The 72,089-nt window shown below is 32.1% G+C and overlaps 2 protein-coding genes and 2 long non-coding RNA genes across 4 annotated transcripts; 2 read left to right on the top strand and 2 right to left on the bottom strand.

Annotated features, from left to right (window-relative positions):
- The first annotated feature begins 13,282 nt into the window (after positions 1-13,282).
- Positions 13,283-37,055, top strand: LOC143051382 (cytochrome P450 3A24-like). The gene is made up of 13 exons (XM_076224305.1): positions 13,283-13,346; positions 18,666-18,762; positions 19,692-19,744; positions 20,204-20,300; positions 22,768-22,893; positions 27,862-27,950; positions 28,832-28,983; positions 29,936-30,063; positions 31,686-31,811; positions 32,770-32,916; positions 34,171-34,268; positions 35,267-35,410; positions 36,220-37,055. Exons 1-13 carry the CDS (start codon positions 13,291-13,293, stop codon positions 36,455-36,457), a joined length of 1,551 nt encoding a protein of 516 aa, XP_076080420.1. The 5' UTR covers positions 13,283-13,290; the 3' UTR covers positions 36,458-37,055.
- Positions 37,056-47,609: 10,554 nt separating this feature from the next.
- LOC143052779 (uncharacterized) lies at positions 47,610-49,780 on the bottom strand. Its single transcript, XR_012971242.1, has 3 exons — positions 49,553-49,780; positions 48,611-48,728; positions 47,610-48,093 (listed from the first exon to the last, which is right to left on the bottom strand). It is a non-coding gene; the product is annotated as an uncharacterized LOC143052779 (long non-coding RNA).
- Positions 49,781-52,960: 3,180 nt separating this feature from the next.
- Positions 52,961-54,716, top strand: LOC143052778 (uncharacterized). The gene is made up of 2 exons (XR_012971241.1): positions 52,961-53,086; positions 53,930-54,716. It is a non-coding gene; the product is annotated as an uncharacterized LOC143052778 (long non-coding RNA).
- Positions 54,717-55,986: 1,270 nt separating this feature from the next.
- Positions 55,987-68,855, bottom strand: LOC143052777 (uncharacterized). The gene is made up of 2 exons (XM_076225880.1): positions 68,747-68,855; positions 55,987-56,697 (listed from the first exon to the last, which is right to left on the bottom strand). Exons 1-2 carry the CDS (start codon positions 68,820-68,822, stop codon positions 56,144-56,146), a joined length of 630 nt encoding a protein of 209 aa, XP_076081995.1. The 5' UTR covers positions 68,823-68,855; the 3' UTR covers positions 55,987-56,143.
- Positions 68,856-72,089: the final 3,234 nt, after the last annotated feature.

Genomic DNA, 72,089 nt, shown 5'->3' with positions numbered 1-72,089 from the left:
TAGAGACATTGTGTAATTAAAATTTGTTAATGTATAAATTAAATAACAAAATATTCAGATAATGCATTGCGATTAGAAACATGTTTCTTTGTAATCCTGTCATTCCCTAGCAACGGACTTGTTTCCATTTGACAACTATATATATATATGACAGTGGTATCATAGTCTTAGATATCATTTATGGCAGCTCCATGTATGCTTGTATGATAATATATTAGCGTTTATTTATTGAGAAAATAACAAAATGAAACCTATGAAAATTACTAGTACCTACATTGAAGGCATTATCTACAAACGATCCATTGCTTTATTGGTTATAGAAACATTTCAAAGCAGTATCATGCGAAGTTCTATCGTTGAGTTTGACTGGTATCTGTCGCCCCTCTCTTTTAAGCCTTTTTCAACTGATTTTGATAGTTCGTTCTTACAGGTATGTTGTACTGTTACACCACTGTCCCATGTTAGGGGGAGGTTGGTATACCGCTCACATGTTTAACCCCGCAACATTCTGTATGTATGTAGTTGCCTGTAAAAATTACTGCACTTCAAAACGGAAAGTCATTAATCAAATGGCAAAATCAAAAGCTCAAATACATCAAACGAGTTCACTGGTTGTCGTTTGTTGTTGTGTTACATATTTGTTTCTCGTTCATTTTTTGTACAGAAATTAGGCCGTTTCTTTTCCCGTTTTAATTGTTATATATTTGTCATTTCGGGGCCTTTTATGACTGACTATACGTTTCAGGCTTTGCTTGTTGTTGAAGGCCGTACGATGAACTTTAGTTGTTAATTTATGTGTCATTTTGATATCTTGTGGAGAGTTGTCTAACTGTCAATCATACTACATCTTCTTTTTTTATAAACCCTGATATAATACATGTATTACCCTATTTCAATCCGGATTTTATTTCGAACCATTGCAATGTTTCTCCATAATCAATGACGGTATAACTAAATCCGGTACATATTTCGTTGATCTTTATGATCTTTCAAAGTCTGTATAAAGCTGTCTTCCATTCATTTGTTTGCTCATGTATGTTTCGACGGATACATATCCGTTTGGTTGTTCCTCTAATTGGCATAAAAATGGCCTGCTCATTCCTTAATCATTTGTCTATTCTTTCTTTTATTATTTCTATAAGCATTCTGCATACTTCACTGATCACATGATAAGGAGTCACTTCCCTTCCCTCCGACTTTTACAATCTGTCATATCGCCCATCTAAAAGACTTTGCAAACCATTCCCTTTCTCCTATCTAATGGTCATGTTTCTTCTACCCATATGTTTCTTTTAAATATTTTTGGCATTTTCTCCTCTGTTAGATTGAAATCTGCCTTTATTATCTCTGATGTAACTCTCTATATCTGCTGACTTCCCATTTTGTGTCTTCTTCAATGCTATTTTTACCCCAGAATCTGTCTATTCCCCTAATTCGATCTCAGCTATATTTAAAAAAGTATTAGGTTCACTGAATTAAACTATGCGCTTTTTTTTATTTACACCTAAGGCCAAGTTCGGATGGAACTCGAGTTCTGACAAGAGTTCCATATGAATGGTCAATAATTTTGAAGGGTAAGGTCTCTAGATTACCGGAAGTACAAGGCCCGTACTCTGAATATGTTTACATTCAAATTTGATTGGATTTACGTCATAACATCCGGGATATCGAGTCGATCTCTAGGAACCCTGCCACAACCCAGGGCTCCTCGAGTGTTAATGGAGGGAAAGCTATATCCAATCATAACAGGTGTTATATATGACCATGTCAATCCCATCTACTCTAGATATCCATCCGAACTTGGCCATACAGTTTTCAGGTACGTCCCATGCATACCTACAATGTAAAGATAGAAATGCAAAATGAAAAAAAAACTTGTGCCTTTCTGTAGCATCGTTTTTCATTTATATTTTTTCTACCCTATGCTTTTCCAGTATGTGTCAATTTAAAATACTTGTCAAACATTTTATTTTCTAGTGCTAACCGGGCATTAGTACCGGAACTCCTTTCATCGAAACCTTAAACTATTTTTTGAAACGCAATATTAACAGGCATATATTATATTTACGTTAACAAAGGTGGACTCCAAACTGCACGACATATCTTCTAATGATTTTTGTCACTATAATCAGATGACTATACAATTCGATTATATTGTAAACCTGATTATTATTTCGATGTTAACGTTCCCAATAATTATTATTTGTTCTTCTTCAACCTTGAGTTACGTGCTATATTATGCTAATTGTGGTTCTGAGTTGTTCCTATTAAAAGACAAAGATCCATGAACTGGTCAAGAACAAGGATAAGGTATTTATAAAACTATGTGGTATGAATGACTATGAGAAAAAAAGTAAAACCACAAATAATGAACTCCGAGGAAAATTCAAACGGAAAGTCCCTAATCAAATGGCAAAATCAAAAGCACAAACACATCAAATAAATGGATAACAACTGTCATGTTCCCGACTTCGTACAGGCATTTTCTTATGTGGAACATGGTGGATACAACTCTCCATGTAAGTCACAATTTGTAAAAGTAAATCATAATAGGTCAAAGTACGGCTTTCAATACGGAGCCTTGGCACACACTGAACAGCAAGCTATAATGGGCTATATTTAGTTGAGCAATTAGAAATGACTAATAAAACAGAAATTTGTAAAGGAACTTTATTTTTTGAAGGCTTAGGAGGTTATTAATCATACTAATTTATTTGATCACTTCCAGCTGCCTTGATAGTGATATACAGTCTGTGTATTGAGGTACCTAAAGGTAGAATAACAAAATTAAATACCGAACTCCGTGGAAGATTCTAAATGTGAAGTCCATAAGCAAATGTCTAACCCATAACACATATAACGAATGGATTACAACTGTCATATTTATTACTTGCTACATGCATGTTCTTATGTAAAAATTAGTGAATTAAAACTGGAATTAATGCTAGCTAAAACTCTCACTTGTATGACAGTCGAATTACATGTGAACAAAACTAAAAATATAAAACAATATTGTCAAAATTGTGTTAAAGTCCCAATCACTATAAAAACAAACAAATATGTTAACAATGAAAAACAAAAAGATCACATCACCAAAAACGAAAGACAAGCATGAAAAAAAAAATTACTACAAGTCCTGTTTTATCGTACAATATATGATTACTTGTTTGGAATAACAAATGACAAAGTACTTGCAATTATTTCATTATAATGTTTTAGTAAACCGCGATTGTAAATATTAAAAATTTATGTTTGAGTGTCATTTGCAATCACATTATAAGTTTGCTTTGATATAGATTTGTAAAATCATGTTCTATTAAAATTCAATTACCCCAAATACATAATACCTCCTAATGATCGTGTTTCTATAATTGCATTCTTTAACTAATAGTCAAGGACATAGAAAATTATTTAACATGTTGTAGACACACAACAATTATTCTCAAATTAAAATCACATTACCGGTATCAATGACACGAATACAGTCATAGTTTCTGGTCTAACTTCTGCCATCTTCATGAGATGGATCCAATTTCTAATATTCTCGGTTTTAAAGAAATCGTATAATGTACTAGAGCTTAAATATTTCCATGAAATTGAAAGCAAATTCATAATAATAAAAAAAAGGATCGAGGGTATAAATTACTAGTTTTTGAATTTTTAGATTATCTTAGCCGTGTATTTGGTACAACGTTTTGGAATTTTGGGCCCTCAATGCTTTTCAATTTTGTACTTTATTGGCTTTATAAATATTTTGATCAGAGCGTCACTGATTAGTCTTTTGTAGACGAAACACGTGTCTGGCGTATAAAACTATAATCCTGATACCTTTGGTAACTATGAAATGCATTTCTCAATAAATTACCATATATATATAAACTATTTAAACTTTTGCTAATTTCTGTTTTTGGTTACCAATGGACAGTTTTTTCAGACTATTCGGAAAGAATTAAAAAATGAAAAACAATCTACAAATTTGTGCTTGCACATGCTAAGCATACTAAGGTATATAAGTTTGCAATGATATTAAAAGGAGTAAGTCCGGTAAGGTTTCAGGTTCATCTGATGAAAGATTTTGAACACTTTTTATACACTTAAATGTCTACTTCAGTCGATTCAATGAATTGATGTGAAAGATTTGAACTAATGTAGTCATTCAAGAAGCTCTATGTCAAGCTTAAATATAAAAAAAATCTATCAATTATGCCAAAATATGTCACTTTCCAGATGATTTTGTCAAAAATTAAAGTGGCCACACCGGTTTTCACTCTAAACCGTTATATATGTTATGTATTATCATCAAATACAACTTAGATTCAAATATCAAGAATCAAAACAAGTGCGGTCACTTCCATTTAAGACAGAAACCGTTTCAATTTTAACTGAAATGCTAAAATTGAGTAGATTTCAGTAATTTAGCATGACTAAATGATGCTAGTACTCGAGATATGTGCGTTGTATAGTAAACACAACCCATATTTATGCAACAGAAGTATTTTACTGTGCAGTAAATAGCTATGAGTTTACTTGTTAACAATTTTTTAAACTGCTATATTTTGGGGACAAAAAGTGGTCTTGCTGGACCTACTCCTTTGATATACAATTGATTATAATTGTATCAAAAAACCAATTTTTTGAGACGTTTCGGCCACTGGCCTTCTTCAGTTCTTTATTTTTCCTCTCAACTACATGGCTGACATTACATTTGTATTTCCTTTTCAATCAATGAAAAGATGTTATAGATAAATGTCCCTGGAAACGTCAAGACGTCACAGTACTTTAACGTCACAATAACATGACGTCATAATACTTTTGTATCAATGAAAGTTAAATTATATAAGCTTTGATCAATTAAAGTCATTCCTTTTTAACGTTAATTCCAAATGATCTAAATGTATTTAGTTTTTGCATCCATTTTGCCTCAATATATCTCCTGTAATTTGCGGATTTATCGTAAATTTGTTGCAGAACCTGAACTGTGATGTCCTCTTTACAATGATCCTCTTGGTTAAAATGTTCCGCCACAGCTGTATCTCTATCATGTCTGATATCTGCAAGATGCTCTTTTATTCCTTCATTGAGTGATCTTTCTGTTTCTCCAACATAGACATAGTGGTTACATTTTCACAGTGAAGTCTATAAATAAGGTTCACTAGTTGACATCCATGACTGTTCTTTTTGAGGTTGAATGTTTTATCTCCGAGTATATTTTTTTCTTAATTTCTTTCAATATCGCAAACTTCACATTCTTCTTTACATGTTTTGTTGCTGCTGTAGTTGGTACTTATTTTAGTAATCTTATTTGATTCTAAATCGATATCGACAAAGTGAAAATGTTTTGAATATATGCTTAACTCACAAAACACGTGTTAAAGGCGGTGCCTATACCATCTGTGGTAATTTCGCCAAGATATCGTCTTTTTGATTTCAACGGTTTTATGAGATTTGAACAGCGGTATACTACTGGTGCCTTTTTTTAGTACCGTCACAATAAAATTAAAAGCAGGAGGCTTCCATTGCATACATTCTATTTACTTATCATTATTGGTGGGTGTTATTCATGAAAAAAAGCGTTCAAGTTTATTAATTACATTGTATTCGTTTAAAGTAAACCGTGAATCGTGAATTATTAAACCAAGAGTTCTAAGTGGTGAAATTTAAATAGTCCCTTGGACTAGATTTTCGGATGCGGTTACGAGTAGCAATTTGATTTACCGATTTGGAATATTCGTTTTACAGATGAGAATGGATATGGTCCTACAATTCTTTTTCCGACTGTGACCTACCGAATTGGACTTATTACCGAGTTTGTCTAAACATGAGCAAAACGACGGGTACGAGTCACATTTGGAGAAGAATCTGCTCAACCTTGACAAGCACCTCACTTCAGCACAGGTTTGTGTTGGGTTTATGTTTCTCAGTCTTTACTTTTCCTTTTTGTTTTTTTGTGCACTTTTTTTGTCTGTTTGTCTTTTTTTCTTTAAAGACATGACGTTGTCAGTTTATCTATTACTTATGAATTCGAATGTCCCTTTGATATCGGTTGCCTCTCTTTTATTACGACATATTCAGATTTATGCACTGCGGTAGATTCAGATAATAATTTGCGTTCAAATAAGATTCGTTCAGTCTTTGTTCAGTAGTTTTCATTACAGCTGTACACATCAACCTCGGACTAAACTGTGAAAAGCTATTTTAATTATAATTGAGGATGAGTCCGAAAAAAAGGCTGAACATGAACGAATATTTATCTGTTCACACTGTTTATATGATGTGCAGATCGAAATGACCATTTACAATCCATTGCCCTTAAATCGACTTTAAGTGAACCAATCTAGTTTAAATCGACATAGTGTGAACGCAGTCGAAAGTTCATTTACTCGCGATTTATATATTTACCAATGCTAGTACATCAGTTCTTCTATAATGCACTCAAGTTTAATTACCCTTATCAAATTAAAATTACGTTTTTATCAGTTTCCTTTCTCTTTATATTCAAGTAAAGCGTTGTCTATTTCAATTAAATTAATTTTAGTAAATAATGGCGTAGTACTAATTGATACACAGTAGTTCTTACAATGGACTAATTATCTTAAAAGATGACAGACATAGATGCCTGAGTATCTTATTGCCATTTTATTTGTAAAGCAGAGATAGATAAACGACATGTTTATATACTAAATCACGATATTGTTCAACTTGAAGCAATTCTAGGATACTTGTATTACGGTCACGATCATGCTTAGACTTGGTATTTTTTATGACAATAAAAACATAAATCAATTCAATCATGTTTATGTGAAGCGAGTACCTAGTCGTTTCCTTTATATATAGAATAAATCATCATGGTAAATGCTCAATTTGTTCACACATTACATCTTAAATAATACAAAGATTGTATTTCGGTTCAAATATCGCGAAAGAAAAGCTATTAGTAGCAGATCTTGTTTGGCTAAAAACCAGACGAGAGCAACTATGCTATAAATTTGTAGTATGTTTCATGTTTGCAATGTATTTTATTTTTACATAATACTGAGCATATGTCAGACTGAGTGTATATATCTTACATGGATAAGTAATGTTTGCGAGTCAAGACGTAATGTGACTAGATATTAATTTGACCATTACAAATATATATCTAGTCATTAATTTAGATGAACAATGTTTATCTTTAAATTTTTAAAAGACAATTTGTCCTCCACAGTATTTTATTATGGTATCTAATTTGACATTGAATTCCTAAACTTTCATCTATATAATTGCATGAAGGTGTGTATCAGTGGCTAAAACTGTCTTTTAGTTGACATATTTCTAAAAAGCTATAACTACATCATCTTTTAGTTTATAAGTTCGCGAATTGGGATTTATCAAGGACAACCATACCGGATCTTCTGTACCGAACAAATTAATATATACCCTTGAAATGACAAAATCCTTGTTTTGAACGTCTGCACGTAAATAAAACATACTCTATTAAACCTTGAAAAATATAAAGAGAATGAATCATTTATATCTAGGTCTTAGAACTCTCATTTCACTTCAAAACGAATTTTTCTCTTGTTGTCTAATTAACAGTAATTTATATTCAAACAGATTTGAAGAACACATTTCTACAATTTGTAATATGTATGTCACTCAATACAAACAGCTTAAAAAAATCTAGATTTCTTCATAAAATCAGTCTGTGAACTGTACTTTTCATAACTGGGTACGCACAGGTTATACAATGTAAGATTATATTCAAGAAAAAGACTTTGAGTATTTAGAATTTCCTAATTTTTTGCGATTACAGATTGTATCGTTAATCATCATGAAAAAGCAATAAATCAAAGCAGGCATAGATTCAAAGAAGAACATCTAAAGGAAATTAGTCATTATATTTTTTGAAAGTCACGTGACAACCTCTGTATTGGTCTTTATCTTTTATTAGTTACACAGACCATAGGTTAAATTGGTCCACAAAAACTAGATTTAATGCACTGATAGAAAAAGTGTCTGTCTTGGTTAAATAATTGAAATATAAGTATACATAAGGATGCTGTTTGATTAAATATACTAATAACCACATTTAAAAATTAGCTTTGAAATAAACAACAATTGTTTTCGATTAATAGTATTTGTTTATTTTTTCATCTTATTGGTGAGGTCTTAATGCTATTTAAAAAACCGTACTACTGTAAGTTCAGAAGTTATTGCGTGCATTTATTATTGCGATTTTGTCATTTTGGACTTTTCATTTTTTCGATATTGAGAAAAATGCAGTTACATTCATATAAAAAATTTCAAAATGTAAGTTTAATTAAATTCAACTATAACCCTGTATCATTTTTCGCAATAACAAAAACAGTGAACTTTCTGAATTTACAGTATTTTTTTGTAAATTATATATACATAAAGGCAACAGTAGTATACCGGTGTTGAAAACTCATAAATCGATAGAGAAAACAAAACAAATCCGGGTAACAAACTAAAACTGTGGGAAACGTTTAAAAGGAACACAAGGATATGTTTGTAATCTTCATAGTATGTGTCTTGTGTATTACCTTAAATCTTATTTCGTGCAATTCGAAACTAAAGTGATAATAAATTAAAAAAAACATCCTATGACATTAATAAGACGAGGGCGTTTTTAAAGTTTCTTCTATTTGATCAGAACAAAATGTAATTTTACTGGGTAAAAAAAGCAGTCTAGTTTTCATACAAAACGGGATACAGCCATGAGCACAATGGCTAGACCAATGGAAACAGATCTTGATTAAAGAAGTGGACACAGGCTAATTTCTGTTAAAAGTAACGACTTGACCACTGTCTTCGATTGCAATCGAATATGGTATCAATTTCATAGACGTAAGCTTGTCTGATTAATGTGACATGTACAACAGCTCTATTGAATTTTGTCTCTTCCCACTTGCTTTCAGTGAACAGAACACGTGTGCCCATTTAGCTATATCTAAAATAATGTATTATTGATGAATTAACTAACAAATATACACGGAGATAAGTAACTAGTCTGAATTGTAATCAATCCAATATCAAATATAATACTATATGAACAGTTATAACAATTTTACGCTTTTATCATAGATTAATTTTATTGTCATTGACGTAAAAATGTCAACTAAGGGCGGATTATTCCTCATAATTACGTTTTAGTTCTTTCTCTAGCACTTTCCACCTACAACTTCTACACATACAGACAAATCTATAGCATAGACTAACGCATTTTGTATGAACAAAGTACGGTAATTTGATGCGTTACCAGAACCTTGAATGCAATTCTATTGATATAATCAGATGATAACAGTTTGACCTTTAGTGACTTTATTTTGTTATTATTTTCAGCATTTACAAAACTTTTTCCCACAATCTAATGCAATTTTTTATTGCTTATACTAATTCACGAGAGAGTGTTCGATAATTCAACAAAAAACAAATAAACTATATATTATTTTGATATTTCTTTTCTCACCTTATTAACCCACACGCAATATAACTTCTAGAGCAGAGGTCCTTAGATTCTGTTGGTATTTCGAGTTGATATGTATGCGAGATTGAAAATGCGATATGATATTCTCTGTTAATTTATTTCGTTCGATTAATTTATATATTTCATTTGTGAATCTTATCTATATTCAATTTATCCCCTTTCGTATTTCATATATTTCTTTTGTATTTTTTAATATTAATTAATAATTCATTTATTAATTTACTCTATATTTATGTATTTATTTATTTATTTATATATTTTGTTTGAATTTCATCTACATTACTTATAAAAACAATCTATTGTGGTTTGTGTACTTTTGATGAACTAATGTTACGTATGTTACATTTGTTTATTTTATATAATTAACTCCCGACATAAATGTATTTATCCTTGTTGGACATTTTTCATTTGTATGATCTTATCCAATAATTCATTCGAACATTCATAGATTATAAGCTCTCAACAACAACACAAGAGCTTCGAACATTGTACTAGATAGCATGTACGTTCTCCTGAAGTTATAATCGGTGACTTCGGAAACGATACGGTACTGTCGGAAAGATGAACCTCGAATGTCAAATATGAACTTGTTTAAAATTTTACTCGCGAATTCTAGACAATCTCAGCATTGTCTGAAAGTTTCTTGACAAATTCACGACATTTAAATTCTGTCTTTAAATTTCTCGACAGGTTGCTGACATTCTTTTTTTCCTCTCAGGGCTTGACATATTCTGAACATTTTTAAATGTGTCTTAAATTTACTTCTGAGTTTTAAAAATCAGTAATAGATATACACCAAGGAAAATGTGTGCTTGGATAAAAAAACCCCGTCGGCCGGAGGCCGGAGGGGTTTCTTATCCAGACACGCCGTATCCCGATGTGTATAACTAACTTACACCTCATTCTAAACTCTAAATTATTAACTTTGATTATAAAATGAAAAAAAAAACAACTAATAGCATATATTCTATTGACAATATCAAACCATGATTTATAAGATATTTTTTATTATATGAAACCCCACTAGTAACCTTTTTTGGTTATCTTCGTTCAAACTTTGACAAGTGAGTATATTTTACCAATGTCAAGGTTGTTTTGCATATTCCAATTAAAGCCTTGGGTTAATATGGATCAGCAGGTCAAGGTTGACCGTATCATGTATTCATATTACAAACAAATCATTCTTTATGCTCCTTGTATGCAGTTGTCAATATGGAAGGGTATGAGACGGACGACATCTTTTGGCAAGCGTTGGATTTGGTAGAAGAGAATAAGTTAAAGGCAATATTTAAACCCAAAGTACTTACCTTTATCAGTTTAATAAAGGTAATAATAACTACATTTTTTATCTTACGGTTTTAAAGAAAAAAAAGACCCCCTCTTCTCGAGAATAAATAAGCATTCATATTCGGACCTACAAAGGGATAAGCGTGTCTGCAATAGAAATCCGACTACCAGGAAGGCTCAGCATACATAGATACAGATTTAATATTTCGTGACTCTCTCTTTCGGGGAGTGGGGCTTATCCAGCTGGGGTTCCCAACTCAACAGAAAGGGGTGGGGTTCCAATCAGTCAAATACATTCATCTTTTAAAACGGGTCCAACCCGCGGAACCCCTGCCCCGGATCAGCCACTGGATAACGAGGGGATTCCGAGAGTTAGAATCCCCCCTTTTTAAAATAGAAACATATGACTGAGATAAAAGATATAACTTTCAGCAAAGAAGTAATTAAAGGATTTTTTTTGTATTAAAAATAGATGCTTAATTGGTTTTTTTTTCGCTATTGGAATTTCCTAAAATATTTTTTTTTTAATATCTTGAAATAATTTGTAGTGAACACTATTAATACTTTCTTATGTTCATGCTATTTAAAGAATAATCAATTTCTATTGTTACGAATAACAATGGACTTTGTTTGCGGGATGTAGAAGCAGGGGTTTCTAGAAACCACGCTTATCACAGTCTGTGGTCAAAATCCATTGCTATTCGTAACAATAGATCTATTCAGTTTACACGTGTTTCAAAAATAGAAACTATGAAGTATAACAATAGAACTGGGGTGTAATGATCAATATATATCATATATCTTTAGATTTCTTTCTATATATTGAACATTATGTTATTTCAAGTTACACTTATTACAACCAAAACGAAATTTGTGCATATAAATAATTATATAATTAAAATTTTGGATATATTTTAATATTTTTGTTAATACAAATATAGGTATGACATATAGAATATTAACAAATACAAATGTGAAAATATTTAAATGCGGATTTGTAAACAATTACAAATATTGATTTAAAAATCTTATTAATTATTGTTAAATGATTGAAACCAATCATACTGTAGACATATTTTATTTTTCATGCATAGAACCCAATGTTAATATGGTAAATAAAAATTTTGCTACCGTACCAACGTGTGTTTTTTTTTTTTTTTATATAATTAGCAATTTATAATTGTATTCTTATTCTTCTAAGTTTAATTTAGCAAAAACAGAAATGAGTGAAAAAAACGCAGAAAAGGGTGTTTAAAAGGTCAGGAAAGTGTCTGTACATTATTCAGCCGAAATTTTTATACTATTTAGATAGTGTCGAGACATCTATTAGACCGTCAAGAATATGTCAGTACATATTCATACATTAATAAGAATGTCAAGAATATGTCAAGACTGATCGTAACTAATTTAAGAAGACACTTATCAGATAACACAGAAAGTGTCAAGAAATATTAAGACAATGTTAATAATATCCAGATATTTAATGTTGCGAGAACTTCCGCACCCGGAGGCGTCCATTAGCTGACTCCTAAACAAATATATACTAGTTCAGTGATAACGAACGCCATACTAATATCCCAATTGTACACAACAAACAAAAATTAAAATAATACAAGACTAACAAAGGCCAAAGGCTGCTGACTTGGGACGGGCGAAAACATAAGGCGGGGTTTAACATGCTGATGAGATCTCAACCCTCCCCCTATGTCTCTAGCCAATGTAGAAAAGTAAACGCATAACAATACGCACTTTAAAATTCAGTCCGAGTCTGATGCCAGAAGATATAACCAAAGAAAATAATCAAATAACAATAATACATAAATAACAACATACTACTAGCAATTAACTGACATACCAGATCCAGACTTCAATTACACTGATTGAAAGATTATGATTTCATCATATGAATATCAGCCACAATCCTTCCCGTTAGGGGTTTAGTATCTTACCATCATAACATATATGAGAAGAATATAACCTGTGTCATGCCAACAACTGGTTTTTGAATAAGTGTGTTTAGTTCCGATACAAAGCTTATTTTAGTTTCCAATTTCAATGCAAGTGCAATGTACCATGTTTAAAAAATGATCGTCCTTTGTTTTCTTTCCAATAAAATAGCAAGATGTAGATCATTTTGAAACTTCTAAACTTCTAATCAAAATAATTCTATTAAACCTTATTAAACTTTATTTTAAAGTTTTGTTGTAGGTGAAACAATCCAAAAACAGTTATATTTGTGTTTTGTTATGAATTTGTCTTGTTAAAGCATTTTCTATTCAATGAAAACCAGCAATGAACAACGATAATTGTTAAACACATTAGTTGGAATATCGATTAGAAAACATCTATTGTCTTATTTTGAACAAACCACCCATTTACTTTAAGAACGTTTTGATTGGTTCATAGAATATAAGATATTTATATATATATAAATAAATAAAAGGATAAAATGCGGAAAAAATTTTCCACAAATCAATTGTTAATTTTTGTCACATCTTTTGTACAGAGATAACAAAATGCTGACAGAATTGTTGTTGTGTATAAGCCTAGGATGTTTCCTTTGGTTCTACAGGTAAGTGCAAATAGCTTACTTCTTCAAACATATATAAAACGGGAAACTACCCAAGTCTATATATAACTCTTTAAAATCAGGTAAACGTTTTAATCACTTTGTGTTGTTTATAAGGAAATATTAAGCTTCTCAATGATTAAAATTAGTGTTTGTCAAACTCCTATGTATCCAACCAATATTTACCAAAGTGATGGATTCATTTGTTTGAAATTTTTATATATTTTTTAAAGGGTCAAAATAATTATTTTATCAAAATGTTATGAAAATCAAACGAGCCAAATTAATTTAAGTCAAAGTGTTGGGTACCACATTAAGAAATTTATGAGAAACTTGATAGTAAATCTACAAGCGCGTAGGGCGTACACAATCTGATACGTATTATATTGAATTTCATGCATTAACTTGTATTACCATTTTCCTTTTCTAGCAGTGAAAGGGGGGATTCAAAGCATTTCATGGTTACTTCCCATGACATCAAGACAAAACAATGAAAATAATTTAATGATGTATATACAAAACAAAAGGCAACAGTAGTATAACCTTGTTCACGTCATACATCGATGAGAGAAAACAAACACGGTTTACAAACCAAAACCAAGGAAAACACAACGATAGTCATCATACCAATATGATTTACGTTTGACACTTTATAACGAGGGATATGAAAATTATAAAGGTTGACCATGTTTTTTTTTCGAGGAATAACAATCTGATTTGTCATCTTTTTAAGTATGTTTAATCCAATGTATCTTACTGAATGTTCTGCCATTGTTGTCTTTATCAAACTTGGTAACCTATTTGTTTTATTCCATTTATGTGTCCGTCCATCAGATGCCATTTTTGCCTCATTTTTTCCGATGGACGTTCTAATTTAAGCTTTTCGAATTTTGTTATTAAGATAGATGTGAGCACCATTTAACTTGTAACTCCATAAGAATCAGATGAATTAATATTTCTTGTTTTTGACGATAGTCGAAAGTTGTATAAGAAAAAATCAATTACTTTTTCGCATTCTTGCCGACACATGTACCGAACTCAAACATGTCAAATCCTTTTTTTTTCAATTTTCGAATTTTTCTATTGGCGATCGCGTACAATAACCACGTTCATTTATCGTTTGCGTGTTTACACGAATCACATCAATTAACTTCTAACGTACTTGTTTATAACATCAATATCATATCGCCTTATTGTTTTTCGTCGATGAATTATAGTTGTTTTTACTATTAGCATTTGTGTTTAAATTAACAGTACTAGCTTCATTAAAAAATGGATAATCATAACTATGGCTGTAACTATCATGTTCTCACATAGGTTTTATGAGTATTTTTATACATCTATGTATATTTGTTTTGCACCTGTCCCTATTCCTGAGCCTCTGACCTTAATTGGTCTTGAAAATTTGTTGTTAACAATTTGTATGAAATTTCAGCAATGGACAGTTATACTGTCCATCTTCATTCATACAGACGCGTTGCTACGAGGAGATGAAAACTGACTAAAACGGTTGATACCGGATTTTGTTTTTAATTTGAACACATAATAACTCAATATCAAAAACAGCCTTTATCAACCGGTCGTTATTTCATCGTTTAAAATAGAGTAGCATGTACAATAATTTTTTTTATACAAGATCCGCAGTTTGTTTTCCGATGTAAACGTTGGCTGGCTTTTCGCCAGGGATAGTACCAAAGCAGGTAAAACGAATATTTTTCCTCTTCTGTATTTCTATAATATATTAGTGAACTCAGCTGAAATATTTCTTATCTATTTAACCATATTCAATAATAAAAATTCGATTTCGCTTAAAGATTGATAAAATTGGTTAATGCCCTTTGATATAAACGTTTACTTACATAAAACTCAAAAGAATTACTCGAATAGTTTTATAAAAAAAAACAGATCAACATGGTTTTTTCGTATACTATTTGATTGTTTGTTCATGTTGTTGTTGTAATTTGAATATAACACTTTTGAATACATTTTGAGGGGTATGGATTAAATTTGAAAAAATATATATTATTGCAAGTATGGGACGCGGTATATATAATTATTTGACAGAAAAGCATTACATAATCAAATTCATTAACTGTTGTTAAATATCATAAGTTAAATGCAATAGTGATATCGGTGTTTAGCTTGCAATGTTGAATGAAATTAAAAAAAAAAGTTTTTCCTTAAATCGTAATCAAAAAATGTTTATCAGTCATGCTTGTGTTTTCTCTATAACTCTTTTGATTCCTTTCTGATGATAAGGGAGAATGAAAAATACTTTTGCTTGGATTGGTATTTACGACTCATCTAAAAAAACGTTTGCTTGTCTAAATGAGCATACGGAATTACACAATTGTATTTAGGTTATCCTTGAAACACTGTATAATTGTTTCGTTTTATTTCAAATAATATAATGGTTCAACTATTAAATACCTGAAAAAATTATTGGAACTGATATTTTGCAATTAATAAAAGTAAATATTTCTAATTAAAAGGGTTTTGGAAATGTTACCAATTTAAACCCATATTCGAAACATATTAAGATAAAAGTAATTTTAACAAAATAAACTAGAGGCTCTTAAGAGCCTGTGTCGCTCACCTTGGTCTATGTGCATATCAAACAAAGGAAACAGATGGATTCATGACAAAATTGTGTTTTGATGATGGTGATGTGTTTGTAGATCACACTTAACTGATCGTTCTTGGTACTTACAATTTTCTCTTTCTGTAATGAACTTGGCCCTTTAGTTACAGAGAAAAACATTTTGTTAAAACTGAAAATTGTTAAAAATTTATTAAAAAGGGCCATTATTCCTTAAGGTCAACTGACCATTTTGGTCATGTTGACTTATTTGTAGATCTTAATTTGCTGAACATTATTGCTGTTTACAGTTTATCTCTATCTATCATAGTATTCAAGATAATAACCAAAAACGGCTAAATTTCTTTAAAAATTACCAATTGGGGGAAGTAACCCAACAACCAGTTGTCCAATTCATCTGAAAATTCCAGAGCAGATAGATATTTACTAGATAAACAAGTAAACCCCTGTCAGATTTGCTTTAAATGCTTTGGTTTCAGAGTTATAAGCCAAAATCTACATTTTACCCCTATGTTCTATTTTTACTCATGGCAGCCATCTTGGTTTATTATCCGGGTCACCGCACACATTTTTTAAACAAAAAACCCTAATAATGATTGTGGCTAAGTTTGGTTAAATTTGGTTCAGTAGTTTCAGAGAAGAAAAATACGAAAAATTGGCAAACAATTACTATTAAGGGCAATAACTCCTCGAGGGGTCAACTGACCATTTTGATCATTTGACTTGTTTGTAGATCTTACTTTGCTGAACATTATTGCTGTTTACAGTTTATTTTTAATAATGATAGAATGAAATTCAAAACAGTGTGGCTGTGGCCATTGATTGACACATTAAATTCATCCATTGACTGGGACAATTTTTAAACTAGATACCCCAATGATGATTGTGGTCAAGTATGGTTAAATTTGGCCCAGTAGTTTCAGAGGAGAAGATTTTTGTAAAAGTTAACGACGAGGACGAAGACAAACGACGACGGACGACGGACACAAAGTGATGAGAAAAGCTCACTTGTCCCTTTGGGCCAGGTGAGCTAAACAGATGTACAAATGTACACGATTTTTTTCATAATTTACACAATTAGTTAAGGCGAAAAGTAAACCCGCATTTACTTCCATGTGCATGTAAAAATAAACTTGTCAAATTAACGTGAAGTGAGCGCCTGTTAAATACTGCCAACACGAACACAGATAAAATGTGCGTTTACTTGCCATGGGTAGACATTATAAATTTCCATTTTGACTGCGTTAACACAAATATAGTAAAGTGTAGAAAATTGATGTTAACTTACTAAATATTTGCACGCGAAATGTGTTTACTTCCATCTACATATCTATTGATAAGATACTATAAAAACACATGTACTGTTATAGTGCAGACAATGAAATATTCTCAGACGGTACACAAAAAGGCTATAACAGGAGAAAACAACAAAATTATTTTTCTCCAAATTCTGATCTTTGGGGAGTTCAGATTTTTCAAACTGGCTGCTGTACACCTAAACATATGGAGTCATACATTCCGGAAATGATGCTCTTCAGATTTCATTACAAGAATAAATTTTTGGTCTTTCAATCGTGTCCAAAGGTCCTAAAAACCCAACGATAACAGAAGGGAAATTACCCCTGGGGACAACATTTTAAAGACCCTTAAAATTGCATAATTTCCTTACATGATTTAGTCATAACAAAATCAAACCAGAAATGGAGAAGTTTTTTTTTTATATAATTTATCAGATTTGTGAAAATTGGAAGGCTGTTTACTTAATTTAGATATTCTTTGAATGATTTTATTTTCAGAAAATAACAGGGGACAACAAGGTTTTTTGGGGTGTTGACCATTTAAATTATAATAGTCTATTAGAAGAAATATTAACAAGAATGTTTAACTGGGTGCAGTTGGTGCATTATATACTCTAGTTAATACTGAAACTTAAAATTTTCCAAAAAGATGCCTGAATAAAAAAATAATTGCTGGTAAAAGATGTGACATGGAAATCAGACTTTTTCAGATATTGTCTCATATATGCATTCCACAACTGCAATAAGTGTGTTACGATACCTTTCTACTCGAGAGTGTAAATTTTAATAGTAAATCTTTTTAAAGTAAAGAAATATCGTTGATAATATTTTTTGATTCGAGCGTCACTGATGAGTCTTGTGTAGACGAAACGCGCGTCTGACGTAACTTTGAAATTTCAATCCTGGTATCTATGATGAATTTATCGTAATATACGACTTATGGCGGTGGAATCTGTTTCTCTTATGATTTGTTTCCGTACGTTTCATAGATTTGCGAAAAGTTGTATTGTACACATGAAAAGTCATCAGAAATGGTCGCCTTGTTCATAACGTCACAATGAGAAATTTGGAAAAACCCCACAAAAAATGACATCATAATGAAATTTCGATTAATAATTTCCCGATGAAATTTCGCTCATGAGGAAAAAATATTCACAATTGATTTGGAGTTGAAAAAAGTGTTCTGTTGCGCCGTAGAACAGTTTTAACTTTGATTCTTAAATATATATAGACATTAAGCGTATGCAGACTCAAATTGAGAACTTGTATTTTCTTGGTTAGCCAATCTTAACTTGTCGATTTTTTATTTCATTTAAAATAATGTTACAACGTATCGACGAAATTCAGTTTCCTTTCTGGCTTACAATAATTTAATTCAACAGAAATTGTACAATTCTCAAACTTCAAAGTTGTCTTTTATTGCAGACAGAGGAGACTCCAGATGAAAACATTTAAAGACATGACTATTCCTGGACCAGTACCAAATTTTCTGTTCGGAAACTTGTTATCGTTTCTTGGTCAGGTTAGATACTTAATTAACAATTCCAAAAATGTGTTTATCATCACCATCATTGTTCTTATCATTTTGAAACCATTTCACTGTTTTGTACAATAATATGCAACTTTAATATCATTATAACCAGAAACAAAATAGTGATTTAAAAGGTATAAATAACAAACAAACAAAAAGTATCAACCTCGAAATAGACACGAAAATAGTCCCTTATTAAATGGCATAATACAAAACAAATTTGTGATTTGAAAGATGTGTACAAATAACCTAAATCTGTAACTATTTGGGTAAGAGATTCCATATCGAACCAATGAGGTGCCTCTGAATCATATGTAGAGCGAAATCTGCAAAAACAAGAAACAAACCCAACGAAAAAATCCACCAGCACCAAAACAAACTCAATAATTAGGACAGAAAATGTGGATAGTCTATGTCTTTCAGGGAGTGTAAGGGGGTCCTTTACAACTGATGAACTCGCTATTTTTCGTAATAATTATCTTCGAAGTTTAAGTCGAGGCTAAGGATTCATATCGTTTGTTTTTCCTCTATTTTAACCTTCATAACATGACCGAGTTCATAAATAATTCACACAAGTGAGGTTTATTACATTATATGATGGCCAAATGTGAAAGTTTAAATTAAAATCTTACAAATTATGGTCTAACTGTGTTAATACTTAATTACATGATATCGAGCAATCGACTCGTCATTGGGACCGTTGTAATGACGACATTATAGTTTAGATAAAAATATCGAAGTCAACAAAGTATGTGGCAGTATTTGTGGTTTTTATTGAAGTTTTGGTGTTTGATGATTTGTATCCTTTCCTATGCGTAGTTTTGATACCTCATTTTAGATGAAATAATATTTCCAATGAACGAGTAAAGAATTTCGAAGAACATATGAAAAACCCTTATACGTTTTAAATATATTTTCAGAGTTTATACTTAACTTTCCGCAAATGGGAAAAAATATATGGAAAGACATACGGGTATGTATAGATAATCGAAGTACCGGCTAGTGTTTATTTAGTAATGACAATTTTCACTTGAACATGAATAAATACTTTTAGCAACAGAAACAGAAATTATTAAACAATTTTGGAGCATTAAATGAATGTGGCTGGGCAGGGTTTTATACAATTTGATATGCTATACAAACTGGTTATAATTTTGAGATGTTTAAAAATTATAGATCAAGGAACACGTTTTTAAGAAACAAAAACATGCCAGTGCTTCATACAACTATGCTTCGTAACTAGCAAAATCTGTTTTCGATTTTAAAATTGATAAAGACATACACAGTAGTAATATGATAACGTAAAAACTAGGATTTTTTCAAATGACAATATCAGTCACTGTTTAAATTAAAAAAAAAAAAACTTGCCTGTAAATGAATGAACTGATGGTTAAATGTGTTGCTTGGTGTGTATTTATTGTTATGTTTTTAGATACTTTGAAGGTCCTACTCCAGTACTCGTGTCATCAGATGTTGACCTATTATATGATATCTTTGTAAAACAGTTTAAAAATTTTCATGCAAGAAAGGTAAATAAACATGTTTTATGTATTCTTCTAAAAGAACCTAACTTAATTGGTTATCATAGGTACGCCAGTCGCGCGTTTCGTCTACATAAGACTCATTAGTGACGCTCAGATCAAAGTAGTTATACAGCCAAACAAGTACAAAATTGAAGAGCTTTGACAATGAATATTATGTAATAATGTGAGAAAAAAAAAGTTGATAATCTTTCTGAATCTACTACTTCTTAAAATATGTATAGTTTAAAAAGATAGAAGATGTACTATTAATATAAGAAGTACAGTGCATGAAAAACTGAAAATACATCAAGCCATTTCGATTTGTTTTTATTTTGTCAAACTTAAAAATAAATCTGTGGTAAATACTTTTTTCTTTGAAATATTTTTGAAATTTGAGAAACATCTTCAAGTTATCATGCTAGACAGTTAATACATAGGCCTTTTATATGTTCAAAACAGTATCCCAATGTCATAAATGGTTGGTTTGTGTAACATGCTTTCCCTAATTCCCTGATAAATTTCAGTAAATGCAAACTGGTAAGGGTAGGGAGAGGGTAAATACGATCGTTTATAAAATTTAATGAATTCTTTTGTGCTATGATTTCAACAAAATTATTCATCCAGATTATGGATTATAAATGTGTTGAGATTTGTGATTAGATAACAACACGTAGATTGCAGTACATATTCAGAAAAGAAAACTGACGGGGTATAAACAACGTTTATCCCAAATTGGAACTTCAAAAAAGTCATCATAAAACCTGTTACTACGTAGTCTAAAGCTAAATAAAGAATGTCAGATTCACAGAGGGAAAATACTGACGTGCATCCGTCAATAATACATGATTACTAAAGAAAATCACTCAATTTACACTTCAAATACTTAAATTCAATGTTAAAAAATAATATTATAAATTTTTACATATATTCATTTCACAGCAAACTATAGCATCATTTACGTATGCATAACATACCAGGGTAGGTTTAGTCTAACTATGTGTCAAACGCACACAGAACATGAAATTTCAAAACTTTATTGAAAACATATTCTTAACGAAAAAAAATGTCAAGATTAAAAAAATGTGCATGTAACATGTTTAAGTTGATTCTCAAAACATTCAGAAACAATAAATTTGAAATGAATCATGTTAATATATATAGATGCTGAATTGTGAATGTTAAACACATACCTTGCACTGTAAAAACAACATTACATACCCTGTTTGAGACCTGAAAAGTATATATATTGTATAAACATTCAAAAGCTATTCCAAACTGATTTTCGTATTCAATATTGGATAAGAATATCAGATATAAGTAAATTCAGTTAGTTTAAAGATTTCAACAAAAATGATAAATATGTATAAAAATCAACTCTTAATTCATTCTTGCCCATGTTGAGTGATTCAAAATTATATACAAACTTGTATTAAGAAAGTCACAAAGTTATAAAAATATCTTCTTTTGCAATTATTTTCATGAAAGTCGTTTCGATTTTCTATTCTAAAATGATGCCCATGTAGTTGATAAACCACCTTGTACCAAACAACATAGTGCTTTGATTTGACTTTATATGTATTAAGATAAATATCATGAATTAAGTAATCGGGACACCTGATGACATATCACTATTTTAGTTTCAATATGTTTTTATACAATTATAAATTATTGTTGATCACCTCAACGAGATTGATTTTCTCGCTTGAGCCGGGACGGCGAAAGCGAGAACAACAATCGAGTTGAGATGACCAATGATAATCTGTTTGTCGCTATATTACCTTTGACGACGTTGTCAATTTCATGTCAAATTTATTATCAACGCCACGTGCCTCCTTAGTTTTTAGCGATAATTTTCCATCTCAAGCGAGTAGCATGATATGAAAAATTTTCACAAAAAAAGATCAAAGGTAAAATGCACAAAATAGAGATAAGTAACATTATTCAATCTTGGAAGCATAGATGGTGTTGAGAATACTATTATTATCATTTTATACTCTATGATATTATACAATTACTGTCTTTTGATGAGGTAAATATGCGGTTTTATTGACTTTAGAAAAAATGATATTCACTGAGGCCGACGGCCGAAGTGAATATCAGTTTTTCAAAAGTCAATAAAACCCCATATTTACCGAAACAAAAGACAGTAATTGTTTTATTCCATAGTCCGAGAGAAGAAAATGTATCTAATGACAAACATATACCATTTTTTTTTTTTTTACATGAAACATTTTACCATAACGTTGCATGTAAAAGCGCGTGGCGTTTAGCGCGGTGAATAACACTTTCTCAGGTGAATATGCTTTTTTATTCAAAATCCAATTCATATAGAGAAACCTACTAAAATAATATCAATATGGAATAATATACTGTTATTGACTGTTTGAAATTATCAAAAAATACATGTATGATACTGTAAGAAAGAAAAATAGCAGGAAACTGTCTTTTAATTCACGTGACTTTATCAATGTAGGTATACCCTGTACAAGTTGATCCAGACCAGGACGAGAATGTCCATATGTTCTTTGCACGTGGCGAGAGGTGGCGACGTTTGAGGTCAATAGTTAATCCGGCCTTCAGTACGTCCAAAATGAAAGAAGTGAGTAGAAGGGGTTTGAATTTAATTGTTTTTTGGAGAACGCAATGTTGTGACATTCGTCGTTTTTACTGTTTTATCGTCAATAATATTTACTAAATACACAGCGATTGCAACAAATACGGTTTATCTAAAGGAATTGAAAAATATGGCCATTTTTACACCACAAAATCTACTTTGTGTATAGAAAAATTAATCCATCTAGGAACATTTTAATGCATGGCAGGACCTATATATTTAAATTTATATTAAGTCTATTTTTCAGAAAATTATAAACTATCCAGCCTGTCGAAGATAGTAAAATATGTTCACACACGAGTATCTTTTGATACAGTCCACTCAGTTACACTGTTTAGATCATATATTTTTGGCAGATGTCTATTGCCCATCCATTGCCAATGTAAATCAATACAACTCATATCATGTTTTATATAAGCAGGGCGTCTCAAAATACTTTCCTAACTAAGTATATTTTGGCACCTTTTGCAGTAGTGAAAAACATTAATAGCATAATCAACTAAAGTTTTGAATATTCTGAAACTTAAAATGCATTAAATTTAAATTATCTAGGTCCAGTCATGCTTATAAACTTTTCAAGATGCACAGGTTTGTCTGTACTCAAAGTGAAGTTTGTAGTGAAAATACGGCCAATTTTTCGAAAAAAAGTTTTGATGAACCTTAAAGTAAAACATACCTGACATTTACGAAGATCTACGTTTACCGTCGGGTTTTTACTGATGAACAGTGAATGTGTTGTCAAATAGAAGTAGTGATGAATATCTTTGATTATAAACAAGTATCTGAACTCCAAAATAATCATCATAACTATCAATTCAATCTGAAAGTCTTTCGTGACTACAGTGGATAAGATGACCTGTTTCCAGTTATTACCAAAGAATATAGATTTTAGAAATATTATTTCCCTTAAGTATAGGTAATCGACTGAAGTGAGCCTAGAAGCTTCATAATAAGTTTAAAAAGTTTCATCAAAAGATACAAGGAGCTTGTAGATAAATATTCAATTTCAACTTCACAAATAAAACACGATGGTCTTGAAGTATATATTTCAGGTATTGACTTTGTGTATCATCTTTATTACATATTAAAGTGTTTTTTTTTATTGTTTTTTCTATCTGTGTATTAATATTATTCCATCTACCGTTAAGTCTAATTTTGGTACTTATACATCCCATCATTGTGTTATTGCAATGGTTAAATATTTGTATCCTTGACTTTCTTGTTTTGCTAATGTGCATATTTGTTTTTGTTTAATGTGATTAGGACTATTACACGATGTTGACTGAAGGAAGTAACCTAATTTTGACTATTTCACCTATTACGACTGTTTGTTTTGAACAAACTTTGTGTCGATGTAATGGAATTGTGTATGACCGTTATCCAAGTGAGAGGTTTAGCTAGCTATAAAACCAGGTTTATAACCCCAGTTTCTACATAAAAAAATGCCTGTACCAAGTCAGGATTATGACAGTTGTTATAAATTCCTTTGATGTGTTTGTGCCTTTGCTTTTGTCATTTGATCAGGGACTTTCCGTTTTGAATTTTTTCGGAGATCACTATTTCTGGTAATTTACATTACAATACATGACTTCGCATTTGTTGATGGTTGAATGTATTTCGTAGAGAAATAATATTGTTTGATTTTGTTTTTCTTATTGGAAATTATATTGCGAATGGCATTTTACCAACAGTCAGTCCGTGCTTCATACAAACAAAATTGGGGATGACAATTTTGTCTTTCATATAAAACTACAAAAAAACCTCCAAATTATTAGATAGAATTAATGATAGTCAGAGCGTAAATGGCAAAGTCTGAATCACAATATAAGATCAACTTTGGGTAAGGAAAAAATCAAATCTCAAAAATACTGAACTCTAAGTAAAAGTTTAAACAGGTAAATACCTTAAATGCCAAAACCAAAAGCTCAAACACAGAAAACGAATTAAAAACAACCGTCAAATTCCTGATTTAGAAAATTTATTTTCTTGTGATGAAAATTCAAGAATAAGTTGGTTTTATAGCTAGCTATACCTCTTTAAGGTGGTACCTTACACTACAGTTAGATAACTCTGTAAATATCAGCTAAACGTTTTAATCACGTTGTTTTGTTAAGAAAATATTAAGCTTCTCAATTATCAAAATAAGTATATTTTTGTCAAACTGCTATATAACCAACGAAACTTTTCTGATAAAGTGGTGAGTTCCAATTTTTTGAAATTTTTATATTTTCGTCAAAGGGTCAAAATTAACATTTTTGAAATTTTTTTTGTAAAAATTAAACGAGCCAAACAAATATCAATCAATGTGTTGGGTATCACTTTAACTTGAGACTTACGTTACAATGTTTATGACTACGTTAGGGACTAGTTTGAAAGATAGCACCTACCTACTGAACAAATTATAAGAGTTGTTAACATTTCAGTTTTACTATAAAAAGAAGATGTGGTATGATTGCCAATGAGACAACTGTCCACAAAAAACCAAAATGACAGACATAAACAACTATAGGTCACAATACGGCCTTCAACAATGAGCAAAGCCCATGCCGCATAGTCAACTATAAAAGGCCCCGATATATATGACAATGTAAAACATACTATGGCCGAATTGCGATGCAATGCGTTAATTTCTAAATGAAAGGTCTATCCAAATACAATTTGAAAAAGTCGTAAAAGTTCTGGCATTAGTTTTTAATTTTTATTCCTATTATAAATTGATTTTAGAAGTGAAAATATAACGTGTGTTGAATCTGAATCTGACACGTTTACACAATCGTATTAAATAAACTGGGAAATGATCGGTCTAGAACAAAAAAATAAAGCATAATCCAATTTATCGACAATTAAAAATATGTACTGCAATAAGTAGGAACAAAAATTTTAAATATACGGTCAGAATCGTGTATGTAAAATAGTTAGCAGTTACGTCGTATAGATGCAGGATAGCTGACAATTAATTTTAGTCAAGGTGTTTGGTAACACTTTAGGTGGAACAGATGTCTAGATTATTTCTGGTTTTGTATGATACGTCCACAAGAAAATATTTTACCTCTCAATGCATTGCACGAGATTCAGAAGAATCGTGATTTCTATTACAATAACTTTCTAGAAATAAAACATTTAACGCTAGATTAATTATTGGATATTAAAAACCGCGGGTAAATAACAATAATTAAGGACATCGTGTTCTTAACGACTAGCGACTAGCTACTTTTAATAAATATTTTTGTGCTACGTTTTCGATTTTGAATTGATAATCCCTAATTAGAGGTTTTTGAAATATGTTTAATATAACTGGATGTTTATTATTTAAACTACTAGATATAAACATGACAGGTTTTTCAGTTTTAAAAAAAACATTACAAGTAAAACACCTGCCATTCATTTGATATTTTCATGATACAATTACAGTTGTAAGTGTGATTTAAGAAGTGCTGTTTAGAGGACGATAACAATTAAAGAGGTTGTTTTGAAATGTTTTAGCTGCGTTTGTTTGAAGAATCAAGACAATTTACCATTTAAAGGTTGGCTAAGAATACCAATCATCTATTTTAGCGGTTTTCTTACTCAAATCAACGTGTTCTATACTATTCGTACCTTGCTTTTTTTATTTTTATTTAAATTAATGAACTAGTACGATACATAAAGGCTGGTCTCAGATGTAATTCGATGGAACAGGACCATAAAATAAAAAGATGCAAAAATGTCAGTGTAGTTAAACATATTGAGTTGTATTGTGCTTTACAATACTATTTAACAACGGATTGTAATTGCATGAACATCGTGACTTATGGCACACATGTAGGGGAAAAGCCTACTCCTTCAGACCACGCATGTTAATCACAATTTTAGTTGAATACGTGTTGCTAAAGTTTTCGCATTCTGTAAACTTAATGGTTTTTTTTTCGTCGGTTCACGTTTATTTTGCCATGGCATTCTTTTTTCCTGAAATTATTGTTTTTTTAAATGTCCCATTTGTGTCATCTGCTTGGGGCATTATATATTTTTTGACAATACAAAAAAAAGTAAAATCACAAAAATACTGAACTCCGAGGAAAAATACAAAACGGAAAGTCCCTTATCAAATAGCAAAATCAAAAGCTCAAACACATCAAATGAATGGATAACAACCGTTGCATTCCTGACTTGATACAGATATTTTCTTATGTAGAAAATGGTGTATTGAACCTGGTTTTAAAGCTAGCTTAACGTCACACTTGTATGACAGTCGCATCGAATTTCATTAAATTTACTACGATGCGTGAACAAAACAAACAGTGAATCGATTTGACAGGTTTGTTTATGCAGGTCATACAATCGGTAATAGTAATAAACGAGAAAATATATTAGATGCTTTTCAATTTTTGTTTATTTGAGTTGCTTTTACTTTGCAACTCTGTTGGTGTTTTATATACATATAAATATTCGGCTTAATGGTATCATCGATACTGGAATCATGACCCATTAAATCTGTACAATGTATTTATATGTAATGTTATTTTTATATCAGCATCACAAGAAGACAAATGGTTATTTAATACTTTTTTTCTATATGTATATGGAAATTTAACATGTTCTGTTCAATTTTTCAAGCTCTTATTTAATTTTCTTTTTTACAATGTGTTATGAATAAACAGATATGAATATATGTAAAAGACATCTAGAGGCATCATAGTACTTAGCAGAGCGCATGTGTTTATACATGTGTCAAGCTTTTTATTGTCCCAACTCTATACAAGTTGTGGATAAATTAATTGGTAACAATTAAAGATCTTTCATCAAAACATCAATTCTCTATAAAAGAAAAAAACACGTCTAATTTTATAGATAACAAACGACTATACACTAATTCATATCGTAAATCCTGCCAATTTACCGTTCCAATATACGAAACAAGGGCGACAACTAGTTTATTTCTACGTGATTATTTAACACTAATCTTACTTTTATCAGATTGTTCCTACAATTAACAAACGAATAGACGAATTATTGGTGATTGTTGATGATAACGCAAAGAAGAAGACAGATTTTGATATGTATGAGTAAGTCAGTAAATATTTATGTATTTCGAGTTTGGTTATTTTAACGTTAAAGCTTCCTAATACAGAATTTAAACAGAAAATGTAGCTGCTTTTCTATTTTGGTACCAAGTCTTTGGTAATATAAAAAAAAGTTTATTATGAATAAAGTGAGCTTATGTATTATGCAATCAGATTAAAACGGAAATAGTTGTGAAAAAAAAAATAGCAAAAATAATTTACCACAAGTAAAAATTGAAAGCGAAAAGTCCTTTATCAAAGAGCAAAATCGAAAGCTCAAACACACCAAACAAATGTTCAACAACTGTCATATTCCTGACAGTAACTATGTTTTCTCCTTTAATTGTCATATACCTAAACCAAAACCTTGCAGTAATTTTTGTTTTCCTAATGGGAAATGTAGCATTTTTATGTTGACTTCTGAGCTAATGATATGTCCTGGTACTGACTAAACCAGTCGAGGTTTCGACTAATTGAATATAATTGAAATATACACTGTATCCATTCCATTCATCCGAACGAGTAAAAACAAAACTGAGTTAAACCTACAAGTTCATGAGGCTAAGTCAATATATTTAAATGTACACGTGGCTATAAATGTTATTCGACAACAACGCGACTTCTCCAATCCACGGGAATGTGTGACATCAGTAAACATTATTTATTATACACAGGATTTATTAAAAATATTTATGGATAAATCTTAGATATTTTTTAGTTATTCCAAAGTCTTATATACGAAACAATTTTCGATTCATATATATATATATATATATATATATATATATATATATATATATATATAGTAGATCTTTTGAGTCTATTTCATAGATTTAAATTAGGCACCATTGCTGATTTGTGGATAAATCGTAGATTTTTTTTAGTCTATTTCAGCGACTAACATTAGACACTATAGCTGATTGTGGCTTTGGATTAAAATCTGAATCTTTAACAAGGAAAGATGACGAATGTCTTGTAAACTGTAGAAATGTTATCAGAGATACGACAAAGAGACCAATCTTGTTTATGTTGGGATGTGAGTAGCCTTTACAAATTTTCGTTGTGCTTGATTTTTTTCTCGTAATCTTGATTTGTTTTTACTTTGTTTTTGAGTAATCAAAATGGAAGAAACTGATAGTAAGTACCTGCATATATCCAGTTGACAACGGTTGTGATAAATGGAAATGCAAGCGCGAAACAATTAAGGCAAAAGAAATCAGAAAAAGACAAACAACTTTCAATATTCTGAACAAAAATGACTGTATATAGCTTAAAATTGTTAATTCAAAACGGCAACTAAAACAGTTTTTCAGGGTGACAAAGAAGGTAATGCAGTTCGTAACATATGCTTGGCCTTTGAAAAGTGATTATTACTAAGATGCTATTAAAGCTTGCAATATGTTGATGGCTTTAAACTCGATAAAAAGAAGTGATAATATACCTGATCGCTTTTTTTTTAAATCTGTGGTGGTTGACCTGAGAATCTGCGCCGGTTGAACTATTAACCTCATATAACAATCACTTTTCCTTTGTAACATCAGATATTTTTATTATGACGTCAAATTTTACGGGAACCTTTGCAATGTCCAGAAATGGCAGAAAACAAGCGATAAGGTATATAGGATGTGTTTTGTAACATTATAACGGATAAGAAAGAAAAAACATTAAATGATTTGATGAATTTTGGATATAGCAATAATTCGACCTTGGAAAACAATAGAACCTATAGTTCTAACTATTTTGCAAAATAGCGTGTTTGACTTCAGCAATGTATTGAGTAAAATGAAAAAAAAAATCGAACGCAAATTTTCAAAACAAAAGTCCTTTATCAAATGGAAAAACCAAAAACACAATACGCGAATGGAAAACTACGGTCAGATTCTTGATTTGGTACAAAGATAGATCATACTAGTTGTATAATCATTTTGGAGCATAATCGGGTCATTATCTTATTATTTCAACCAACCGTTAACAATTTTTCTTTATAGTTATGTTTCCTACGTTGCACGCTGTCTGGATTGCCATCTACAATGTTTTACGTCACGTGACATTTAATCCAGTGTTTTGGCTACAGGACACAATGACGACAATAATTAAAGAAAGAAAAATTAAACAGGTGAGACAATTGAAATCCGATGTTATTTTTAACGATTACGATATTTTGATATTGGTTTACTGTAGATTCATTTATTTTCGTATTTATTGATTTTCGTAGTTTGAGAAACATTTGCATTTTCGTGTATATTTGAGTTCGGGGTTATGCTAATCTCGTCATATAAAGCCTCAAGAAAATTTCTAATTCGTTGAACATTTGAATTCGTGGTTCATGTGTTCCAACGATACCAACGAACATTGGTATCCAGCGAATAATAAGTATTCACAATAAACGGATACATTTTATGTAAACAGTTTTATTAATAGTTCTTCATATTTTGATGATGTCATCATATGATTCAATATATTTGAAGGTGTAATACTGATTACTATTGCGCTAAAGTGGTGATTCAAATTAAAGTTATTTTAGAATAGGAAACGACACTAAACATAGAAGAATTTACACAGCATGCTTAATGTTACTATTCCAGGTGACTTTATAGTAAGCATCAGACGAAACGCGTGTCTGGCGTATATACAAAATTTAGTCCTGGCATCTATCATGAGTTTACTTAAAGTGTTATGAAATTAATGTTCTGGATCCTCTATGCTCTTCAACTTTGTATTGTTTGGCTTTATAACTATTTTGATATGAGCGTCACTGATGAGTCTTATGTAGACGAAACGCGCGTCTGGCGTACTAAATTATAATCCTGGTACTTTGATAACTATTCTGTTGACATTTTTAAAATGTTCAGTATTTTAAAAATGAGACATGTACAGTAGAAATCATAGAATGATAGAACGAACACATTTATACTTTTTCAATCTATTAAGAAATTTCAAAACTATCAACTAGCGCTTCTTCGGAATTCTTCTCCATTTTAAAGGCAGAATTACGCGGAGGTCAGCATTTGGACTTAACACTGGTAATGTAAAAAATATATATATGCAAATGCGAAGTTTAAACTATATCCTAGTTTTTTCACATAATGTGAACTTTCCGCTCTAGAACTTAATGCAGAAAGATAGCCGCAAATGAGAACAAGTTCATGATTTTGTTAAAAAAATGGAAAGTGGAAAATATGTAATGCACAATACACATTTACGTAAGAAAGGTCGTTTATGTGACAAACTGTACAATTTATCATTTTGGACTGATTTCTTTTTGTGCCGTTTCATCTCATTTCAATACTCTTATTTCAATTTATCCCAACAAAGTAGTGCTTTATTTCTGTCACGTAGTTTTATCATTTTAGCAATATTCTTATAATTGTTATAAAGCGGGAGGTTTGGCTAGCCACTACACTAGGTTCAACCTACCATTTGTTTTGTATTAATTAAAATGGTCTGTACCAAGTTAGGAATATGGCAGTTGTAATCATAAAGTTCGTTTTTAAGTATTTTGGTGTTTGTTTTTGTTGTAATTAATTTGTTTTCCTCTAACATTTGATGTGTTTCCCTCGGTTTAAGTTGGTAACCCGGATTTCTTTCCTTCAATAGATTTATGACTTTTAAACACCGGTATACTACTATTGCCTTTATTGGAAGTCTTCTGAACATGAATACATCCAATATGCAATCTTTGTTTCAATATATATTTTGAAAAGTATGAACATACATGTTTCATTTGTTGTTTTGAAGGAACAAAGAGTTGATCTACTTCAATTGATGTTGACGTCAGAATTTAATCCATTTGCCAATAAGATTGACGTTGGTGACGTTGACTTCAATGACAATGTTGTCAAGAAAAGAATATTGACCAATGAGGTAGGTACATCAGTTGATAATGACGTCATAATTTAATTCATCATTCAATAAGATTGACATTGGTGGTGTTGACGACATACTTTAATTCATCATTCAATAAGATTGACGTTGGTGATGTTGAGGTCAATGACAATGTTGTCAAGAAATGAATATTGACCAATGAGGTAGGTACATCAGACTTCAATGACAAAACAGTATAATCACAATTATACTGAACTCCGAGAAAATTTTAAAAGGATACCCTAATCAAAAGACAAGTCAAAATCTCAAAATCATCAAACGAAGGGATAAGAACTGCTTTTGGTACAGGCATTTTATTGTGTAGAAAATGGTAGTTTTATCCAGTTTTTATAGATATCTTAACCTTTCACTTGTATGACAGTCGCATAAAATTCTAATTCAATGTTGTCAAAAACAATATTTCATTAAATTGACCAATAAGTAGGTACTTCAGTTGATGTTTACGTCAGAATTTAATTCATAGATCAAAAGGTTTATGTTTGGCAAACAACTTATTTCGATAACACAAGCAGTCGTTCAAGCAAATGATCAGAACTTTACCGCTAATGAAAATATAGAAACTACATATAAAGGTTGTGTTTCCTTTAAAACCAGCACGAATTGCAATGACTAGAAAATGTGAAGTTGTTTGAAACCATTTCAGTATTTAAACGTATTCAAACATCGAACGAACGATCGAACTTACAATATATGTTGGTTTTTTTTTTTATTAATTTACAATATAGATTGAAAACAGCAAATTTTGACATTATAGAACAGAACGTAACGTCAATTTCCAAGTTTAGGAATGCTGTTATTTTAGGAAACATCGATTTTACTTCAAATAAATATTAAGACTAAAATATCACGATTATTATAAATGTATTTCAAAGCTTTTGTTCTATTGAAAAAAATTGAAAAGAAGTAACTTTATTTTGATATTTATTCCTTTTTTCAGGAACTATCTGCTATGTGTCTGCTTTTTCTCCTTGCGGGATATGAAACAACCAGTACAACATTAGCTTATATCATGTATGAACTCGTGGTGAACCCGGATGTGCAGCTCAAATTGCAAAAAGAAATTGATCACTTTTTCCCAGAGGATGTGAGTATGTTTAAATCAATTACTGGGGGAGCACACGAAGAACAGACACCACTAACTGACTAAGGGTCAGATATCGGTCTACCTAAGGAGAGCAAATGTTGACCTTTAAATGTGTCGCTTATAGTTTTATAACGTTGTTATGATATAGTTTTACAACGCTTCATGTCCAAGATAAATTCTCCACTCACCCAAAACCCATCAGTCGAAAATTACAGTAAACAGCAAAAGAATGAAACTAAAACGACAACAATACAGACAACAGTCCACAAAACACTTCAAAGAAAACAAACGATTATGCACCATTAAAAAAGGTGAACCGGATGGGTAAACATATAACACGTTTGAAATACAGAGTCATGCACATTTTTATTACATACATTTTACCGAAAGGTCCTTTCTTCTTCGAAATTATTAATAAAATGAGTTGAATTAAACCCCGCCACATTTTGTATGTATGTGCCTGTCCAAAGTCAGGAGTCTGTAATTCAGTGGTTGCCGTTTGTTTATGTGTTAAAATATTTGTTTTTCGTTCATTTTCTTGTACATAAATTAGGCGTTTAGTTTTCTCGTTTGAATTGTTTTACATTATCATTTCGGGGCCTTTTATAGCTGACTATGCGATATGAGCTTTGCTCATTGTTGAAGGCTGTACGGTGACCTATAGTTGTTTTGTTTTTTTTGGTGTCATTTTGCTCTGTAGTGGAGAGTTGTCTCAATAGCAATCTTACCACATCTTCTTTCTTTTATATGTAAGATAAAAACATGATTCAAAGAGAAATCAAAGGTTTGCACTGATACTTAAGTCCACTCAACGTGTCAGGTGTCGCCTCAATTTGTTAAGCGTCCCATCAATTAGTCAGGCTAGATTTTAAAATTTCAAGCGTTCACTTAATGAGTCAGGCGTCCGCGCAATGTATGAATCGTCCCTCAATTTGTCAAGCGTCCATTAACTGAGTTGGGCGTCCACTCAATGAATGAAGCGCCTCCTCAATGTGTCATGCATCCACTCATTGTATCACAGTCACCCTCAAAGAGATCTCAGTTACCTTTGACACATTTGTAGATATGATTATTTTAAAAACAAATACGTTTAGTGTAAAGGAAAACATATCTTAATATAACGTTAAATGCTTAGATATAAGCCATCTGCATGGAATTTTGGCAGTCTTTGATTTGAAGCGCCCTGTATAGATATGCATAACCAATCGCCTGTCTGGACAATAAACATCTGATCATTTTAATTTATATTGACAGGCAGAGGATTCTCCTGCATTTTATCACATTATCTCTCGAATGGAATATCTAGATATGGTTTGGTGCGAGACTTTGAGAAAATTCCCTCTAGCTAGCACGTAAGTTACGAATAATTAATTCAAGGATGTTCGCTCTTCTTGTTTTAAAATATTTTTTTTTTAATTTGTTTTAAATTCTTACCAGATATTCGTAATCCTCGGGTATTATCAGTGTAGTGCAATAAGTTTGGTCCGCATTCTCGTAGTTTTCTTTTCATGATTTTATTGCATAAAGTTTAAAAAGCAATATTTGAAAATCCTATAATTTTATTTTTTTTTTATTTTGAAAGACTAACGGTTCAAATGTTAAATGTAGGAAAAGTCTAGAGAGAATCATTTCCCGACAAATTTCAATGGTCTATATCTCAAAAACAAGCACACGGACACTTTATTTATTTCTGCTTTTTTTCTTTATTTCTATAATATCAATAATTATCTCTATCAGTCTTTTAAAAGGCTTGTTATTTTGAAATTTAGTAGCGAACATCCTTAATACCAGCTTTATCCGTTAATGTGGTTGTTTTACTTTCATAAAACTTCTTTTCTTTCGATTTGTTGTTGAAATTGCATCAGTCAGAGAATTTCTTTCGTGTTTCCCCAAATTTCACATAATCTGCATGAACTAGTGACATTGTCATTAATTATGTAGATTTACTACATTACCCACCCTGTAAATAAAAAGAAGATGCGATAGTATTGCATACTAGACAACTATCCACAAGGAACCATATAGCACAGACAACTTTATGTCACCGTACGGTCTTCAACAATGAGCAAAACACTGGAGATTTCTTTCCTTTGTCTTTTAAAAGAGGGACAAAAGATACCAAAGGGACAGTCAAACTCATAAATCGAAAATAAACTGACAACGGCTGGCTAAAAATGAAAGAAGACAAACAGACAAACAATAGAACACATGACACAACATAGAAAACTAAAGAATAAGCAACACGAACCAAGTTAGACAAGGAGCTCCAAGTTGTATATACATGATATATTGCATGTTATTGATGGTAAACAAATCGACCAGAATGACTTCTTAACCTTTTCTCTTTAAGGGTTGTTGCTAGACAGTGTATGGAAACTTGTACGGTCAGAGGTATCAGAATACCGTCCGGTATGATTATACAAGCTAATGTGTGGGATATCCATTACAATCAGGATCTTTGGGGTGAGGACACAGAAAGATTTATACCAGAGAGGTACATCTATAGAAATATTGTCATTATCAATAAATAAACTCGTCATAAATACAAGGATTGAAACTCTGTTCTTGTGCCAGACGCGCGTTTTGTCTGCAAAAGACTCATCAGTGACACTCGACTAAAATAAAGTTAAAAGGGCCAAATAAAGTACGAAGTCGACGAGCGTTGAGGACCGACAATTTCTAAACGTTGTGCCAAATACAGATAAGGTTATATATTCCAATTTAGTACGTTAATGTCTCGCAGCATTCAAAGATGTAAATGTTTAAAGAAGAGATTTGTTTTTCTCCATACGTGTAATAAAACGAGTGTGATGGCTAATGACCGAAAAGTTTCATGTCGAAAAACAGTGCGATTTGGTTCTGCAGATGTTCCTGTCACAAATAATTTATGAGTGGTAAGTCTAAACTAACATACTGCACAAATACCTGCACATCACAGCATTCGGCCATTTTGTCATCTACCATCTTTGTTTACTTTGCAATTAAATTAATTACGTTCGTCAATAATTCAAATCAAATCAATGTTATTGGCATAACACATTAACAAAATGTTTGTTTCAATACAAATTAAAACATGAATTACAAAAACAAAATAGAAACATAGGTAGGTTAAACAAAATTATATTATATTGTTTGATAGCCATTTTGCGATAAGACCTGAGACTGCCCTCAGTTCTAATGGCCCCATCAAACATCAAGACAAAGCTCAATTTTAAACCTGAAAACAATGTCATGGTCTGCATGTTACAGTTGTACTTTTATTCTGTTTCTTGGTAAATGAAAAGCAGCATAAATCTATTTTAGATTCACCCAAGAAAGAAGGAAAACTAGACATCCGATGGCATGGTTGCCGTTTGGTGGAGGACCCAGAACATGTGTTGGCCTACGACTTGCCCAGCTCGAAGGCAAAATGGCAATTTGTAAACTTTTAAAACATTATTCCTTTATACCATCAGATAAATTAGACGTACCTATAAAATGTATTGAAGGTGCGACTATTATTCCAAAACATGGAGTGCCGTTGACAGCGATTCCTAGATGACATTTACCATAATCAAACTCTGACAGAATAGTGTCTCTGATCAACCGTGATATATACCGCGCCAAAAATGGGTCAACTATTTCATGATTAATCGTGATACCGCGCCCAAAACGTCTCTACAATTACATGATTAACCGTGATACCGCGCCTTAAACGTGTCAACTATTACATATCATTTAAAATAGCCACTATTACGTTTTATATATAACATTATATATTAATTCAAAGAGGAAAGCGATTAGCTTTGTCTACGAGAGTTGGTTATACTACCAAGGGAGGTAATAAAGGCGGGAGGAGAACATGTACAGTGGTGTATTGTAAAGTACATGTAACTGTATATTCACGTTCTGTACAGCTATGTACATACAATATTATATACTGAGCAGTTCGGGGACTTTTATAGCCGACTATGATGTATCGGTTTTGATCATTGTTGAAGGCCATGGTGACCAAGAGCTGTTTATTTCTTTGTCACTTGGTCTCTTGTGGAGAGTTCAACACGTTTCATTTGAAACCATACCATATTTCCTTATTTTTATAATGTCTTAGTAATAATTGTTATATCTGAGGTTGAGCTTTTCTTTATATAAACATTGCTCATGTGATACAATGCATAAGATGTAAATATACCAGGCAGTCAAGTAAATGCCCGCTGGCCGGGAACTACATGTAGTAATTCAGTGCTTTTCCTTGAATTGGTTCATGTCTGTCATATTTGAGTTTTGTACATTATCTTTTAATATCATATTTACAATGCATCTCGTTTATATATTTTAATGCCCCACCTACGATAGTAGAGGGGCATTATATTTTCTGGTCTGTGCCTCCGTTCGTTCGTTCGTTCGTCCGTCTGTGCGTCCGTCTGTGCGTCCGTTCGCTTCAGGTTAAAGTTTTTGGTCAAGGTCCAATCAACTTGAAACTTAGTACACATGTTCCCCATGATATGATCTTTCTAATTTTAATGCCAAATTATAGTTTTGACCCCAATTTCATGGTCCACTGAACATAGAAAATGACAGTGCAAAGTTCAGGTTAAAGTTTTTGGTCAAGGTAGTTTTTGATAAAGTTAAAGTTACATCAACTTAAAACTTAGTACACATGTTCCCTATGATATGATCTTTGTAATTATAATTCCAAATTATAAGTTTGACCCCAATTTCACGGTCCACTGAACATAGAAAATGATAGTGCGAGTGGGGCATCCGTGTACTATGGACACATTCTTGTTTTAGTTTTCATGTCGGGGTCTTTTAAAGCTGATTATACGATATGGTATGTTTCTCATTAGTAAAGGCCGTACGGTGTGTTTCTCGTTAGTAAAGGCCGTACGGTGTGTTTCTCATTAGTAAAGGCCGTACGGTGTGTTTCTCATTAGTAAAGGCCGTACGGTGTGTTTCTCGTTAGTAAAGGCCGTACGGAGTGTTTCTCATTAATAAAGGCCGTACGGTGTGTTTCTCGTTAGTAAAGGCCGTACGGTGTGTTTCTCGTTAGTAAAGGCCATACGGTATGTTTCTCATTAGTAAAGGCCGTACGGTGTGTTTCTCGTTAGTAAAGGCCGTACGGTGTGTTTTTCATTAGTAAAGGCCGTACGGTGTGTTTCTCATTAGTAAAGGCCGTACGGTGTGTTTCTCATTAGTAAAGGTCGTACGGTGACCAATCATTAGTAAAGGCCGTACGGTGTCTTTCTCATTAGTAAAGGCCGTACGGTGACCAATCATTAGTAAAGGCCGTACGGTGTGTTTCTCGTTAGTAAAGGCCGTAGGGTGTGTTTCTCGTTAGTAAAGGCCGTACGGTATGTTTCTCGTTAGTAAAGGCCGTACGGTGTGTTTCTCGTTAGTAAAGGCCGTACGGTGTGTTTCTCATCAGTAAAGGCCGTACGGTGTGTTTCTCATGAGTAAAGGCCGTACGGTGTGTTTCTCATGAGTAAAGGCCGTACGGTGTGTTTCTCATGAGTAAAGGCCGTACGGTGTGTTTCTCATGAGTAAAGGCCGTACGGTGTGTTTCTCATTAGTAAAGGTCGTACGGTGTGTTTCTCATTAGTAAAGGTCGTACGGTGTGTTTCTCATTAGTAAAGGCCGTACGGTGTGTTTCTCGTTAGTAAAGGTCGTACGGTGTGTTTCTCGTTAGTAAAGGCCGTACGGTGTGTTTCTCGTTAGTAAAGGCCGTAGGGTGTGTTTCTCGTTAGTAAAGGCCGTATGTTTCTCGTTAGTAAAGGCCGTACGGTGTGTTTCTCGTTAGTAAAGGCCGTACGGTGTGTTTCTCATTAGTAAAGGCCGTACGGTGTGTTTCTCATTAGTAAAGGCCGTACGGTGTGTTTCTCGTTAGTAAAGGCCGTACGGTGTGTTTCTCGTTAGTAAAGGCCGTACGGTATGTTTCTCGTTAGTAAAGGCCGTACGGTATGTTTCTCGTTAGTAAAGGCCGTACGGTGTGTTTCTCATTAGTAAAGGCCGTACGGTGTGTTTCTCGTTAGTAAAGGCCGTACGGTGTGTTTCTCGTTAGTAAAGGCCGTACGGTTTCCCATCATTACTTGTATCGTTATTATTTGATATCTGCTGGACAGTTGTTGCATCGCAATCATTTTCTTATTTTTGTATTTAAACTGTGCATATGAACGAATCACTCCGTACAGATGCCTCGTCTTGTAATATTGCAAGTCTGGGTGCACTTGAATTGGAATGAATCACCAAAATGTTAATTAATTATATATAATTCATTTCATTTGTTGCAGTCCTTTTTGCATCAACATTAACAATACTAGTTAATGAAGCTAATGGGTGAATTTGAACACAACTGCAATGTACGCGTTGGGTTCAAACGCAAAATCTCAATAATACAGTACAGTGTAGTGGTCGTTTGTCGATGTAGTTCATACCTGTTTCTCGTTTCTCGTTTTTATATAGATTAGACCGTTGGTTTTCTCGTCTGAATGCTTGTACATTACTGGTTTTTGGGGTCCTTTATAGCTTGCTGTTCGGTGTGAGCCAAGGCTCCGTGTTGAAGGCCGTACCTTGACCTTGACTTATAATGGTTAACTATTATAAATTGTTATTTGCATGGAGAGTTGTCTCATAGGCACTCATACAGACCACATATTCTTATATCTATGAAGTTGCACTTCCTAGGCCTCTTAGCAATATGGCCCTACAATTGTAACAGAACTATTTTAACGGTTAAATTAACATAATACAACAATAATATGTGAAGTTCCCATCATTCCTCATGTTCGTTATCACTGCAGCATGCGCATAATCAGAAAACCAAATTCCAATTAAGTGTTCATGAAATTGGTGTCGCTTTTCGGTTCATATATCCACATATACCTTGTAAAGAAGTACTCATAGTTTAATTTGGCACCGACTATTCATCTTGAGTAGGCCAAAGGGAAATAATTCTTTCGACTGTAATTTAAAAAATATATATATCGCCCAATAACACACCGGGATAATAAACTTAAATGTTATTTTGTTCTCTTTCACATGTTCACAAATTTTGAATTGAAATAATTTCTTTTTTTTCTTCTTCCATTCTGAAAGGTTATTTGTTGGAAAAAGTCATTGAAAAAAGAGCATGCTCGTCGACAAAAGATGAATGGACAGTGTCGTATTTATAATAATAAAAACCGTCTGTGATACAAAATGATGATAATAAGCTGTTTTATATGAAATGTGATATATTATTTGAGATTGAATTAAACTTAACTTACTGTAACTGAAAATTAACTTATATATTACTTCACTAACCGACTAAATTTATAACAGAAAGTTATAAAATATTTATTTGCTAGAAAACTATGTTTGGGCAAATATTTGACCAGTACTCGTTATTAGATGTCCAGTATTGTTTCTGACCAGTAATGAATTTAAAGTTGAAAAATTTCACCTTCAAGTTATCAAATATGACAGATGAATGAAAATGGGGAATATGGCAAAGAAACAACAACTCAACCAAAGAGCAGACAACAACCGAAGGCCATTATTGGGTCTACAATGCACCTAGATAATCCGGCATCCAGAGGTGGGCATCAGCTAGTCACTAAATAAAAATGTGTACTAGTTCAGTGAAAATTGACGTCATACTAAACTGCTCAACATTAAATTGATTAACATTTAAAAACATACAAGACTAACAAAGGTCAGAGGCTCCTGGTTTTGCTCTTGCGCAGAGTTGCTTTGGCACACAGCAGTTGTCAAATTCTATTAAATTTCTGCATGATTATATTTCATGTTATTGTAAATTACTGAGAATGTAGCACAACAAGTCTTTCTTAAAAGTAGAAAATATATAGGATTGCATGACACAAACAAGCGTTAAAAAGCTACGAAATAGTTATGTGAAATTTAAAAGAAGAGTGATGTTATACAGTATGAATAGACTATTTTCATATAACCAACTTTTGACTCTGGATTTATAATATTTCAACATGTTACTGTGGTAGGACATCCTTGTACTCGGTCGATTGGTTGGAATTAGGAAACTGAATATTATTCTAACCCAACTTCGATGTTTTGCATCATCCTTAAACTATGATCTATATAGGCTCAATATTATTGCTGACCCCTCTTGCCGCTGTGGTGTTAATCGTGAAGATCCTATCATATCTTTTTTTAATGTATATTATATTCAGAAATACGAAATAAAATGTTTGAAAGTCTACGCTGGCTTCCAAATGAATTTAAAATTAACATAGAACTACTAACCTCGGCACGGGGGGGGGGGGGGGGGGGGAGGGGGTAACTTCGATATTTTTTTGGTAGAGGTGTGCAATTTCTGCCTCAAACAACGTACCCATTTTAATATAACATTCACTGAAATTCAGTATCTATAGTTATATAAATATTTAAGAAGGAATGACCTATACTTATATACAATAAGTAAAATATGACCCATGCTTATATAAGCACTAACTCATCATCACTCATAATTCATAAATATACTAGCTACCCTTAAGTTTTTATATATGAATTGACATCGTTTTGTTCACATATATTTTATCGTTATATATACGCATGGATTGTTGGATTAACTGCATGTTTAAGTACCCCAAATCAATATACGGTTATCAAACGTGTATGCATTTTAATATAGGATGTCATTAAAAAAGAGGGTCAATTTTATATAAAATCTCGCAAAATTATGACCCATATTTTTGGCGCATCCCCGTATACCCATTATAGGAAGTTACACCCCCACCCTCCGTGAACCTCGGGTAGTTGTCTTCTTTCTCTAGAGCAAATCAAACCAGTTTCAAAAATGTCTTCCAGTAAATTAAAAGTTCGGAAAGATTTCTAACTGTCTAGATTGCAAACCATGATCGCACACTCATCATCATGTAAGTAAAAGTCTTTTCTTTTTTCTTTTTTTTTGCCGTTTGTTTAATATGTTTAATTTTTTTGTGTTTTTGTTTTTTAAAAATTCATTTATTTATTTTTATATATTTATTTTTTTCTGTATAATTTTTTTCTTTCTTTCGTCACCTCTTTGTCTTTAATTTGACATAAATCCATATAAATATATATACCATTCTATACATGCATGTTCATACATAAATTTTGTATTATATTGTTATAAATGTTAAATGGAGAAGACTTCATAAGTCTGCTTGACTTGTGTCTTATTCAATTTGTACTAATTGTAAAATATGTTTAAACTAAAGTCGGTCAAGTGAGAGAATGCATTAAGAAGTCAAATCAAACAAATAATCAGTGCAGTTTGAAGGGAAAGTTTACTGTCTTCCGAAGATGTGTTTGTGTATAGACAACATAAATCAGTTAATTTCCTCCCTTAATTGTACCAAACGACAGACAGTCTTTATTTATTTATAGACAATATGTGATATGAATGTGTTTAACAAAAAGGCTCGGAGTTATCAAAATCTGGTATAAATGTGTGTAACAAAAAGCCCCTGGTTAAAAGGTCTCCTCAAAATGAATTTGTGTACTGGTAGTCCAGTGGCTAAGTTCAATATATTGGCACAATTAATCACTATGGCAAAAGCATGAAGCTTTGCACAGCGTTAGATTTAAAGCATATAAACATTTTTGGATATGGAGCCCTCTAAATTAATTCTACCATGGCCGCCAAATTCCAAATGGCCTCGAATAATCAAGAGGCTAAGTCCGATATATTGGTATAATTGGTCACTTTATGGTGAAAGCCTGAAACTTTGCACAGCGTTACTTGTAATGAGTATAATCATTTGATGATATGAAACCATTTAAAAAAATCCAAAATGGCCGACAAATTAAAATGGCCGCTAGTAGTCAATAAATAAGTCCTATGTGTTGGTTTTGATTGATCACGTTATGGTAAAAGCACGAAACTTTACATAGCGTTAGATTTGATGCTTAGAAAAAAAATTGGATATGGAGCTACATGTTGTACATGTATCTAAGGAATTCTACAATGGCCGCCAATAGTCAAGTGTCTAAGTTCGATATATTGGCACGATTGCTTAAGTTAATGTGACCACAACTTCAAGATAAAACAAAATAGTGTCGCCTGTTTTGAAAAATGGATGTCCAATAGAACCGAAAGACTTGGAAAATAATACCCATACTGTTGTAAACGGATTTTTTTTTAATAAAAGAAAGCTTAAGGTAAATAGCAATGATAATGGCTATTATTTTGATCTTGAAAATCAATCGTGGAAGCTGAGTCTAAAGTTCGATTTTTTTCTAAAGCGAGTGTCACTTCCATTTATTTTTTTCCCCTGTGGGGTCTACTAACTATTATTTATTAATTTTATACCGTCAGAACAAAAACATTGATGAGTACATTTTTGTATATTCAACTGCCTATGTATTTAACCAATAACAAATCATGTTCGCTTAGTGTTTGATGTTGTCCATAATTATCTGCAATAGACGAATCATTTAATCATTCAATATAGTTTCAAGAAGTAAATTTGAATTAAAAAAAATGAAACTTGTACAACATAAACTCGAAGACAGCATGCATGATCTTTTTAGCTTGACTAAGTTCAGCTTTAATGCCATTTTAATTCTTGTTGTTTTGGAGGGTAAAGCTCTTTAAAAATGTAGAAAACAAATACAGCATGCACATGATGTAAAAAAAAACAAATTATTTTCGTATAATAGGTGCGATAAAAAGGATATTGTAGTGATACCCCTTCAATATGTAGTTTTATAAGTTGTAATAATAATAAATCCGAAACAGACTTTAAGGATCTATTGAAAAATGATGGAGAAGAAAACAACCAAAGGGAAACGAAAGGTCAACATTTGTTCATATGTCTTACGTTTTATTACAACCTCCTTGTGGTCAACTATCATCTAGTCTATCATAATCATTACATGTGTAATTACAAAGTTGAAACATTTGATGGTATATAGGTGTCACTACATGTACATGTACCTGTAGGACGAAGTAATCTGTGACGTATTTCGGAACATGACCAAATTTGGAAAGATTTATGAATGAAAAACATTACGTATTGTAATCAAATAATAATAATAATAGGTATTTACGTCAATGATTTCTTTAATTGGAACTATGTATAAAGATCGAAATAATTCGATTACAAATAGAACACAACAAGTCGTCAAGATAGTAACATACCATTTCAAAAGACAATTTACACTACACAAAAATGAGAACTATTAAGTTGCTATTTATTTTCCTAGTCTTTATCATAGAGACAGCCTATGCAATGTATATACCAAACGAGGTGAGTCTTTACAAAGAATTACATTTTATTCATTTGGCTGATAATGTATAATTTTTCAAAGATTTTTTAAGTTAAAAGAATATACATTGTAAGAATAAAGTATAACATATCCACGGCTATACAAAAATGTAGCATTTGCAAAACTGAATATGAATGTCAAATTAAATAGAGCTAGTTTCTTGTGGGACGACAAGACCTAGTTTCTTGTGGGACAACAAAAAACCCTTTAATTGCTTTGCTTTAGAATGCTTTTTTGTTTTTCTTTAATTTTCGATTCTCGTTAACAAATCTTTGCGTTAGGAATAAAATAATGTACATAAACTTACGAGATCTGACAATGGCTCGTTATCCAACGAATCGATCAGATTTTAGACAGCTTATTTATGTTTTATGTTGTACATGAATTGTCATGGACAATGTTGACAACCTGCGCTTTTCAAGAAAAACATCGTTGATACTGTATATGTTGATATATTTTGCCGTTTTTGTCAGCTTTTTTTGTTTAAACTATAATATTTCACCTGTCTGTTCTTTTAACTTTAAACTGGTTATTACCGATGTCAAACTACAGATGATTACTTCTGAGGTTCTGGTAATCACAGAGAACTACTCAAACTAATGCAGTGGCGGATCCAGGGGGGGGGGGTTCCGGGGGTGCGCACCCCCCCCCCTTATTTTTGCCGATCAATGCATTTGTATCGGGACATATGTTTTGCACCCCCCCCCCTTTGCCCTGGGTGCCCTGGGTTAGCACCCCCCTTTCGAAAATTCCTGCATCCGCCCCTGCTAATGTATGCCTAATCTGAAATACATGTACTTTAAAAAAATATGTGGTATGAATGCCAATGAGACAACTCTCCACGAGAGACAAATGACACAGAAATTATCAAGTATATCAAACAAGATGCACTATTTGTCTATAGACAAGCAGTTTATGTTCAAATTTTTTCGTCAATTCTTCAACTTTTAATATTTATATTGGATCATTTTCAGAACAATGAAGAAACTGGTAAAAACTCAATGATTCCTAGAAACGATGAAGCCAGACTGAATACTAATTCTGATACATCAAGAATACGAATACATATCAATGGAAACGGAGGAAGGGATACCCCATACATTGTTCTTCGTAGAAAACCCAATTCAAACATGCGGCTGCGAATTAACCAAGGCATGAATTCCAATGCACCATTAAGGATAGTATATGCAGGAAATCAGCACAGTTCCTCGGATTCTAACGGACCTCTTCATCCACAACATGCTCCATCAAGACAAAGAATCGTGTTAAGATCACCGGAAGTCAACGAAAATCCGACAATGTTTGCAAGAAACCAGCTAAGTACTTCGGAATCTACAAGACCCTTTGATCCACAACATGCCTCTTCCACACAAAGAATCGTGTTTAGAACATCGGGAGTCAATGAAAATCAGCTTTTTTCAGACTCAACCGGATCATTTGATATATCACATGGCCCTTCGAGACAAAGAATCGTGTTTAGACAATCGGAGGTTAATGAAAATCCAACAAAAGTGTTTGAAAGAAATCAGCAAAGTATTTCGGATTCTACCGGACTCTTTGATCAATCACATGCTCCTTCAAGACCAAGAATTGTGTTTAGACAATCGGATGTCAATGGAAATCCCAGTCGGATTATTTTAAAATCTGCAAATCAATCGAGAGTGCGAATATCATCTAGAAACTTCAAACAATCTCGTCAATGACAATATTGAAGATTTAGACATGTTTTGAAATCCAGTTATCCCGGATGTTAATTCGGTAGTTTCAATTTAAATTTCGAGTGCTAAATTCAACAAATATCGTTCTAACATGCTGGCGTGTTACCATATTTTATATTAAATTAATTTTTTTTTTAATTGTTTTATCTTTCTTTTAACATTGACATTATTTTAAATAAACAAAAACCTGATAATAAGAAAATCGTTTTCCCTGGTATTGCTTTTTATTTTGATAAAGGTTTTATGTTATTTGAAAACATACAAATGCTTGTCACCGTATGTTGTTATTTTCGTTGCATGATTTTGTTTTCTTACACATTTCTTAATGCACAAACTAACAACAAAGTCATGAGTATGATATCCCTATAATGAATAGCATATACACGAATGAAAAAGGATATACGCTAATGAGACAACAACCCAACGACAAATAAAATAATAAAAAATCATCATTTGGCAAACCGTGTTTTAAATACAGTTGTCAGATGTCTATATAAAATGTCAAGCGCTTAATCATCCATGCAGAGTTGAGGTTCCTCATTAAGGCGGCTATCTAATTCAACCCCGCTACATTTTGTATTTGCATGTCCCAAGCCAGGAGTTTACAATTCAGTGGTTGACGTTTGTTTCTGCATATCGTATTGGTTATCGTTCATTGATTGGCACATATATCAGGCCGTTAATTTTCGTGTTTGAATTGTTTTTCATTTAATTTTGTCATTTGAGGGACTTTTATTGTGATTTGTATTGTGATTTGTTCATTGTTGACGGTTGTACGGTGACCAATAGTTGTAAATTTGTATGCCATTTGGTCCCTCATAGGCAATGATACTTAACCTTTTTTTTGTATATCAAAGTATAAAATAATGACACGGAATAATATCCCCCAACGCTCGAATTTTACCCAGGCGGATTTAGTCGGAGGGTTGGGAGGGGGCGATCTAAGTATTAAACTGTGTTATTGGTTCATGCAAAGCCCCACTCCTTACGTTTACTTGGTGCTCCTTTTTTGTAAAATTCGGGATCCATAAGGATGCTACCATTTGATTTGTATGACAGGAGTACAATTTCGTAAAAAAAAAACACTAGGATAAAGTAATAAAAAAAGACACGACCGAGTAGAGTGAAAAATTAAAATGCAGCACTGTAAATAAAAGTGTTAAGAATCTGAACACTTTTTGAACGCCCTTTTGTAACACTTCTGGAACGCGTAACGGTGTTCTCAATATTAACATTGGTGTTCCAGTTTTTAACATTATGTGTGCATCTTTCGAACGCTATGTGTGTTATTTTTGAACGGATAGTGTGTACTCCTTGAACACCTAGTGTTTGAATCTGGAACGCGTAACAGTGTTGTAGATATTAACTTTCGTGTTCCAGTTTTTAACATCATGTGTGCATCTTTCGAACGCTATGTGTTATTCTTGAACGAATAGCGTGTACTTCTTGAACGCCTAGTGTTTGAATCTGGAACATGTCCTTGTGAGCAAAATTGTATGCCGTTACGCGTTCTAAGTCTTGTAACACTTCTGGAACGCTCGGACTGTGTTCCAGAAATATGTGTTAATATCCAGAACACATAGTGTATATTACTGGAACACAATTTTACATGTTCCAGAAAAAGTGTTATATTCTCTGAAACATTATTGTGGTCTTGTAAAACAAATATTTTAATTGATTAAAAACGTCTTTAATTGATTAAAAAAGGTAACATTTAAAAAAAAAAAGTACAATAAAATGTGAAATATTGAAGCAACTTTAAAATGACAAGTTAGACAAGTTAGAAATATAACATTTGTAATTTGCAAAATGTGTCCAAATATTTACTCATAAACAAAATGTTCGTCATATATTTAAAATTATTATGCTACAACAAAGTCAAGTGTCTTATGTTTAACTCATCGTTTGCAACTTCCTAAGTCAAGAACTGTTCTGAATTTCTTTACAAAATACTGATGCCACTGACTCTTTTATCACCAAAATGTTCCATAATCCACTGGCTGCATAGCACTCAGATAGTCAATATCAAACATAAAATACCCTGTGTATATGATGCTAGTAGTCGAGTCGGTGTTCATGTAACACTGCTTCCTTGGACACTTTTAAACATGATTTGAGTCGTTTACAACTGATTTTGAGCTTCCATTTTTAGAGGATTCGTCTCCTTGGGTTATAATTATTCTTTAACCTTGTTATCCATCAACCGTAAGTTCTAAAATGTGAAATATGAAGTGTATGAGTAAACAAATTATTCATCATGTCGACATTCCTTAAGAATATTAGAAAATCTTATTTCGTTTTTGTAATTCCATTATACTTGTCAGCATTATAAGACAAGATGCATTTGCCAATGAGTGGTAATTGAGTGGTCAAATGTGCTCTCGTGTTCTTTATCTTTTTAAAAAAATGATAGAAAGTGTCCAGCAAGTGCTATTATGTTTTTTAGGCAAAACTTTATCGTCAACTTAGACTTGTCACTAATTTAACTGCTAACATTTCAAGAAACTAATTACCATTTGCCTTTATTTTGAAAGATATTTAGTAATTTTTTCACTTATGATCTGTATACGGATAATTGACAGATGATGTAATTGCATCAAATTTAGCTCAAATAGCTTTCTGATTAATGTAAACAAGTGAATGGTGCACATTTTATTGATAAATCTGCAATAACAACACTTGTAAGAAGTCAGTGGACATGCACTCCTATTCAAAATTCTTAAACTTACATATAGTACTTTTATGGTGCAGGATAAGTAGTCATCTCTTGAATTGCAACATGTTCTCTTTATTCTCGAGGTATGCACGAACAATTACCCTTAAGTACAGTATAGTTGGGTTTGTACCCTATAAAAGTAACATAGGAATACATTACAATACATGAATGCAGTGCACAAGGGTGGACATTTGCTAAATGAATTACTAATTACAAAGCTATTATAAATAACATATACATGAGAAATTTAAAATTAGTGTTGCAGTATGCCTTTTTTTACAAACTTCTGTCTTGACATTGCAATGTCATGACAGTTTTTGCATTTGTGAACAAATCCTTATGCATTGGTTTTATTTAATTAAAAAATGTACATCCTCAAAAGTGTAGATGATCGTTTGATCTTCTTAATGCTTTCTATACACAATGTTTGAGTTGTGTTAGGAATACATGGCGTTCGGAGAAAACGATTAGCTTGAACGCATCATGTTCGAGACCAGAACACATTTACAATAGCAACGATATCATTTAACATTTACGTATAAATTTACAGAGGTTAAGTTTTTTTTAAACATGATAATTTGAATGTAATCTCTCAAAGAACCGCTACTTTTTTAATCGAATTATGACAGCACAGTTACAGGGGCGGATGCGGGAATTTTCGAAAGGGGGGGTGCTAATCCAGGGCACCCAGGGCAAAGGGGGGGTGCAAAACATATGTCCCGATACAAATGCATTGATCGGCAAAAATAAAGGGGGGTGCGCACCCCCGGAACCCCCCCCCCCTGGATCCGCCACTGCAGTTAAGTGGAAGTGGAGGGGGCAGTTTTATGTTCGAACAAAATGTTCTTCCATTTATACTTCAGTGTGTCCTGTCCAAGAAGACATTTGTTGATTTCATGACTAAAAAAAATATTTTTTATGTTCGTCATGTGTAGATAAATATAGATAAACATACCTATTATATCAAGTTTTGTTGTTAATTTTCTTCAGTGAAGCTTCTTCAATCACGATCAAAAACCAAACTTCCGGTACATTAATACGTCACGCGCTGTTATGTACGCGGATATGTTTGGAACACATGGCGTTCAGGGAAAATGGTAAATTTGAACGCATCATGTTCGACACCAGAACGCTTTTACAAGAGCAACGTTTTCATGAGCATTTACGCATTTACATTGTTAAAAAAAATACCTTATAAGAACTTAAGTCGTTTAGAAAAAGATTCATATTAAAAATCAATCATTTGCACGCTTATAAATACGCTCTTGTAAAATGTTTCATTTTTTTTTACCAAACTATAATTTGCTTATATGCCGATACAGCTAAAAAACATTTATCGTCAAACCATAGTACGAATCACCCTTATTCATCGTCTGTTTGACTCTGAAATGATGATTTTTTTTTTCACTCCCCATTACAATATAAAAACATTTTTAGTGTTCAATTTAGAACACTTGTCTTGAATATGTGCGTTAAAAGACTGAACACAATGTGTTATATTCTTTAACGCTGGCGTTCAATGTGGAACACTAATGTTAATAACTGAACATATTGTGTTTAAAATTGGAACGCGTCCAGACGCGTCAGGCGTCTGCAATATTTGCAGTGAGGTCAGAGATTACAACTCAAAAAAATGCTGGACACAATTTTCATCCTAGCCCTCTCCATATAAATCAAATGGTAACTCCCTATAAACTGTATTGAAATTTGATGAAAAATTTCATACAGCAAACTCCTTTTGATTTTTTTAATATTTCCAATTTTGATTTACCACGTGATTTGTTCGCCATGATATTGGTTTGCTTGAAGTGTACGAAGAATAGATTGACAGTTAATTTTGATCAAGTTATCGAAGAGTTGTCCGTAAAATATCAAAACAATTATTAAAACAGAAGTTTAGTGTTACATGTACATAGTAAACGAATTCAGCGTGTCTCAACTGCTGAACTATTCTATTCATAAACAAAACATATGTATATTCTAATATCAGAGTAGTCCATCGTTGTCAAGATTTTAACATTTTTTTGGTCAAATAAAATCCCATTTGAGTCTGTTTAATTTTTTTACCAATAAATATTTGCAGCTAATATTGTAGTATTCAATATATATATAATATATATATTGTAGTATTCAATATATATATAATATATATATTGTAGTATTCAATATATATATATATAATGTTTCCGAATAAGTCTTAGACATGCAAGATTCTATAAATATCATATTCGTTTATGTATCTCATTGTTGTGTCCCTCTACATATGAAATATCATTCAACTATAAACTTTAATTTACACTTCTACGTCCGGGTTGTGAGTTCGGACCACAAACGTTGCAGATGCACTCGTCTAAAATTTGAATTTACTGGTTTTCAGTTATCGTTATCCTTACGAAGGTAGTTTGTTCTTTTCGGGACCCAGTGTCAGTCTTCTTTCACAAATAAAATGGCCGGCATGTTATAGCCAATACTACTACTAATTGATTTAATCAAGGGTACGTATTTGCTTAAATTGTTGTCCCCTTAGTAATTATTCATTATTATTTTGTGCTGAGTTATTTTTGAAAAAAACTAAACAAACATCAACTAGAAGTGTTCCTCTGTACGGTACATTTTGCAATTGACAATATTATCATGCCTAAAAGTCACTGTTCACGCCAAGATACATTCTAAATAAGTGTATGTATGTACATCAATATATTTTTATTACCTTTATCAAATGTTATTTGTTTCTTTCACGAGTCGATTTGTCTAAAAGGGGTATTAGCTGTCAAATTCATGTTCACCGATTTAACTTAAATTTTCATATATAATTTATAACATACTAAAACGTATATATGCAATTTATAATAAGTCTGAAATAAACAGTGAACACTGCATGACTGTACTCGATAATATATTATATTAGAATTCTATGTGTATTCTTGCCTACACGCCATCTCATTAATTTTCAAGATGACCACCGGAGACTGCCGATTGTCATATATAATAACCTAAACGATAATATGAAACAATAGCGACCTTGTAGAATTGGATTTTTCTAGGTCTGTTTGATTTCAAATTAAAGGCTGAAAAAAGTTTATTGTCGCTTTTAACTGTATATTTTTTATGGATCACCTTTGTTGTTTGTTTAAGATGTTGTTTACCGTTCACGTAAATTTAGAAACAATCCTGGTAAACTTATCGATCCTTTGAATAAATTAATTCTAATACATGTAGGTTACCAATTCAACACTGCAATTAGGTCGGGCGCACTACGTTTGCGCGCATTTGGGGATTAAAATTTTTAAAGTTTGCGCGCAGCTTTTGATTACATTTGCGGGCGTTCATTTTACAGGTAAAATCAGGTAAAAATTTAAATTAAATTACAATTGACTATATATTTTTTAAATTCATAATAAACATGATTATCAATTATTAATTTTGAAAATATTTCTTAATTCAAATTATAATTTGTTCAGATAAAATTGTAAAACAAATTTTAAAGTGATCAGTATAAACTCCGTAGTATAGCTTAAGATATACATGTAACTTCATTGCGAATGTTTCAGAATGAAAAGTGTTTCAATGAATAGTGATCGTTTTTAAAATTAGTAAATGATTTAAGTTATTTTTTAAAGTTACACCAAGGCACAAACATGGAGTGTCATTTAAAGTTGTTTTATTGGTATTAATATTGATTTTGTTATCAGTGAATTAAAAGCAAAGCATAATATTGTTATATACATGTATATACACATTCTTGGAACTACAATCTGTCGATACCTGTTTTATAGTGATCTTTAAAAATATGTATGCGGGAATTTATTTATTTATTTTTTACCGTTCTTTCAAGCCTATAATACCTTATTCACAAATATTAATAAGATATTCCCACTTCATAAGTAGAATATAGCTATTTCTAATCAATACATCGATATCACAAGCTCTATTTCATGAACTTTTGATGAAGACATGTATTGGCCTTAAGATAACCTTAAAATCAATGCATCTGTGACAGCAATATATACATACGACTATACGTAAATAAGACAAAAGTGTTAAAATGATTGAAAATGTTCCATTAAGTATTATATGCATTTTTATATTGCTATCAGTACTAATCCATCAAACATGTATTGTTTTAACCAAACATAGTACTGTGTTATTAAGCGCTTATTGCGGGCCTATTACGTAGAAACCATATTTGGAAAATACGTCCATGACGTAAACATGTCTGACCATTTTCGGCAATTATAAGATCTTATAATGAATGAAACTACTATAGTAAAACCCAATTGATGTAAATAAAAACGTGCACGTCAGAGTAGTAATACAGTATGTATATAAGGCTGTTCATTCATTCAAAGAACAAACGAAACACGTCTTTACAAGGAACCACACACAACTTACAATACATTTAGGCAACAAAATGCATCTTTTTTCATTGGTCGTCATATTTGTTTACTATTTGAAGACAACCGTGACTGCCAGATTTATTCCAACTATGGTAGGTTTTCTTTGTTCATTTTTTTTTCTTCTTTTCATGCAGTAAATATTATGTGAAAATATCTAATTAAATAGTCAAAAATAATTGATATATATTTTTTTGGCTTATTTTGTTACATCTTGTGATCAATTTATTTGGCAATCGACAATGTCAGTCAGCAGGGTTTAATAACATCAGTTGTTCCACCTGTAAGTCAAATTCGTTTTATTGAAATATGCTTTTTCACTTTTTAAGTCTTTTGGAAAATATTGTTTGTGTTGTATTTAGACCCTTCTACAACGATTTTTTTTTTACATGCACCCGTATAAAATGGTGTTTTTATCCAACGCAATCATACTAGGTTTGAACGTAGTTTCAATTTAGACTTGTTTATTTTTGGCTTAAGGTGGTACCCAACACTTTCACTAAAATTAATTTGGCTCGTTTAATTTTCATAAAATTTTGTCAAAGTATTTACTTTGACCCTTTAACAAAAATATAAAAATTTCAAAAAATTTGAACCAACCGTTTTTTCAGAAAAATTACACTGGTTATATAGCAATTTGACAAACACCAATATTGATCATTGAGAAGCTTAATATTCCTTTTACAACACAACTTAATTAAAACGTTAAGCTGACATTACAGAGTTATCTCCCTGTAGTGTTAGGTACCACCTTAATATATAGTCAAACACGGACCTTTGAATAGTTTTTATGTATTTTTTCAAACTATCGTTTATAATTTTAATATAATATATCTACATGCACGAAGAAAACATTTCGCAGAACCGTATTACTTTTATATGATTTTTCTTAAAAAAATATAATAACAACCAAAATGAATGTATTTCTTTATTTGTAGGACGAAGCATATTCTAACAAGTTTTTTCTTCACAAAAGAGTTATTCAAGATCCATACAGTCCTGCAATCCGTATACTTATCAATACGAACGACAGACGTTCATCTCCATACATTACACTACGAAAACGAACAAATACCAACTTTAAATTGAGGATAAGCAAAGATATGATGAACAATAGTAGTCTATTAAGAATTGTATACAGACCAAGAAACATTGCTGCATCAGATTCAACTAGAAGGTTTAATTTTTTTTCACGAAATATACGAAACACTGAAAACAATATAATTCAACAATTCTATAGAACCCCCGTACGGGCTAAAACTCGAATTTCGACAAGAGGATTAAAGAACTTGCGTATTCGAACATAAATTAATGTTGAAATGCAGTAAAAACATCAGTGCTGGATACGTGCACATTCAGATGAACGGTTTAATGACATTAAAGGTACCACTGTTTCCTCACCAGATGTGCATTTTGACCACAAGTGTCTCTTAAGGTGATGCTCGAGGTCAAAATATTTGAAAATCCATAAAAGATTTAAAAACAATTGAAGAGTTAATAAAGCTATAAGGACAAACATTATAGCCAAATCTAGGCATGTAATAACAGCTTTGCCCGGGAAAGATATATTTCTTAATTTAAAGATTAAGGATGGAAATCCAAATTATTTTTGTAATTTATATTTGAAAAGAAATATAGTGCTATGAATTTATGTCTTGCAGCCATGGCAGTTATTGAATTTTATATATTCATTAATGCTATTTTTACATACAAATTGTATTTTTAGTTTGGTTTGCATATCTTCGATAGCGAAACACCGATATTTATTTCAGATATATTTATTCATTAAATGTCTTAACAGTCTGAGAAAATACGTGTGGTAGGACTACGTGTACGTGTGTTCCCAATACAACTTGATTTGTTATCCTTGTGTTTTCATTCAAAGATATCCAAAAATAATTTCCATGGTTATGTTTTTAGGGATATAAACATTTAGAGGATCTGGCATGACTGCAAGCGAGACAAGTCTCCACTAGAGACCAAATGATATAGAAGTTAACAGCTTATAAAAAAGGAGATGTGGTAGGATTGAATGAGACAACTGTCCACAAGAGACCAAAATGACACAGACATTAACAATTATAGGTCACCGTATGTCCACCAACAATGAGCAAATAAACTATTTCTGTATTTTACGTCCACGGTTGGTATGGGTTGTCTCATATGTATCTAGGGAAAAGAAAATGTCACCTTTACTATTTTTTTTTATATGTAATAGGGCTTGTTCCTATGAAGCGTCTGTTGAGTGGTTTCTTACAGACGATAATAAAGGGCGACTAAAAACAGAACAAATATTGCAAAAACTGTTGGAATTGTTCGCATCCTTAAAATACACGAAGTCATAAAATTGTCACTAGATCAGTGATCGATGAATGTTATTGCTACAAGATTCCGTCGGACACCCACTGTGACAGTCGGAAAAGTGCTGGTAGTCGAAATTGATGTTTTTACAGACACGCAAGTCCATTTGCTGTACATGATTTGTTTTACATTACTTACTTTCTTTATGAAGGAAAATGTTTCTCTGGTAACTATTCCATATTTCTGTTCACAAATGTACATGTAACTCTCGCTGAGTCCGTTACTGACTATCAGGTTGAGGGTATTGAAACAATTTAACTCATAAGAGAGATATTTATAATTCAGAAAGAAAGGTAGTGTGTGTCTTATCAAGAAGAATCGAATGTTTCTTTGTCTAACCTTTTGGGGTGTTTTTCTTTTCTTTTCTTTTTCGCTGTGCATGTACTAATTTAATGTCATGGATGGATACCCCATATCCTTTTTTTTCTATTATAGGTCTGACGAATACGTTGTTTAGTGTTTTGTTTTTACAATGTCTTATTTTTGGCTTAACATTTTAGCCTAATTCGTGACCCCGTGAATGATGAAATCCTTCTTTCCTGCTCAGGTCTTTAGGAATTAATGTCATATGATAATAACTGAAGTGGACCCGAAACCAAAATAAAAGTATCTCAAAATGAAAAACAAACCTGAATAATAATTATAAAATAAAATTTATTAGTCTGTTACCCCCAACAAAGCTGACGTAGTTTAAGATACTGATCGTCCATGCGATTAATTTGATTACATAATAAACATCGCAGTATATATATTTTTTAAAATATCTAATGTTTCAGTTATTCGGCATGTATCTATAGTGTTGCTTTAGAACAATGAATACATTCGACTAGCTCATTGTCATGTATTATTAACCCATTTTCTCGTATGTATGCTGCTCTATTTTCGAGACCCCAACTGATTTCATTACCAGCAGCCGGCGGTGTTGATAAACTGCATGGGAGGCACATGTAACAGCTCACCATCAACGTTGCTGCAATGGGTTTGTTTCCAACATTTAGTTTCGGATTCGAGTGGCCCAGATTATCAAGAAAAGTCATTACACCATCATCTTTCATAACACGTATAGATTCTCTAAGGCAAGGATCCGGGTTGGGTAAATCGTGGAAAACTCTAAACATTATTATCCAATCAAAACTGTTTGTCCATTCTTCTGTTAAATTGTCTGCCCCTAGAAGATAGAACTCAACGTTGGTTAAATGTTTATCTTTTTTTAGTTTAATAGCAGTTTCAATCGCATAACTGTCTACATCAATTCCGACAACTTTAGCATCTGGAAAATAGTTAGCTATACTTGCAGTTAGCTTGCCAACCCCACAACCAATGTCCAGAACTGTTCTGATTTTATCTGAAAGTAAAACAGATGTAAATATGAATAAACGTAGAAATGCGTACTGTAAATCTAAGTGTTAATAAATAGAACACTGCTTGAACGCTTTTTTGTAACACTTTTTGAACGTGTAGTGGTGTTCCAAATGTTTACACTTGTGTTCATCAAATGAATGTGTGGTGTTCAGTTTTTAATGTCTTTGTGCACTGAAAAAAATACCTAGTAATCTCTACTAGGTAAACTAGTAAACTTACTGTCCATGAGATTACTAGGCCAGAAGTATATTCACTAGCCTACTTAGTAACTATACTAGGCCATCAAAGTAAATTTACTAGGCTACTTAGTAATTATACTAGGAGTCCCTAGTAATTTTGCTAGACTGCTTGGTGACTTTACTAGTCTGAATAAGTAATTTTACTACCTTTTAGTAACATAACTAGGTCCTCCTAGTGGCAAATACATGGTAAGACTAGTGATTCTACTAGCTTCAAGTAACTCTACAAATATTTCCTAGTAGGAATACCTCCTTCAGCTAGTAACTTTACTAGCTATAAGTACTTGTACCAGGTCACCCTTGTGTGGTACTTTTTCGTACCTACATGTAGCAATGTTACTTGATTAAGGATTCTTTTTTATTTTGATTTGTATGCATAGTTTCATAGCAGTGCAATTTCTTATAGCTATTTCTCTATTGTACTAGTACAAAGTTCAAAATGATAAATCCAATTTTTTAATAAGGGGGACTGCCATAAAAGGGGGCTCACCCAAGTCATAGTTAAATTTTTCACTGTATAATCAATTAAATTTTTCCCATGAAAGAGGCCTAAGGACCCCTAAATCCATCACTCAGTAAAATCAACAGGAAGCTTCTAGGTAGTTATATGTGTTTGTGATCTTTCAATTCAGGAAACACAATGACAATAGCAATAATTGTGAAAGATAAATATACAACAATGACATGAAAAGACTAGCAAAAACATCAGAAATAGGTCACAATATCCTCAATATGAATTGACTTGCAATGTATACTTTCGTTGCCAATGAATGCAGATAAAAATTTGTTGCATCTATAGTGATAATTGACCTTCAATGTCAATAAAGACAAAACTATTTCTTTTCACTCCTTGTTCTTGTTGTTTTCTCTTTCACACATTCTCACTTAAATTTCGCCATGTTAGGCCTGAAAGCTTTACAGTTACCTAACTAAATTTGTCAGTGTGTGAGGTTCAGCAAATTAATTTTAAAGATAAATCCTACATATTTTATTTACATAAGATGCATAACATCAGAACTGTAAAATACATTTGAGTAGACAATACAAAGTAGTTAATTTCAAGTATAGAAAAAGGTGTCCAACCAACAACAAACAAATAAGTAACAGGTTCTCAATTTACTTCAAAGTAACCATTTAAATTCATGTTTCAAAACCATTAATAAGCTGTACCCTAATCAATATTAACAATATTTCATACATGTATTTAGAATATTCAGTTTACAATTCTAAAGTTATATCGATGAAAAAAATTTAAAACGTCAGTTTATGTAATAAATTATAACCCATCTAGTTATTGCACGGCCCCTGTTTAAATCAATCAGCTCTCCCTGCAAAACCAAAATGAATAAACTCTCCGACGAATAGTTATTTTAAAAAAAAGAACAAAGTAAGACTTATCAGTTATTTTATGTCTTCCTACTTCAAAGTTTACATTTTAAAACACTTAGAAGTAAAAATAAAATTGTCAGGAAGTAAGTATACAGATTGTACCTAACAGTTTATAACTTTATAAAGCATGATCACTTATCATTTTTTAAAGCACTGTTAATTTTAGTTTGAGCAAACAGATCCAACTCAATGTCACCCCTCTAGAGCACCAGGATCTAAATACATGTCACCCATCTCATATTGCACTAGGATCTAAATCATTTTCACCGTCTGCTCCTACATGTACATTGATATTTTATATTATGAAACTTTATCTTATTTTGACCTTAATAAACTAGAACAGGCCTAGGTCAAAACTGATTTTATAGTCTTAATCTATTGAATTCTAATATTGGCTTGTATCAGTTTTTAGATGAATGAATAAGTTGACACAAAAGTTGGTTAACATTTTCACGGAACTGTCATGTATACAGATAAGACTTTCTTAAAATTGTTTATACTATATATACATGTATGTCATAGATCACAACAAAAACAAATAATCATACTTGTACTGAAACATCAATAGATACAAATATAAATGTTCATTATATAAAACTTTTCATGCTATATGTATCTGCATTGTTACATCGAAGGTCCCAATTCTGGCTTGAACTTGACGGGAGAGCGGACTCCTATTGAAGGCCTTGGTGAACTGTTTTGAAGCTCTCAACTGACTTGGCGCACACTATGTCTTCTTTCAATGAATCACAGTTTTGATGAAGAATGTGTTTTTAAATTGTTCGTAATCACAGTTTGTTGTTTCAATAGCCTTAACCAAATTTATAAATTATCACTTTCAAAGTCTGCAAAGCATATATACATGTATGTCGGCTTGATGTTCCTTTTTGGTAAAGATTGCTTGTTACGAATAATTTGTCAGGTTTGGATAGCTGGGACCATACCCTCAACCACTTTGTACGGTAATACTAGTCTTTAGCTTGTTCTTGTGAATTGCAGGTTTTTCAAGTTCCAGTAAGTGTAGCATGTTGGTGGTCGATCCTTCTTGTCTAAATTTATCATCCCCTGTGATTTTTTCAGAACCTGAAATTATACAAAAATCCATAATAAAACTACATGTAGTGTTGTCAATATTAATTAATATAGATTAACTAGAACTCTACTGTCAATTTCTACTAATACATTGTATTTAAAAAACTATATTTCACTTTGTTTCTTATGTGTGATAGGTGAGTCATCATGTCAGACATATATAGATACACACTGAACATTTATGTGCTTTTTTTGTTAAAGCTTTTTTATGCAATTGCATACAAGTATATGTAATATGTCATTAATATTAAATCTACAATTATACTGCTATACAGAGAGTTAAAATACTGGCAAAAACAATAATTATCCCAGAGCCATGTTTAAAATATACTTTTATAAATATTTTCATATTTAATTTAATAAACAGTTAAGTTACACCCTTTCTAATCCAGTGTTGGTAAATTATCCCAAAAAAACATTAGTAAATTAGGAAAAATTGTATTAGCCTTTATGAATTTTAACACTTTCTACTTTCATCCTGAAGCTAAGAGACGGCTAGCTTTATAGAAAAGCTATTACTTGTTTGAAATTGGAATGCATTTGTGCACTCAGAGTCAAGATGCAAGTGTACACCTACATGGTGCATGTATGTCATCAAGTACATTCTGTGGTGCTTTCAAATGTTTCTCAATTTCATATTTGATGTGAAAATATTGAAGATATACCATGTATTGACTGTGTTAGTTTTGGCAGGTTCATATTTTTTCACTACATGGGCGCAGCCATATTAATTTCATAACGAGGCGCACTTTAATTATATAATCATAAAACGTTTCGGATTTAAGTTACGGTTTTCTGTGGTGAAATAGAAGGATTATTAATTAGTTTTCGTATTAAAAAAGAAGAAAAGGTGTTTATATTAGAATACCGAAATCTGGATCTTGTATATCTTAACTTAAATAGATAAAGTTTGCTCCACGTGTCACAAGGTTATATCTTGACCATCTTCTGTAGTACATTTTATTTTACGTGAAAGGCGACATAGCCAGAAATTAGAAGTGGTTTTGCTAATTAATATTCATAATATGTAAATGAGAATTGTACCACGTGATAGTACTTTGAACTGGACTGGCTTGATAGGCTTGATATCATTAAAATCTTTAAAACACGGATATTATAAGTTGCCCGTCACAGAGTCCTTATTTACAATCACTTTGATATTTCCGTAAAGTTGTCAGGCGGTCAAAAATAAAATCAAAACAATGAACGCGAATTTAGTGAATTTTTCGTGCTTTCGTGAGTTTATTCTTCTTGAAATAGTGACATTTTAATTTTACGTGGGAACCTAGAGTTCAACGACTACACATACAAGGTTTGGACTTGCTTATTCTTTGGAAATTCAAGTTTCATATTTCACCCCGGCAACCTGTTTTTGTAATGACCTTGTAAGCCAATTTTCAACACGAAGTTTGCAAATTTGACGTTTCAGCCATTTTAGCCTGTATTTTATACTGCAATGTTAAGAGCCTCTCGCTTCGATTTTTAAAATAGCTCAGGAACCTGTATTTTTTCAACAACAGTCATTGTGTTTCGTTTAAATGGTGTATATTGTTGTGTATATTCATTTTCTGCCCCGGCAACCTGTCTATCACTTAAATTAAAATTAAAACAGACATTTTTTCAAAATTCCCTATCATTTTAATGCAATTTCCGTGACCCGTATCCGATTTCTTTAGTATAATATTCAAATAAGCAAAGTGGCGTTGATTTCTGGATATGAGATGATGTGGTTCTTTTTTTGTGAAAACAAGTTAAGACGATAAAATAAAACACAAATTAGTTAAAATACTTACAGCTTTTCAATGAATCAGGCCAAAAATCACTCAGGTTCCAGTCTTCACGACGAGTGGCAGCCCAGGCAGCCCAGGCTGGTAAAATTGCTCTCGGGCCTGTAAAAATCAGACCTACAGGCCAACAGAATCTAACTAAAAAATTTCAAAAATTGAGCTGCGGGCCTGTAGATTTAGCAGTTCAGCGTGAAGACTGAGGTTCTTTATTCGTTTGATTGCGGCCATCACTTCATGTACAACAGAACTTGGCCACGCGAATATGATATCGTCCGGCGGGAAATCCTGTTATCAGTTGCACAGCTGGTTCCTGGTAATACGATGCATCCACGATAGTAAACATACTAGTCTAATTAGTTGTTTGATAATCTACTAGGGACTTTTAATGAAGTACTAGCCAAACTAGTAATATTTACTAGGTATTTTTTTCAGTGTGTTTCATTTTTGAACACTTGATGTTAGAGACCTTAACACTAGTGTTCAACGATTTAACGTGTCCGAATGTTCAAAATCTTAATACGTCGACGCGTTCAACAGCCATGTAACACTTTTTGAATACACAGAACATGTTTAAAAACCAAAATGTTAAGATTCAGAACACCAGACGTTTACATTCAGAACAGTTGACATAGGTGCTCAAATTGATGGTGTTCAAATGTGGAACATGTTCTATTGTTAAGCGTACATAATTTTCCATAAGAACTAAACTTAATTAAAAAGTTATAAAAACTATACTCAATCAAGCAAAATATAACAATAAAACATATTTTAATAAGTAATTCTTTATATAATCAAATGAGTATATATGTAAGAAAAGTACACAGGAATACCTTATGATATCACAAGTAACAGTCAGTGAAATCACATACATAATGTTTTTAGGCTGACTTAAATATATCACAAATAATGATTTGCCCCTACATGTACATGACAAGATAGATGCTACATCATGTGTATCCTAACCAAAAAAGCATGTCAATGTGATAAGAAGATAGTTTATGATATAGATAATTGTCACAATGAATGTTTAAAAGTTTACAAATTCCAACAGTTCTTGTACGATCACATACAATGTACGCTCCACTTTTCAGTGCGTCTTCACTTAAAGCTATCAACTGGGTGGCATTTTATGTGTTGTTATCAACTTCCAATGTCAAAGTCCTCCACAACAAGAAATGTCTATGAGCCTTTATATCCTGCAAAATAAAATTTAAAATTAATAGAAGAGAGTTTTAAATTCCACAAAGCATCAAATTATGCAATGGTTGTTATGCTTTAATTTCGATATATACTAGAGTACAAATTGATATTCTATGGCAGTGAATTGCAAGTTTTGACATTACAAAAGTCGATTTCTTGACCTTAGGTATACAGATATAGAAATTATACACCTACATAAGCTAATATATATATATATACCTTTTTGACCTCTTTCTTTTTTCCAACACTTTATAGCATGCAGAAATGACCTTTGTGGGATTATTGGCTACCGGTTTCTAATTCAAACATTTTAATCTAGTAAACGATTCCTGCAAATAAAAATAAAACGAATGCATTTTCTGTCAAAAATGATGTTCCAAATGTTTACACTAGTGTTCATTATTTGAATGTGTGGTGTTCAGTTTTTAATGCCTTTGTGTTTCACTTTTGAACACTTGATGTTAGAGTTCTTAACACTTAGTGTTCATCAATTGAATGTGTGGTGTTCAGTTTTTAATGCCTTTGTGTTTCATTTTTGAACACTTGATGTTAGAGTTCTTAACACTTAGTGTTCATCAATTGAATGTGTGGCCATGGTGTTCAGTTTTTAATGCCTTTGTGTTTCAGTTTTGAACTCTTGATGTTAGAGTTCTGAACACTTAGTGTTCAGCTAATATACGTGGATGTCAAAAATCATCATTTTCTCGGTATAACAGACAGACGATCACCGACTGGTTATTCATCAGTTTAGAAAATCATCAGAAAAAAGCTGACAGTTATTTACGTTTAATCTAAATCCTGTTCTTTAATTCGTCTTATGTTGAATATTGAAAATTTGGATATAACAGTTATAAATATTTGACAAATATATATCTGACATGAGAAAATAACAAGGAAGCCATCGAACTACCTATAGTGATTATCCCAACTTGTTACTCACTTCTTTCCTGTTCGACATGTGGGATAGAAGTCCCTTCTCAAGATCTCTTCCTTATGTGTATCCATTCTTCGTTTAACCGCCTAAATCACCAGCCGATACCTGTTTCCGGTATTTGGTACCCTGGTATATTTTTTTTTAACGCGAGGTGTTCAAAATTTCGAACGATTTGAACACTGATTGATCATGTAATGTTAATAAACTGAACGGATCATGAAATAAGATAAACATCGACATATTTTTATTACGATATCATCATAACAGGCCTCATTGATATGCATAATTATGTCACTTATAAGTAAAACTAGTAATAATAATCAAATAAGTTCATAAATCATACATATATGCCAGCTTGGAACTTTAATATTTCACAAGTACTAAATTATTAATAAAAGTTTCACAAGATCATCATCCTGCGTATACATTCATATTTTTCAATGAATGTCTTTGTAAATTTGCCAATTAGAAGGATAGAAAATCGGACACACAACTATCTTTTTTTTTAGATCAGAATTTGAACACCAGTGTTCACTGTGTCTGAACACACATGTTAATATTGTTAACACAAACGTTAAAACTTTGAACACGTCTCTAAGCATGAACATATGACGTTAAAATATTGAGACGTTGCGCACGATATTGGTGTCACTTTGGAAATATGGGTTAGAAGGCGTGTTATTCAAATTCAAGCTCTTATCCTATACAACAAATACCTATGTTATGCATATCATTCGAAAGGAAAAAAACCACAGAAATCAATAACATAGATGATTTTGTGCTTTGTCTATTTTTTAATGAAAAACTTTGCTCATTTCGATGCCTATAACGTCATTTCAAGGGTGTCCCGCTTTTACAATTTTGTTTTATGTGAGTCTTTAAAATCCCAGTGCGGATTCATTAGTAAGTAGAATGGTTAAAATTTTTGCAATTGTTTTGTATACATTTAACTTAAAATGAAGTAACAGACGTTTTTAACTTTAAGAGAAGGAAGATCGTCAAAAGAGTTTAAATAAAAAGGAGAAAAAATGTCCCAATTAGCTGGTCAACCCGTAAATTTTTTTTCTGTCTTCACTTTCATAAGATATAACGGACGAAAATGGATTTTAATAATATCAGAAAAATTATAAATGTCCCGAAGAAGCTAACTGAAGTCATCATTAAGTAACTACGGTCTTATTTTAAAAACATCGTCATTTTTCCCGTGTCCAATAAAATGTCCCGATGGACAAAATAACACAAAGAATAATTCAGAGGCTTTTTATCAAACGAAATTCTACTATATCTCAATTTTTAAACACCTGTTAACTGATAGGATGATGGAAAATACATTTAATTTCCTTTAAATTGATATGATATGTACTTTTGTTTGAGTTGCAGTTAGAAAATCCGAAACGATCTAAGATGTCCAATGAAATGTCCCCGTAACCGTAATTTGACGTTCGTGTTATAATAACGTTAAACTGTATATACGAATTTTCTTGCATATTTGGCATAACATAATTTCATGATATAGTCTGATCTATTTAAAATAAAGTTCTCGTTTAATATGCATTAAAATACAGATCTGCATTAATTCATGCAGGTGAGATGTCGAAATATTTAACTCGGATATAAAGACAAGGGCCCGGAGGTATAAAAAAGAGATAACTTACTATAACCACACTCCCACTTTATAAAAGCAAGATACATTGAAAAAGAAAATGCGATCAAAAGTGAGATCTTCTTAATTATCCTCCTAAGCCAGATAGTATCTGTAATTCCTAGCGTTGCTATTAAAAGATTCGAAGCTATACACATGAATGAAAATTCTCACAAAAAAATTATGAGAAAAAGTACACCTTAGTCGTGAACATTTCAGTAAAACGTGCAATCATTTTTTGTGTCGCATCGACTCATTTAACAAAACGTTTTATCAGAGAAATACTTGTGTTATAAATATTTCAGTATAGCTAACAATAATTTTTTATCTACTGTGAGTAGAACAATTCCTAGTCATCTACCTAGCAATATGTGTTTGAAAAATAAGGTTATTACATTTAGAAGTAGTGTGGCAGAATGAAGATTATTTTCTCGAATCTCCAACAGAATTGCCTGGTACATAGGCATGTGATGAAACTAGTATATTGAAATTGAAACTTTTCTTTTACCATAATTTGAGAAAAAACGAAAGAGAGAGAGTGAGAGAGTAGTTGTCCGACATACATGATGGATGGCACACAAACATATAGCAGTTAGCTCCAAGGTATTAATTTACAGACACTCCCAACTCATTCTAGAAAAAAAATCAACCAATCAATCTGCGGTGTAAAGAAGATCTTTTTTATCATCTTCGCAGAACGCCACAAAACATAGCTTGAATTTTAATTTTTACATCGCGATGACCGTGAGGGCATTCCGATGTATTGTTGCCATAGAGATTTGACTTTCGTTTTTGACTGGTAACCGATCGTATAAATACGCGGATACCATCGAGTGCAAAATAACATTTCTTATCGCTTGTTATAAATTCTCTTCTTCAATGAATACTCATAAGAACAGAAATTTATAATACGAGAATATAATGTCGTTACAAATATTTATATGCATTAAAAATGCACACGTACAGAAAAATTGCGGAAGAATATCACAAGAAAGTTTTTTTGGGAAAATATGAATGTCTACTCAAATCCAATCTATTGGAAAAATCGAATTGTTATACATTTTTTAGAAGAGTGTCCACCATGCACTTGTACTGCACTTTTATTAGAATCGTAGAATAGAATGATATACAATTGGATGAAAATTATACATACATGTAACTGCTATATACAATTATAAATATAATATATAACAACAAACCAGAGTATACGTATTTGTACCACCACAATATAATAGATATTAAGGCAGTGAAGTTGAATTCCTTTTCATTTATTCATCATCCACGCACGAACTTGTCTCAGAAAAAATATATCTCTGTACATAAACCTCAGTTTTCCGGTATAGAAATGTGATTTTTTTCTGAGACAAGTGCTTGTGACCATCCACAAGAACTTGCGGTCATCCGAGGTTCAGTACTTCAGTACTTTGATTATACTTTTAAAACAATGTAAAAACGAAACCAAAAAGATTGAAACCGAAAACTTAAAAATAATCAGATGAATGTCAAAGAAGATTTTGTGTAAACCGATACTCAGTTATATGTTGAAAATGGAAGCGCGGAACCAAAAATATTGAACAGTATATAAAAAATGCATGAAATGCATTCCTGACGGTCCATAGTTGTTCGCTTGAGAAAACACTGACCTATGTAAACATGCACATATAGCAGTTACTTAAAAAAAATCACATCTAATAAAAAAAAAAAGTTGTATTATTCAAAATCGGATTTCGACCTGCTGGTAATCTGTGATGTAGGTATTGGTCTGTGTAAAAGTTTTCCATACTTTGCCAAATTCTCTAATTTCAAATATTTAAAAAAAAAAGTATTGATTGCCGACCCTTTTTTGAAGCTTGAGTTTGTGAAAAATATCAGATGAAAGGATAGCTTGCAAAATATGTTTCCGAAAGCAAAAACAAAACAATACAGAATCACGGTTCTCATTTTCACAATAAAGTAGAAGATGCGGCCGTATAAGACCAATTAATAATTTCTATATGCAAACAACAATGAGCAAAACCCTTACCTTATAGTCAGCTATGAAAAGCCCCGAAATGACAAATGTAAAACAATTCAAACGAGAAAACTAACGGCCTGATTTATGTGCAAAATATGTAAATACCTACATAACATGTGTTTTCTAAATTATTTGCCTGATAAAACAATCCAGATTTAAAAAATTTAATCAATGAAAATGTTTTCTTTTTAAAAAAAATAATTTAGACCCCGACCAACTTTAAATTATTGAAAGTTTGCAACGGCAGCATAAGAGGACGTATTTCTTTTTCAAACATGATTTTTGTTAGAGATTTTTTAAATAATGATATAGTTAACATTTTCCATAAAATCGGGATTGATGTTCAGATTGTGGACTTACTTATACGTTAAAATCAATAATTATATGAATTATAATGTAATTATAAGTCACTGTTTAAGAAAAATTAAATAAAACCAAATTCTTGGACTTTTCTATAGTATACAGTATAATAGTTCCAGGGTTAAAGTGTTGATAAAATAAGATTATGAAAAGAAAAATAGCTTGCGATATACTACCTACATCTTTCACATAATAAAAGACAAATCAAGAAGCATTTGAATATCAATTGAGGGAGCGAAATTACCAAATAACAACAAACATATATAAACGTGTAATTGGGGAAAAGAGACAGAAACAAGAAACGAAATATTTACAATTTCACTAGCAAAGATTGGAGACGTCATCTGGCAGAGAGAGCATTGCTTAATTTTAAGAAATAGAAGAAACTTATTGATAAAGGACGTACAGTGACCTATAGTTGTTAATTTCTGTGTCATTTTGATCTCTTGTGGAGAGTTGTCTCATTGGCAATCATACCACATCTTCTTTTTATATATTTAAATCATTTTACAAGACATCAAATTGTCATTTTGTGCTATTGTTGCAGACAATTCTTCACAAAAATTTAAAATTGTTCATGTATCTAAAATTTTGTTTTATTTCATTAATGGAATTTTTCATTTGCACCGGCTTGAAAAATAAAACCGTATAAAGAAGCAACTTCGAACATCTCTTTACTTTAAGCGGCATTTTCACATGAATAAAATGCTTTAAACCATTGCTGATATTTACTACATGTATATATTCATACCATATAATATGGGACAAGACCCCTAAAGGACCTTGAGTTGAGGAACACAGATTTTTGACTCTCATTCAAAAATTAGTTCGCCATGCATATGTGGGAGCTGTGATTTTAAAAATTGACATAAATGAACTAGGACTGGTGTTTTATAGAGCTGATGTGATGTGAAAAAAAGTATACAAAAATAAACCTGATCAAAAAATTACAAAGGACATATTTTTTAATGATTTTTATGGTCAGAATTTTGGGATTATTTCCTGTGGAGAGTGACATTTTTCACTATCTTTCGGGGTTGGGCACTTGACGGGAAAACGAATCACACTTGCCACCCCGAAAATCGCACCACATATGTCCAAGTGTCTCAGCTTCAAAACGAGCTATCATACATATCCAAGTTTACGATATGGCCTGAGCAACAGAAGAAAACGTTAACATTATGGCCTATGGAGAATCTAATGCGCATATTGACCCATATAAAGCAAAAATGGAAAGTGTTAACTTAAAGAATGAATCAAACAAATCAAAACAAAAATATACCACCAACACAAACATTTTCAAATAACAATGACCCAAAATAATAACACATGACGAAAATCTGAAGATGAAAGTCTAGACTAAATCAATTTTTACCTTTGTTTTTGTATTTAGTGGGAAGTAGATTATCTTCTAACCATTTTCCATCATAATTATCTCCATCTTCATTCATAAAATCGAATGCTTCTCCAAGCTTTGAAAAGTCATACCCTTCAACAGAAAAAAAAACCAAACATTCCAAATACATGTATTTTTATTATGTTCCTAATATGCCGTAACTATAATCCGGTCCCACTATTTACGAATGTAACCTACCGAATTAGACCTATTACCTGATATGTACTAACACGAGCAACACGACCACATGTGGAGCAGGATCCGCATACCCTTCCGGTACACCTAAAAGTTTGGTTTTTTTTAAATGGGATTCGTGTTGTTTAGTCTTTAGTTTTCTATGTTGTGTTTTGGCACAGTAAATATATTGTTTGTGTGTTGGTCTTTTTCTTTTTTAACTATGGTGTTGTCAATTTGTTTTCGACTTGTGAGTTTCAATGTCCCTCTGGTATCTTTCGCCTCCGACACCGAAAAACCTTCATTCTAATCGTAAAGTTTTCATGATTGAAAAAAAAACCAAAATGTCATGTACATGTAATGCCGCCTCAATCTGTATTCTAAAAAAAGAAGCGCTTTTCTGGATTAAAGCTACACGAACTTTTAAAATTAAGTGAGGGTTAGATTCACGTTTCCATATGTATACATCGTTTTATGGATACTATTACTTGTCTTTGAGCATGAATCTACACAGTATATAATGTTGCCTTTGGTACATGTACATGCACATACACCGTTACTTGTTAATGATACATGTACGTACACCTTTACTAGTAAATGGTAAATGTACGAATTTATTTACTTGTAAATGCTACATGTACGCACATCTTTACTAGTAAATGATACATGTACGTACACATTGGCTTGTGAATTATACGTGTACATAAAATTGAGAATGGAAATGGGGAATGTGTCAAAGAGACAACAACCCGACCAAAATAAAAAAACACAACAGCAGAAGGTCACCAACAGGTCTTCAATGTAGCGAGAAATTCCCGCACCCGGAGGCGTCCTTCAGCTGGCCCCTAAACAAATATATACTAGTTCAGTGATAATGAACGCCATACTAATTTCCAAATTGTACACAAGAAACTAAAATTTAAATAATACAAGACTAACAAAGGCCAGAGGCTCCTGACTTGGGACAGGCGCAAAAAATGCGGCGGGGTTAAACATGTTTGTGAGATCTCAACCCTCCCCCTATACCTCTAACCAGTGTAGAAAAGTAAAAGCATAACAATACGCACATTAAAATTCAGTTCAAGAGAAGTCCGAGTCTGATGTCAGAAGATGTAACCAAAGAAAATAAACAAAATGACAATAATACATAAATAACAACAGACTACTAGCAGTTAACTGACATGCCAGCTCCAGACTGCAATTAAACTGACTGAAAGATTATGATTTCATCATATGAACATCAGGCCACCGTTTCACAGAGCATTCTTAAGGAAGCTGGCTTGTCATGTTTTGGATTTTTTGACAGATTTTCGGAATCCTCTGGTTTTATCCATTTGAATGCCTTGAAAATTTTGCCCGGTGACCCCCATTTTTCTTTTTATAAATCTTTTACATGTATAATCACAGGAGTTTGAAATCCTATCAATAAGGGGGTAAAAATATACCAAAGTCGACTATCACAGTAGAGCTTCTCTCGAAGAGAGAAGCGAGAAGCTCTACTGTGATAGTCGACTTTGGTATATTTTTACCCCCTTATTGATAGGATTTCAAACTCCTGTGGTATAATGATAAGTAATCTATAAAAGTCTACTTACGATCATCAGTTTACGATCAGTTTACGTGTTGTTCTACGTTCCCGTTACGTGTGTTACACAAAGCATCGTAAATAACTACTATGATCGCAAGTTACGTCCTGTGTATCATCGTTAGTGTATCGTAAACTGACAAGAGTGCTTTCTTTCACGTCCGCACTTTTATCGAGTATGGCATGCCAAGTAAACATTTTAAATAATTATTACGGATTGCGAATTAGGACGATGTTTATCTACTTTTCAATAATCAAGATATGACACTTGTATTATAGATATAAATTTAATACAGAATTTTGTACGATTAAACAATTATGCAAGTATTCCTGAAAAATATTCTGCCTAACGAGTTTAATATCATATTGCACAGGGAGGGAAGCTTTAAAATACTTTCTTTCATTGAAATGAAATTACTATGACGGCTGAGAGGACATGGTATATGTTGTCCATTATATATATGAACAACACTTTGAACGAATACTCCTTTTGAATACAAAAAACAGCTAATGAGCATGTATGCGTGGGGGTGGGGGATGGGGGGAGGAGTCTTTAATTCTTTCTTCTGTATTTTTGTTTTGGCCATTCTGATCTAATCAGTAAGAAATATGATTATTCTAATCTTTGAATTGTGTACATGTGTCCCTTTTGAATTTGTCACTGCACTACACAAGTGACCCCATTTATCAATTTTTATTGATACCTGATTAAAACCCAAAAAAAGAAAAATATTAATATAAATATAAAATTGTATTTTTCATAATTTAGATACATGGGATAACACGCAGTAGATAAGATGAAGTTTGTTATATAAGATTTATTCTAGTTTGCGAACCGGTAGTTTGCGATGGGGAGGTAATAGCACTGAAAATTCGAAGCTGAACATTCATTTTATAACATATACAGAAGCACTAGTTATCCGACATTAAGAGTACATTTAACATTTATATTTATACGTAGTAAAACAACAACTTGTTTACCTCCCTAAAAAAAACCTAAACAATGTCATCCCTCCTCGAGCATTCGTCTTCTAGACCTTAGCAATAATTTGTTGTTTTAGATTGGAATAATTTAATTTTGGATGTAACATGTCTTCTGATTGGCTGACGTTATTTTGTTTTCAACCCATAGACATAATTTAGTCATGTGACCGTGACGTCCAATCTCCAGCGCAGAGATCAAATATCCGTTCCGATACACTACACTCAATATGACTCATATTAAGAGCAGTATTGCGGAGCATGTATGGAACGGATATGAACTTTGCGCCGGAGATTGAGGACGACGGTCAATCATCATATAAAGACTCCGATTAAACGTTCCGCTTTACACGTGTAGTGATGACGTCAAATTCCATAATAGACAACAAAGTAATATATCTATCGAGGGGAACCTTTGATTAGAGACTTGTGAATATAGAATAAAGAGCTCAAACATCAAACATCAAAAATTCGGATGAGGAAATTTTAAAGAGAAAAGGATTTTTTTATTAACGATACAAACAATGAGATGACTAAATGCAGAAAACACCTCAGTGTCGGACAAAAATTATATACTAGTTG

Source organism: Mytilus galloprovincialis, chromosome 11 (genome assembly GCF_965363235.1).
Source record: "Mytilus galloprovincialis chromosome 11, xbMytGall1.hap1.1, whole genome shotgun sequence".
Taxonomy (NCBI): domain Eukaryota; kingdom Metazoa; phylum Mollusca; class Bivalvia; order Mytilida; family Mytilidae; genus Mytilus; species Mytilus galloprovincialis.
This window is presented reverse-complemented; position numbering and strand designations above follow the sequence as displayed.

Coding starts and splice junctions, on each gene's coding strand:
- LOC143051382 (XM_076224305.1), top strand. CDS start 13,291: ATGCTGACAGAATTGTTGTTGTGTATAAGCCTAGGATGTTTCCTTTGG. Junction 22,894..27,861: donor GTACGTCCAAAATGAAAGAA/GTGAGTAGAAGG, acceptor TACTTTTATCAG/ATTGTTCCTACAATTAACAA. Junction 32,917..34,170: donor ATCACTTTTTCCCAGAGGAT/GTGAGTATGTTT, acceptor TTATATTGACAG/GCAGAGGATTCTCCTGCATT.
- LOC143052777 (XM_076225880.1), bottom strand. CDS start 68,822: ATGAATGAAGATGGAGATAATTATGATGGAAAATGGTTAGAAGATAAT. Junction 56,698..68,746: donor CACTAAATACAAAAACAAAG/GTAAAAATTGAT, acceptor TTTTACTTTCAG/ATAAAATCAGAACAGTTCTG.